General features: G+C 43.8%; 1 protein-coding gene across 1 annotated transcript; it reads right to left on the reverse strand.

Moving 5' to 3' along the window:
- Nucleotides 1-15,242: 15,242 nt before the first annotated feature.
- On the reverse strand, nucleotides 15,243-54,149 carry LOC149457659 (vomeronasal type-2 receptor 116-like). The gene is made up of 4 exons (XM_089683408.1): nucleotides 53,409-54,149; nucleotides 38,209-38,427; nucleotides 22,014-22,137; nucleotides 15,243-16,636 (listed from the first exon to the last, which is right to left on the reverse strand). The coding sequence occupies exons 1-4, from the start codon at nucleotides 54,147-54,149 to the stop codon at nucleotides 15,744-15,746; spliced, it is 1,977 nt and encodes a 658-aa protein (XP_089539534.1). The 3' UTR covers nucleotides 15,243-15,743.
- Between the last annotated feature and the right edge of the window lie 17,940 nt (nucleotides 54,150-72,089).

Genomic DNA, 72,089 nt, shown 5'->3' on the forward strand with positions numbered 1-72,089 from the left:
TATGGCAACACAGTATTGCTCTGGTCACAGTAAAAAAAAATGTAAAAAAAATAAAAAGTAATAATAAAATATATTTAAAAAAATATTAATTCTATTGTTTTTTGTTTTAGACCAGTTATATGATGATGCTGTACTGCACTGGTGACAGTATGTAAAAGTAATGTGAAAATATATATATATATTATTTTTTAACTTCTTAACCACTTGAGCTCCGGAGGATTTACCCCCCTTAATGACCACGCCTCTTTTTGCTACTCGGCGCTGCACTAATTCAACTAATAATTGCGCGGTCATGCAATGCTGCACCCAAACAAAATTTACGTCCTTTTTTTCACACAAATAGAGCTTTCTTTCGGTGGTATTTGATCACCTGTGCGCTTTTTATTTTTCATGCTATAAACAAAAAAAGGCCAAACATTTTGAAGAAAAACAATATTTTTTACTTTCAGCTATAAAAAATATATAGTAAACTCAAAGTTGGTTATAAATTTAGGCCAAAATGTATTCTGCTCCATGTTTTTGGTAAAAAAAATCCCAAGAAGTGTATATTGATTGCTTTGTGTGGAAGTTATAGCGTCTACAAACTATGGTATAGATACTGCAATTTACACCATTTTTCTGCTATACAGTGCTGCGCTAGTTTAACGGACAATTGCGCGGTCATGCAATACGGTACATAAATGAAATTTACATCCTTTTTTCCGCACAAATTGAGCTTTCTTTCGGTGGTATCTGATCGCCTGTGCGGTTTTTATTTTTTGCGCTATAAAAAAAAAGGCTGACGATTTTGAGGAAAAAAACACAATATTTTGGACTTTTTGCTATAAAACATGTCCAGTAAAAAAAAATGTAAAAATCAAATTTAGTCATAAATGTCTGCCAAAATGCATTCTGCGACATGTCTTTGCTAAAAAAAAACCCAATACGTGTAAATTAATTGGTTTACGTGAAAGTTATAGCGTTTACAAATGGCGGGAAAGATACTGGGATTTTTAGGGGTTTTTTTTATACTAATAATGGCAGCAATCAGCGAATTATGGTGGCGATCAGGGAGTTATGGCGGGACTGCGGGACTGCGGCGGACATTCTGACATTGGGGGGTACTGACTTGGGGTCACTCACATCCCCAAAAACACTAATACAGTGATCAGTGCAAAAAAAAAAAAAACTGACACTGTACTAATGGCACTGGGGAGGAAGGGGTTAACTTTATTTTGTAGGGAAGGGTTATAGGAGTGAGGGGAGTGTTTTACTAGGGGGTGGGGGGTGTACTGGGCGGGGCAAGGATGATCGAGAAAGAGAAACTCTTCTTTCTCAATCAGCTCATCCTCGAGCTGACAGGGAAGTGACAGACAGCACAGCTACTGCAGCTGTGCTCTCTGTCACTGTTTGCCGCCGATCGCCGGGACATAGCCGGTAAAGACCGGCTGTGACCCGGAAACTGACATCCGCGGCGGTGATCCACGCCCCCTATTTGTTTACAAAACACACGTTTTAAAACGTGGTTTTGCCTGCGAGTGCCGCCCTGCCGCCGAATATGTACAGTGGCTGGGCGGCATGTAGTTAATTTTCCAAAGAATTGTGACAAAAAATTACAACTCAAAAAAACTTGCCATGCCTTTGATGGTATCTGTACTATCATGATATTTGGGGGGTATTTGTACTTTCCTGGCATTTTTGGGCCTCAAGAAATGAGATCAGCCATCAGAACATCAGAACTGATCAATTTTCAGATATGTCCCATAGTTTGTAGAATCTATAACTTCCCTACAGACTAAATTATATACACTTCTTTGGGTTGTTTATACCAAAGAAATGTAGCAGTTAGAGATGAGCGAATCGAACTTGGCGAAGTGGAATTCGTTTTGAATATTAGGAAAAATTTGATTCGCACCGAATCCGAATTTTAGCAAACTTCGGATGCACGAATCAAATTTTTCCCGATCAGCCGGCAAAAAGTGTCACTGCAGAGAGCTCCGCTATTTCTGACAGTTCTCTGACAGTTCCTTCACATTTACAGCGGTTGAAACATTGTATCTATTTGTTTCCATTTAGTATACAGATGTTTTTATTCGGAAATAAATAGATACAATGTTTCAACCGCTGTAAATGTGAAGGAACTGTCAGAGAACTGTCAGAAATAGCGGAGCTCTCTGCAGATACACTTTTTGCTGTACTGGAATTCTTCTTCTTTTCATTCTTCTTCTTCTTTTCATTCTTCTTCTTCTTCTTCTTCTTTTCATTTCTACTTCTTCTTCTTTTCATTCTTCTTCTTCTTCTTTTCATTCTTCTTCTTCTTTTCATTCTTCTTTTCATTCTTCTTCTTCTTCTTTTCATTCTTCTTCTTCTTCTTTTCATTCTTCTTCTTCTTTTCATTCTTCTTTTCATTCTTCTTCTTCTTCTTTTCATTCTTCTTCTTCTTCTCTTCATTCTTCTTTTCATTCTTCTCATTCTTCTTTTCATTCTTCTTTTCATTCTTCTTCTTCTTCTTTTCATTCCTCTTCTTCTTCTTTTCATTCTTCTTTTCATTCTTCTTCTCATTCTTCTTTTCATTCTTCTTCTTCTTCTTCTTTTCATTCTTCTTTTCATTCTTCTTCTTCTTCTTTTCACTCTTCTTCTTCTTCTTTTCATTCTTCTTCTTCTTTTCATTCTTCTTTTCATTCTTCTTCTTCTTCTTCTTTTCATTCTTCTTCTTCTTTTCATTCTTCTTCTTCTTTTTTTCTTCTTCTTCTTCTTTTCATTCTTCTTTTCATTCTTCTCATTCTTCTTTTCATTCTTCTTCTCATTCTTCTTTTCATTCTTCTTCTTCTTCTTTTCATTCTTCTTTTCATTCTTCTTCTTCTTCTTTTCATTCTTCTTCTTCTTCTTTTCACTCTTCTTCTTCTTTTCATTCTTCTTCTTCTTCTTTTCATTCTTCTTTTCATTCTTCTTCTTCTTTTCATTCTTCTTCTTTTCATGCTTCTTCTTCTTCTTTTCATTCTTCTTTTCATTCTTCTTCTTCTTTTCATTCTTCTTTTCATTCTTCTTCTTTTCATTCTTCTTCTTCTTCTTTTCATTCTTCTTTTCATTCTTCTTCTTCTTCTTTTCATTCTTCTTTTCATTCTTCTTCTTCTTCTTTTCATTCTTCTTCTTCTTCTTCTTTTCATTCTTCTTTTCATTCTTCTCATTCTTCTTTTCATTCTTCTTCTCATTCTTCTTTTCATTCTTCTTCTTCTTCTTTTCATTCTTCTTCTTCTTCTTTTCATTCTTCTTTTCATTCTTCTTCTTCTTCTTTTCATTCTTCTTCTTCTTCTTTTCATTCTTCTTCTTCTTTTCATTCTTCTTCTTCTTCTTTTCATTCTTCTTTTCATTCTTCTTCTTCTTCTTCTTCTTCGTCGTGCCCCGTGACTGCCCAAATGAGTGAAGTGTGCGGTGATTCTAAGATCGACGGCACTCATCTGCATGTCATACTGACTGACAGTATTATTTCTCTTCCCCAGCAGACTCCAAGGGCATTTAAATTAAAGGTACAGTGTTCTGCACTAATATAAAGGCTCTCTGAAGCCTAGAAACCCTTTAAATAAGTTAAATTCGCAGCGAATAAATTCGCATCGAATCGAATTTCTCCCGCAAATTCGGCAAATCAGCTGAATTGAATTTTTGAATAATTCGCTCATCTCTAGTAGCAGTATACATTTCAGTACAAATTTATCAATAAAGATTATTTATTTTGCAAAATTGTATAACAGAAATAAAGAAAAATATGTTTTCCACATTTTTGGTCCCTTTTCAATTTTTTAGCCAAAAAAATAACAAAAAAAGAAAACCCCAGTGGTGATTCAATACCACCAAAGGAAAGTTCTATTTGTTTAAAAAAAATGGTAAACATTTTCTTTGGATACAGTGTTGCGTGACCGCGCAATTGTCATTCAAAATGTGACAGCGCCGAAAGCTTAAAGTTGGCCTGAGCAGGAAGGGGGGAAAGTGCCCAGTAAGTGGCTAAATTACTTCCAACTAAGGGACCCTGAGCTTTCATTTGTAATGAGCAATACCTGGAAATGGCCGTGTCGAGGGCATAATTCTTTATTCACAGCAGGTACTGCCGTCGTTCATCATGACTGAAAAGGCTCTACATCATTAGAAAACGTGATTGATGATGAATTTAAACTGTGAGGCTTTTGGGGTTTTTTTTATGTAAAAAGTTACTTTTGATTGCTTTCTATGCTGCTATGCCTATTGTTACACCACTTCTACAGATCCTCTACATTCAGAAAATATATATCGGGCAGCACAGTGGCTAAATGGTCAGCACTTCCACCTGACAGTACTAGGGTCGTTGGTTCAAATCCCAACCACGGCACCACCTGCCTGGAGTTTGCATGTTCTCCCTGTGCCTGCGTTGGTTTCTTCCGGGTACTCCGGTTTCCTCCCACATTCCAAAGACATGCTGGTAGGTGAATTGGATCCTGTCTAAATTGGCCCTAGTATGTGTATGTATGAATGTGAGTTAGGGACCTTAGATTTTATACCCCTTGAGGGTTAGGGACTGATGTGAATGTACAATATAGATGTAAAGTGCTGCGTAAATTGACGGCGCTGTATAAGTACCTGAAATAAATATATTGTATAGAGGTTGTCTCCAGGCCAAAGTTTCTAACTTTATCAGATGTATAATTACAGCCCAACCCCGCTCAATTTTTTTCTCCCATGCAGTGTGCTTGTGCCCACTCTGAAAGGGTTAACTGATCATTTTTCCTAGGGGTGAACACAGAGCCTATACCAGTGATGGCGAACCTTCAGCCCGAGTGCCCAAACTGCAAAACAAAACCAACTTATTTATTTCAAAGTGCCAACATCACAATTATACCTGAATACTGAGGTTTTATTTTAGAAAAAACAACTCATACAATTGTCCCAACGAATTCGCATCTTTTGTCTTAAAAGAAAAATACAATAACAGAGTTTTCACTGATACAATTTTTATTGAAAAAAATTAATTTCTACATGTGCATGTATTTTTCCAAATGACACCGTCCAGGCCTCTTGATATGACCTTCCACTATCTGTTGTCCGTTTTGCTTTTTTTGCTGTGCTCATTTTTTGGTGTTCAACACAAAACAGAAAAATAACAAAAATAATTTACTAACCCCACCCATATAAGATATGTCTGTAAATGTTTGAAAAAATTGGCTATATACAAGTCTGTATGAGAGCACCTTACATTTTTCTAGACAGATATGGGCATTGCCATAGTCCAACGTCCTGTGGAATAACAATGAGAGCTGTGCCCGGGTAAGAAATCCTTATGGATAACGCTGTGCCGCAGGTGACACCGCTCTGCTGGGTCTGGAAGCTGGCTGTGTGTGTGAAGGATCCAGAAGAGAGGTCTGGAACAATCAGGAAACAGGTGTCAGGCACGATGACGTCACTGTTTGAGCCGTGACTCGGTTCCGAGTGTGTGCATTGGTGATGGCTGCCGGGGGTAGAGATCTGCTCAAGTTCCCACAGAGAGGGCTCTGCATGCCAGCTGTGGCACACGTGCCATAGTTTCGCCATTGCTGACCTGTACTCACCCAATCCTTTGATCTGCTGGAAAAAAGCCCCCCCCCCCCCATGTAAAGCAGTGGACTGTTCCTGACATCTTCACGTATAGAGCCTGTGAATGGGTGTGATGATGTCAGGAACCTTCCACTGCCCAAGTCTGCTAGATTAATAGGGGGGGGGGGGGGGTCAGGTGCCGCAGGAACTGATCTTGCAATTAGAGGATTAGGTGAGTATATCCTGGCTCTGCAACCCCCTGGACCTGGGGTGTCAAACTGGTGGCCCTCCAACTTTGTCCTATGAGGCATTGCAAGATTGACAGTTACAAGCATGGCACTAAAAGGCAGAGGCATGATGGGACTTGTAGTTTCGCAACAGCTGGAGGGCCGCCAGTTTGACACCCCTGCCCTAGACAAAAATGAGCAGTTAACCCCAAGCAGAGATCAGCTTTAATTTTTTATTTTAAAAAATGGAATCAGTAGATACTGGAGGGATGGAATGCAGCGGTGAATTGTGAAGGTGTCTCATGTTCCTTATGACATCACTGGTGATATTTGGCTCAGCGCTCCCCTTTTAATAAAAGAAATGGAAAGATCAGACAACTCAACCTGACATTTTTTATTTTCAAACAGGCTGAGGAAATGTCAGGTGAAAGTGAAGGTAACGTTTTCAAACATAGGAGAAAGTTACAGTTTACTGAAGAAGAGATGTTACCACATGTCAGGGGATGCAAGCTATTGGGATGACGGCCATGATTTCTGAATCATTTATAGAATGATAGTTGCTGAAAATACATTGGCTATGGACCCGCTATTGTAACACTTTTTTTTTTCAAATTAGAGCAAAAAATGTGTATAAATAGTTATTTATACACATTAATTATTAATAGTTAATTCATTAATTTATAACTCCCTTTTCCTTCTTTTGACTTTTAAATCTACAGATTATATCACTCTTGGAAGACATTATCACCAAATTAAAGCACCCCCCCCCCCCAAAAAAAAAATGAATAAATGCCTCACTTCTGTATCATAGCTAATAAAAGTTATTGATGAATTAATAGTTTCATAGCTGAAAATGGATCTGCAGCTTAACTGATTAAATACAGATACTGTCAGTTTGATCAGAGATGTGCTTTTTTCTAAACTTTTTTTTTTAAATCACATAAGGATGTCTACTGTAAATCCAGCTATACAATGGTTGAATTCTGGAAGAATTTTCTTTAGAAAATCTTTTCTAAGAGTTGTAGTTTGAATTTTGCACCATTAGTGGGCCACAGCAACGGACAATTTTTGAGCGCCCATTGAATTTGAGTGAACGGCATGTTGAAACTTTTTTTAAAAAACAGATTACTTTCTCATCAATGATGGGAGAATCACACAAGAAATGTAATTGAAAAAGAAATGAGCATGAACTGTGAGCTGAAAAGAAAAGGACATTCTTGGCGACAAAAATTATTTTCTGTAGCAATACGAGGTGAAATTAAAGGCTTGGTTGGGCAAATTTCGAAATCAATGTTGGCACTAATGGATTACAAAATGCATGAAATGTTTGATTTTCTAAAGAAAATTTGTTTGGAATTTGACCCATGTATGGCCTGCATAAGTCACCTGTATAATCAGATCAGAGAAAAGAATTGCATGAGCAGCTGCCAGACTGCGCTCCCCCTCCCGTCATCCTCCCCCTCCCTCCATCCTCACCTGGCTCTGTCTATCAGTATACAGTAGTTGTATCCATACACAGAGGACGTTGTCACCTGGAGACATAATTACAGAGGGGGACACATTCATAGAAAGACAGATCACAGCTGCTGAACCTCCTCACACCCCTCCCTGCCGAGACGCCCCTACCAGCTAAGTGATGATTATGGATTACAATGATGGCAATGTGATGGTTTTCATAGCTGTACTCACCTGCAGAATACAATGATTTTATTATAGTATCATCTGTACCTTCCCGGGGGACACCGACACCCAACACACAGCACATGAGAGACACAGATATGCAAGAATAGTATCCTAACACCAGAAAAGTTTTACAGAAGTTAAGTCTGATCAAATCATTCAATAAAATAGATAGACAGATAGATAGACAGATAGATAGATAGATAGATAGATAGATAGATAGATAGATAGATAGATAGATAGATAGAAACCCTTTGGCGCTATATAAACTCGTAGTAATAATAATAATAATAATAATAATAATAGATAGATAGATAGAAAGATAGATAATAGATAGATAGATGACAGATAGATAGATAGATAGATAGATAATAGATAGATAGATAGATAGATAGATAGATAGATAGATAGATAGATAGATAGATAGATAATAGATAATAGATAGATAGATAGATAGATAGATAGATAGATAATAGATAGATAGATAGATAGATAATAGATAGATAATAGATAGATAGATAGATAGATAGATAGATAGATAGATAGATAGATAGAACAAGAATTTGATGATTAAATCTATTCTTAAAAAAACAGCAACAAAATAATATATAATGTAACAGAGGTGATAGATAATATAATATATATCACTAAATCCCAACATCAAAGCTCAACCCCAGCCAGAATTTGATGTATACATATTTTCTATCTATGTATTTATTTAGATTATTTATTTAATTTGTTTTTAAAGCCCCCCCCCCAAAAAAAAACCCCAAAAAACAAACATAAATTTTCCATAAATAAATAATCAAATGTAGATATGAAAATTTGTATATACCGTATTTTTCGCTCCATAAGACGCACCTGACCATAAGACGCACCTAGGTTTTAGAGGAGGAAAACAAGAAAAAAAAATATTCTGAACCAATGGACTGCAGACACAGTACAGGAGATGACCAGAGACTGCGGACATAGTACAGGGGATGACCAGAGACTGCGGACACAGTACAGGAGATGACCAGAGACTGCGGACACAGTACAGGGGATGACCAGAGACTGCGGACACGGTACAGGGGATGACCAGAGACTGCGGACACAGTACAGGAGATGACCAGAGACTGCGGACACAGTACAGGGGATGACCAGAGACTGCGGACACAGTACAGGAGATGACCAGAGACTGCGGACACAGTACAGGAGATGACCAGAGACTGCGGACACGGTACAGGAGATGACCAGAAACTGCGGACACAGTACAGGATATGACCAGAGACTGCGGACACAGTGCAGGGGATGACCAGAGACTGTAGACAGTGCAGGGAATGACCAGAGACTGCAGACAGTGCAGGGGATGACCAGAGACTGTAGACAGTGCAGGGGATGACCATAGACTGCAGACAGTGCAGGGGATGACCAGAGACTGCAGACAGTGCAGGGGATGACCAGAGACTGCTGACCTTTGGGGAGGGAGGGGGAGCGGGTACCTGAATTTGACAGGTACCCGCTCCCACTTCCGCGGAGTTGTCCTTCTCCCTTCTTCCCGGGCCGGCTTCTGTGACAGCCGGGTGCCCACTGCGCATGCGCGAGAAGCGCTGCGCTTTGTGAATGGCCCGGCGCTTTCTGGGACCTGTCATGTGTCCCAGAAGACACCGGACCATTCACAAAGCGCAGCACATGCGCAGTGGGCACCCGGCTGTCACAGAAGCCGGCCCGGGAAGACTGTGCAGCGCTGGAGCGAGGAACAGGTAAGGCCCTGCAGGAGAGAACAGCTGAGCGGCCGGCCTGGTATTCTGACATGGTGGCGGCAGAAATACCGGACCGGCCGCTTTATGTTCGCTCCATAAGACGCACTGACATTTTCCCCCCTTTTTTGGGGGGAAAAAAGTGCGTCTTATGGAGCGAAAAATACGGTATGTTCTACTCAAACAACATAATATTTGTGATACATATGTGACATGAGTGTATAGGGTGTATGGATGAGAAGTGATTGACACTCAACTGTCATAATGCTAACGATTATAACCATTAGATGGGTAACTGGAGTTCAAAATAACATGTTGGAAGTGTACATTAAACCAGTTAAAACCAGTTGAAACCAGAGATGTGGCTGATATTCACCAGATGTGCATTCCATCAAAATAGGTAACTACGCGTGATGGCACAGCCGATCACGCGTTGACTCTAACTACTCCGCAGAATCATACATGACGTTATACAACCAGGAGATACTGCGCATGGCAGTAGATAAAGACATTCCAAACTATGTATATAAAAGACGGGGGATTCTAGGGGAATTTGGGACTCATTGAAGATGCGGCAGACGTGCCTTGCGGTGATTTCCCGGATTCCCCTTTGCTGACTGTTGGAGTCCCCCAGTCACTGGGCAGTGGGTGATGCTACAATATCCGGTGATGTATTGATGCTTTATTCTTGCTATAATATGATCTAAATATGATTTGCAATTCTGACAATTCTTATGTTATTATACTAACAGAACTTATTCAATAAATCATGTTTTGCTTTAATATTTATTAAGCCTAATCCGTGTATTAGTGAGCGGTTGTAGTAGTGTTAAAAACACTTTGTTTTGAGGCAAAACAATATTCTAGCCCAAAAGTGATAATTAGCTGGGATAAAATTCAGCAATTATTAATAACGATATATTAACCAGCCATCCTTTGCCCTATAGCAGTGTTACTGCTACAGGGAGGACTCCCTCTACAAAATAACGTATACACTTTGTGTGTGTGTGTATATATATATATAATTATACAGTATTTACATAGCGCCAACAGTTCGCTCAGTGCTCTATGTGTATATATATATATATATATATATATATATATATATATATATACATGCACACTATATTGCCAAAAGTATTGGGCCGCTTACCTTTCCACGCACATGACCTTTAATGGCCCCCCAGTCTTAGTCCGTAGGGTTCAATATTGAGTTGGCCCCACCCTTTGCAGCTATAACAGCTTCAACTCTTCTAAGAAGGCCGTCCATAAGGTTTAGGAGGGTGTTATTAATAATTGCTGAAGGTTGGACCATTCTTCCAGAAGCACATTTGTCAGCTCAGGCACTGATGTCAGACTTGGCCTCGCTCATAGTCTCCTCTCTAGTTCACCCCAAAGATGTTATATCAGGACTCTGTGCAGGCCAGTCAAGTTCCTCCACCACAAACTGGCTCCTCCATGTCTTTATGGACCTTGCTTTGTGCACTGGTGCGCAGTCATGTTGGATCAGGAAGGGGCCATCCCCAAACTCCTCCCACAAAGTTGGGAGCAAGAAATTGTACAAAATGTTGCCTTAAGGGTTCCCTTCACTGGAACTAGGGAGATAAGCCCAACCCCTGAAAAACAACCCCACACCATAATCCCCCCTCCACCAAACTTTACACTTGGCACAGTGCAATCAGGCAAGTACCATTCTCTTGGCAACCGCCAAACCCAGACACGTCCATTGAATTCCCAGACAGAGAAACATGATTGGTCACTCCAGAGAACACATCTCCAAGGCTCTAGAGTCCAGTGGCGGTGTGCTTGTAAAGTGACTTATAATTATCATTAGTAAGACCTCATCTGGAATATGCAGTTCAGTTTTTGGCACCAATTCACAAAAAGAACATTGGGGAACTGGGGAAAACACAGAAGAGCAACCAAACTGATACGAGGCATGGAGGAGCTGAGCTATGAGGAAAAATTTGAGGAACTGAATTTATTCTCTCTTGAGAAGAGGAGATTAAGGGGGGATATGATCTCCATGTATAATACATAAGGGAGATATGATCTCCATGTATAATACATAGGGGGGATATGATCTCCATGTATAATACATAAAGGGGGGGTATGATCTCCATGTATAATACATAAGGGGGGATATGATCTCCATGTATAATACATAAGGGGGGATATGATCTCCATGTATAATGCATAAGGGGGGGATATAATCTCCATGTATAATACATAAGGGGGATATGATCTCCATGTATAATACATAAGGGGGGATATGATCTCCATGTATAATACATAAGGGGGATATGATCTCCATGTATAATACATAAGGGGGATATGATCTCCATGTATAATACATAAGGGGGGATATAATCTCCATGTATAATACATAAGGGGGATATGATCACCATGTATAATACATAAGGGGGGGATATGATCTCCATGTATAATACATAAGGGGGGTATGATCACCATGTATAATACATAAGGGGGGATATGATCTCCATGTATAATACATAAGGGGGGATATGATCTCCATGTATAATACATAAGGGGGGTATGATCACCATGTATAATACATAAGGGGGGTATATGATCTCCATGTATGATACATAAGGGGGGATATGATCTCCATGTATAATACATAAGGGGGGGGTATGATCTCCATGTATGATACATAAGGGGGGATATGATCTCCATGTATAATACATAAGGGGGATATGATCTCCATGTATAATACATAAGGGGGGATATGATCTCCATGTATAATACATAAGGGGGGGGTGATATGATCTCCATGTATAATACATAAGGGGGGATATGATCACCATGTATAATACATAAGGGGGGATATGATCACCATGTATAATACATAAGGGGGGAATATGATCTCCATGTATAATACATAAGGGAGGATATGATCTCCATGTATAATACATAAGGGGGGATATGATCTCCATGTATAATACATAAGGGGGGGATATGATCTCCATGTATAATACATAAGGGGGGATATGATCTCCATGTATAAATACATCAATGGTTCAAATAGTGAACTCGGTGTAGTTATTTCCCCTGAGGTCATCACAGAGGACAAGGGGGCGCTCTTTACGTCTGGAGGAAAAGAGATTTCAGCTCCAAACACGGAAAGGTTTCTTCACAGTAAGAGCTGTGAGAATGTGGAATAGACTCCCTCAGGAGTTGGTTGTGGCCAGCTCAGTGGATTGCTGTAGGAAAGTCCTGGATTCTTTCTTGGATACACAGAATATAACTGGATATAACATTTATAGGGAAAGTTGATCCAGGGAATATCCGATTGCCTCTTGGGTGATCAGGGAGGATTTTTTTCCCCTGCAGGAGCACATTGGATCATGCTTTGCTGGGATTTGTTTGCCTTCCTCTGGATCAACTGTGGGTGGAGGATTATAACTAGAGATGAGCGAATCGAACCAGGCGAACCGGAATTCGATACGAATTTCAGGAAAAATTCGATTTGCGGCGAATCCGAATATTAGCCTACTTCGGGTGTGCGAATCGGATTTTTCCCGATCAGCCGGCAAAAGTGTCCCTGCAGAGAGCTCCGCTATTTCTGACAGTTCTCTGACAGAAGGAACACATGTACAGCGGTTGAAACATTGTATCTATTTGTTTCCATTTAGGATACAGATTTTTTTATTCGGAAACAGATGTACATGTGAAGGAGCTGTCAGAGAACTGTCAGAAATAGAGGAACTCTGCAGATACACTTTTTGCCGGTTTGGAATTCTTATTTTCATCCTACTTCTTCTTCTTCTTCTTCATCCTCATCCTCATCCTCAGAAGAAGAAGAAGAAGAGGATGAGGATGAGGATGAAGAAGAAGAAGAAGAAGAAGAAGTAGGATGAAAATAAGAATAATTCCAAGCCGGCAAAAAGTGTATCTGCAGAGCTCCTCTATTCTGCAGATACACTTAGAGGAGCTCTGCAGATACACTTTTTGCCGGCTTTCAACCGCTGTATGGAGTGAATGTCCCAGAACTGTCAGAATTAGGCTATTTCTGACAGTTCTGGGACATTCACTCCATACAGCGGTTGAAACATTGTATCTATTTGTTTCCATAAATGGATCCATTTATGGAAACAAATAGATACAATGTTTCAACCGCTGTATGGAGTGAATGTCACAGAACTGTCAGAAATAGACAGAAACTGTCACAAAACTGTCCTTCTTCTCATCCTTCTCCTTCTTCTCATCCTTCTTCTCATTCTTCTTCTCATCCTTCTCCTTCTTCTCATCCTTCTCCTTCTTCTCATCCTTCTTCTCATCCTTCTCCTTCTTCTCATCCTTCTTCTCATCCTTCTCCTTCTCCTTCTTCTCATCCTTCTCCTTCTTCTCATCCTTCTCCTTCTTCTCATCCTTCTCCTTCTCCTTCTTCTCATCCTTCTCCTTCTTCTCATCCTTCTCCTTCTCCTTCTTCTCATCCTTCTCCTTCTTCTCATCCTTCTCCTTCTCCTTCTTCTCATCCTTCTCCTTCTTCTCATCCTTCTCCTTCTCCTTCTTCTCATCCTTCTCCTTCTTCTCATCCTTCTTCTCATCCTTCTCCTTCTTCTCATCCTTCTCCTTCTTCTCATCCTTCTCCTTCTTCTCATCCTTCTTCTCATCCTTCTCCTTCTTCTCATCCTTCTTCTCATCCTTCTCCTTCTTCTCATCCTTCTCCTTCTTCTCATCCTTCTCCTTCTTCTCATCCTTCTCCTTCTCCTTCTTCTCATCCTTCTGCTTCTCCTTCTTCTCATCCTTCTCCTTCTCTTTCTTCTCATCCTTCTCCTTCTCCATCTTCTCATCCTTCTCCTTCTCCTTCTTCTCATCCTTCTCCTTCTCCTTCTTCTCATCCTTCTCCTTCTTCTCATCCTTCTCCTTCTCCTTCTTCTCATCCTTCTCCTTCTCCTTCTTCTCATCCTTCTCCTTCTCCTTCTTCTCATCCTTCTCCTTCTCCTTCTCCTTCCTCATCTCCAAGGGCATTTAAATTAAAGGTACAGTGTTCTGCACTAATTTAAAGGCTCTCTGAAGCCTAGAAACCCTTTTTATAAGTTAACTTCGTAGCGAATAAATTTGCATCGAATCGAATTTCTTCCTGAAATTCGCCGAATCAGCCGAATCGAATTTTTGAATAATTCGCTCATCTCTAATTATAACCTTTTTTTTTTTTGGTTGAGCAGGATGGACTTTTGTATTTTTTCAGCCAGACTAACTATGTAACTATGTAACTATAAGTACACTTACTTACTCCTGATCAAAGAATGTCTGCGTTAGACAAACTAGCTCGGTAATATTTCATTAGACATCCTAATTATTTTTAGTAAATTATTGTTGAATTGGAGGCACTATTGTTCATCAATTGAAAAAAGGATCAATATAGCTTATTAGATTAATCATTCAACATCTCTGACAGTTTGTGGAGGACTTGATTTTCACACGTTGCACATAATTTAAGGGAATTTGATCATTTTGCGCATTCTTTGGCACTTTTATTGTGGGATGGGTTTTTATATGTTAAATCATTGGAGATCTTTGTATTCATTTTGCACTGTTTGGCACTTGGGTTTCTGCCCATGTAATATATTTTATGTAAGAGGGATTATATTTATTCCAGGAATATGGATTAATATTATGTAATTTTTTTTATACTGCGCTGTTTTTTAGTATGTATAATTTGAATACTTATGGGAAAAAACTGGGGGGACTTTCACACGTCTGACCAGGAGAGCATCTAAGAACATCTAGTGCAAAGCACATTAAGCTAACAAAATTCTAATATTTTATTATCTTCTTCAGAATAAATGATTGATGAATGAGGACCTGGAACCTGTTTTTTTGGCTTTAGAAGCTTTCATATCAGGATCTGGTAAGGTCTGGGGAAGAAGTGTTGTCTCTAAAGCATTGTATGAGGAACCCAAATACTCCCTTGTGGCAGCAGTTTTCAAAAACTTTTGTGCAAAGAGAAATATTTTTTCAGGTCTTATAAAGAAAATGAAGTCATCTTATCACCTATAAGGTGAACATACTGAGAACACGCTCTCATTAACTTTAACGAACATTAAAATGATTTAGGAAACACCAACAAAATGTATTTAATAATATAGCCATCTGCATAAACTATAATTAGAGTGACCCTAACACTGAATAAATGACATTACAATATTTTTATATAAGAAAATGTTTAATATTTATCTTTCTGGAAGGTGGTGAGTGAAAGATTCCCTCTCCTGAAGAGTGATGGGTGGTTCTGGTTTCTGACAGTTTAGGATGTTTTGGATATTTTCCCCCCTCTGGTCACTGTGGTTCCTCCTCACTATGTAATTGTTCTGTAGAGATGTAATGGCTGGTGGGAGGAACCACTACACCCAACAGGGGACAAGTTTTATTTTTTAACAAACCCAAGGTGCCTGATACAGAACAAAAATTAAACTCACCATCCATCAGAGAGGTAAATATCAAATGTTTATATATAACAGTGTTCATTCTCAATATACTAGCAAAATACAAACATTTTAAATAATAGAGATAATTCTATAACTACAGGTAACCCAGTGTTGCTCCTCACATATTAGTGTATAAATGTCTTTGTATTCAGGTCAGGTCTGAACAGAATTATGTAACATTTTGGTAAAAATATACAGCCAAGAAGTCCAGAACTTGATGCCATTATAGCAAAGACCTCCACAGCCACCATGTATTTCCCTCTGGTGCTCAGATAGGCCGGGATCATGGCAATCCAGACACTGCAGAACACCAGCATGCTGAAGGTGATGTACTTGGCCTCATTAAAACTGTCCGGTAATGTCCTGGCTATAAAAGCGATAATGAAGCTCACAGCTGCCAGAAGCCCCATATATCCCAGGACAGAGTAGAAGCCGATAACTGAACCCTCATTACACTGAATGATGATCTTCCCCTGATAAGAGTGAGTGTCCTGATCCTGGAAGGGGGGAGAAATAGACAACCAAGTGACACAGATTATGACTTGGACCAATGAGAAGACACAAATGATACAATTGGGCAGTTTGGCTCCCATCCATTTCCTCCAGGTACTCCCAGGTTTGGTGGCTTTAAAAGCAATACACACCATGATACTTTTGGCAAGTAGAGAAGAGACGGCAACTGAGAAGATGACACCAAAAGAGGTGACACGCAGCATGCAGGTTACATCTACTGGATGGCCGAGGAACAAGAAGACACAGAGGAAGCTCAGCATGATGGAGACCAGGAGAAGATAGCTCAGGTTCCGGTTATTGGCTTTAACAATGGGGGTGTCCTGGTAATGTATAAATATCCCCAATATTAAACCAGTCAGAAGACAACAGAGGATGGAGACGGCTGAAAATACGGCAACAATGGTGTCATCAGTGTAGGAGAGAAATTCCACCACTCTTGGAACACAGCGATCCTTCTTCTCATTTGGCCATTCTTCATCAGGACATTTCATGCAGTTTTCACTGTCTGCAGGAAGAACAATACAAACACAATGAGCATCGGGGTCACAGCTTCTGAGAAATCAAATTGCTTTGGGTCCCCTCACAGTTTACAGTTGGATTTCCATCAGTGTGTTGTGGGAGAATAAAAGAAAATATTAAACAAAAATTAAGAAATAAAGAAAAAAATTATTTTAATTAAATTAAATATTAATTTTAAAAAGCTAAGAAATGGTTTACTTTTGTTCATAACATGTCAACCATGTGTGAGACATCCAGAATTAGGGATGAGATTCGGACTAAGATTCAGATTCAAACAAACTTATTTACATATATTTGATGAGTTCACCTGCCCTAATCCCCTGTTCTTAGAGTGCAAACAATGCAGATGAGTATCCCATTGCCATTGAGCAAGCCATTGACCGAATATTTTTGATCAATGCAAGTGTACAATCCAAACGCACATGTTCCTGCGTTAAAAATGGCTGTGTGTATAAGTGGGTGCTGCAGTTACCATTGGCTGGAACCGAACAGAATCAGGAAGAGAGAATGTCACGGGCACACCGAGGATCACCAATATGGGTCCAAAAGTTTTAATGAACGATCACATAGTTATAGCAAGGCAACGTTTTGGAGTCTCGCAGGACCCCTTCATCAGGCATGTGACATATGCCTGGTCACATGCTTGATGAAGGGGTCCTGCGAGACTCCAAAACGTTGCCTAGTTGTAACTATGTATTTGTTTATTAAAACTTTTGGACCCGTATTGGTGATCCTCGGTGTGCTGGTGACCTTCTCCCTTGCTGTATTTGGTCAATTACATCACTCAGGCCCCCCAGGTTTCTGTTTACATACAGCAGCCTGGGGATGTGTTATTTAGCAGTGTTAGTTTTGTAGGGAACCATTATTGGGTTGTTGGTCATGAGGAAACTGTGGCAGTGAGGAAACATCATATGGTATGAAAGGCCCTCTCTACTGATGGACAATATTATATTTCTTTTTTCATTGGTTCATGTCCCACATGACAGTTACCAGCTCTCCATGTTCTTTTTTCAAGAATAGATTGCTAATTAGCCCTGAATATTAAGTGGGGTTAACCTCTAAATTAGGTGTCCAAGGACTTCCCACTGGGAATGCCAAACCCTACCATGGACCGAACCTGATCTGGTTCACTTATTTCTGGCCACCATTACAAACTGTGATTTCCTTGAACACATCAGAAATGGACATTACAGTGCACATAAACAATGAAAAAATCTAGAAGAAATCTATGCTGTCTTAATTATAACATGAGCTCCAGCACCTGTATACCCCTAATGGACCTGTAAGGAGAGTCTTGCCCATAGTGCAGATGGTGCTGCAAGGCACACATGGCTACACGGCTGCAGGTCAGTGGATAGTTGTGGTCATCTACAGTGTTTCTGTCTGACCTGTTAACAGTTCCTGTACTTGACTGATTGTTGCTGACCCTCCTTGTCTCAGACTACACTTGAAGGTTACCTATCCTGACCCCATCTTGTCTCTGGAATCTGCCTCCACCTTCTGTCATACCTGATCTGCTCTACCACTGCTGACCTTTCCCTGTGTCTTGACTATTATTTTGCCTGCCGCTTATGCCTGATCTAACCATCTGTACCAATCTTACATGTCTGTGTCACGTACCTTGTTTGTGAGCCTGACGGTGGAGGAAGCTCTGGCTCGAGGGCCACTGAAGGTGAAACAGCATTTAAAAGAGCACGGCGGGGTATGAGTGCCTGGTCAGTCCTGTAGTCAGTGCAGGAATTGCTGACACTTCGGTGGCAGATGGGAAAGCTGGATAGGCTGGTGGCAGAGCAGGCTGGTAGCAGGCAGACATCACAGCTGGACAGGCTGGTGGCAGAGCAGGCTGGCAGTGGGCAGATGTCACAGCGGAGCAGGCTGGTAGCAGGGCAGGCTGGCAGCAGGCAGACATCACAGATGGACAGGCTGGTGGCAAAGCAGGCTGGCAGTGGGCAGATGTCACAGCGGGGCAGGCTGGTAGCAGAGCAGGCTGGTAGCAGGCAGATGTCACAGCGGGGCAGGCTGGTAGCAGAGCAGGCTGGCAGCGGGCGGATGTCACAATAAGGCAGGCTGGTAGCAGGCAGACATCAAGTCTGGACAGGCTGGTGGCAGAGCAGGCTGGCAGCAGGCAGATCTCACAGCGGGGCAGGCTGGTAGCAGAGCAGGCTGGCAGCAGACAGACATCAAGTCTGGACAGGCTGGTAGCAGAGCAGGCTGGTAGCAGGCAGACATCACAGCGGGGCAGGCTGGTAGCAGAGCAGGCTGGCTATGGGCAGATGTCACAGCGGGGCAGGCTGGTAGCAGGGCAGGCTGGCAGCAGACAGACATCACAGCTGGACAGGCTGGTGGCAGAGCAGGCTGGCTATGGGCAGATGTCACAGCGGGGCAGGCTGGCAGCAGAGCAGGCTGGTAGCAGGTAGACATCACAGCTGGACAGGCTGGTGGCAAAGCAGGCTGGCTATGGGCAGATGTCACAGCGGGGCAGGCTGGTAGCAAAGCAGGCTGGCAGCAGGGCAGGCTGGTAGCAGGTAGACATCACAGCAGGTCAGGCTGGTTGCAGAGCAGGGTAGCACATTGTATGTGGGGGTCAGACAGGTCGGGTCGGTAACAGATAAGCGGATGAGGCATAAACGGCAAGCAGAAGAGTAGTCAGGTGACAGGCCAAGGTCAGTAATGGTGGGAGCAGATCAATCAGTTACAGAAGGCAGAGGTGGAGTCCAAGAAGCAAGCCGAGGTCAATCACAGGTATCACTCCCAGGAACAGGCACAGGAATACAGGAGGGGGGGCTGAAGATCAGACAGCACAGGATCATAGTGCTGCTGGGTTAAAATAGTCTGATTGGTGCCAACATTAGCACTGGGCAGTCGCTGGTGCGCACATAATGGGCCCGCGCACATCTGTGCCTGCACCGCCGTGTAAGTCCAGAGGTTCAGTCACACTATGGCAAGTATCTTCCTGACACTCTGCATCCTGACTATCCTGTTTACCAAGTGCCCCTGAAGCTTTTCCTAATTACCGGGCTTTTGCCAGCCTGCCCAGCACTGGCAACCTGTCATCTACCAGCCAAGTCCAGGGTCTGTAAACACATATCCGCTACCTGCTGTCTCTGCCACCCGGCTCATCTCTGGGGGCACCTCCAGCTACCTACTGTGCAGTCTACTGGACAAGCTACCAGCACTCATATCTCTCCATGCTCGTTTGCCCGCTGATTTACTACCAGGGGCCCCTAAGCTGGAGATGGAAGAGTGGCTTTCCTTTTCATGTCAGGATCTCCACAAGGTACGTGAGAGGACCTGATCAATCTTTATATTTCAGCTTTTTGGGACAGGTAATGCTTTCTTTTTGTGCTATTGTCTTCCACAATCATTCCAATCTGTGTATTGTAAAAACAAAATGACCTAAAAGCAGCGACAGGTTAAAGTTATTTACAAAAAAGGCATTTAAAACAAATTCATGAAGGATGGGAGTTAGAGGGGATGTTTCCTTAACTTTAGTAGACATAGACATAGAGGATGACATTAACAGCTCAAGATAAAACATTACAATGTTGCAGTCTGATCACTGGGGAGAGGAGACTGAAGTAACGCTTCCTCCTGCCTGCAGCAGACAGATGAGATCTTGGCCTAGGCAAAGTCACTGACTGGAGCTCAAGGTTTAATTTTCTTTGATAAATGTGGAACTTTAGAGAAACAAAATATACTGTTGCTGGACATTGTAGAAATTGATTCATATAGACATGTAGGGCTATGCCAGGCCAACTTTAACCATTTGCCTACAGAGCACTTTCACCCCCTTCCTGCCCAGGACAATTTTCAGCTTTCAACGCTGTTGCACTTTGAATGACAATTGCGCAGTCATGCAACACTGTACTCACACTTCACACAAATAGAGCTTTCTTTTGGTGGTATTTAATCACCGTTGGGTGTTTTATTTTTGTACTATAAATAAAAAAAAAAGCAAAAATTTTGAAAAAAAAGGTTCTCTTTGTTTCTATTATAAAATTTTGCAAACAGGTAATTTTTCTCCTTCACTGATCTGTATTGATTAGGCTGCACTGATGGGCATTGATGAGGCGGCACTGATGGGCATTGATGGGGCGGCACTGATGGGCATTGATGAGGCGGCACTGATAGGTGGCACTGATGAGCACTGATGATGCAGCACTAATATGCAGCACTGATGGGCGCTGATAGGCGGCAATTATGGACACTGATAGGCGGCACTGATGGGCACTAAAAAACAGCACTTAAGGGCACTGGATGGTGGCACTGACTGGCGACACTGATTGGCAGCACTGGCTGATGGCACTGACTGGAGGCACTGTTGAGCAGCACTGCTGGGTGGCACTGCTAGGTACTGATGGGTGGCACTGATGGTAGCACTTCTGGGCATTGATGGGTGGCACTGTTGAGCAGCATTGTTGGGCGGCATTGCTGGGCATTGATGGGTGGCTCTGATGGCAGCACTGCTGGGCACTAATGGGTGACACTGTTGAACAGCACTGCTGGACATTGATGGGTGGCACTGCTATGCTGCATTGCTGGCTCTAATGGGTGGCACTGTTGAGCAGCACTGCTGGGTGGCATTGCTGGACACTGATTGGTGGCACTGTTGGGCACTTTTGGGGCTGCAGTAATAATCAGGACACTGATAATCTGTGCCCTGATTATCAGTGCAGATGTCTTCTTTGACACTTGACAGTTATCAGCAGTTCTTTCCTCACCCTGTGACAGAGTGAGGAAAGTGCTGCTAATAACCAGCAACTGTATTTGCATTGTGATCAGCTCTGTCATTGGACACAGCTGATCACGTGGTAAAAGGTCGCTGTGATTGGTCTTTTACCATGTCATATGATCGGCTGCATCCAAAGGACACAGCGATGACAGCGCCGGGTGTGTTCTAGGAGAAGGACATCATATGACGCCCTCCCAGAACTGGAGAACCGCGCTGTAGCCATCATTCGGCCATAACACGGTTGTAAAGTGGTTAAATATAACGTGCAAAAAATACCTTTTAATGCTGTCAGTAAAAATGGGGAAAGGGAAGGGATTCAGTATTTTAATAGTAGTAGCAGTAATGGCAGTTTAAAATACAGCTGGGCAGGGCTGACACCATTTCTTGTGATTTCAGTCCACAAACGCCTGTGTGTTGTCATCCTACAATAGGAATTATGAGCTGAGTGCATTTCTGGCAGGATCAACAAGTATCTTTCTGCACTTGCAGGAACTTTAAAATGATAAAACACGGGGAATGTGCACACATTGCAGAGATGTACTATATATATATATTTTTCCCTGACATTCACTTTAACTACAGCGGTACCTTCTGCCCAGTCCAATAACTTATTAACAAATACAAACTCTACCGGAAATGTTGGATATCTCTCCTTCTGGACACGGGGCACATTCATAGCAGCATTTATGAATTGAAGATCCAGACTTTTTTCGGCTGCCGGGTAAACAGGGATCTGAGCATCGAGATACCGGAATCTGAAATCAGATATTATTATTATTAATATATTTAATTATTATTACTATTCCATTATATCTCATGAGACCATACAAACTAAAGTTACCGACAGAAATAAGGTTCAGGTTTGTCTCTACCATGGGTACAAGGTAAATTCTGTAGGTTTGAGATCTTTTAGGGGGGGCAGTATTTTGGGAGTTTTATTAATTTGGGGTGTTAATTGATTTCCATTGTACTGTATGTTGATATGGCCTCTATTTTAGATTAAACTGCTTCTTTTGCTGCAAGGCTTCCCTTTAATAATAGAGAGTTGTGGCTTTTAGGGGTGGTATTTTGAGGTTTTCATCATTTTGTTTCTTGTTTTTGTATTCCTTTTGTTGATACGGCTTTACGTTTAGGGTGCTCAAAGCACAAAATTCACTTGTTACTGACCTGATCTGTTCTTGGGGATAATTTTGTTCACAGCACACTGCTACACTGCTTAAGCCCCCCTGGCGGTCTGAATATGTCAGTATTTCTGTGCTCAAAGCGTTACATTTTTTTTGCATGGAAATATGTATTTTTTTTATTGTAGGCCTGTAATTCTTAAGAATAACTCACTGAAATCTGTCCGAACAAGAGTCTAGTAAACATCCCGGGTATGATAAAGTTTGAAACACGAAATCATAAATTATAATATAATAAATAATCATAAAAAATAATAATATAATAATAATAAATGTAATTCAATAATATAATCAAACCAAAAACACTGAAATGTGAAATAGAGCGCCAAGTTCGCACATCGCTGAGCTCAGTCGCAGAATCGTTTTCAGTGTCTGATGATGAATTTCCCCCACCAATCATTATCACTCAATTCTGCAAGTGGTTCTGATTTACTATCGCTGTTCTCTAGCCGGTCTAAAACCGCTTTTGACCTAAAGGGACGCTTTTTGGACGCCATGGACGTTTCTCAGTTTCCAGGCAGAAAGAACAGTAATAATGCAGGCAGGGCGCCGGACAAAGCACTCGGGACAAAATGTATGTGAAATGGTTTGATACAGTAATGGAATACTGTGTGATTTTAGTGTATTTAGTGAATGTCACTTTTTGACATTTTTACATTTCCCACCGGTTCTGTCCCCGTATGTCCCGACGTCGCAGGGAACGGAACCCGGAAGACAGATGCTGGCATCAACCAGAGAAGATGGCCGGGGATGCTGCAGGGGGGACATCACAGGAGTGCAGGAGAAGGTAAGTGCAGAAGAGATCTGGGAGCAACGCTGCAGGGTATTCTCGAGTGTAGCTCGGGGGGGTTACCGCTTCTTGTACTGAAACTATACCTCGAGCTACACCCGGGAAAACCCCCAGGGAGGTTGAAAAAAAAGTACAAAAACAGCGTGCACCTAAACCACCTTACATGAAATCACTCGCATTCACTGTGCTCCCTATCCCCGTAGCTAAAATGAAAGTTAGGCATACACAGATTAGACCTATTATTCCTGATAGAACTGTCCTTTTTCTGGTTATCCTCTGTAGTATCTTAGTTCTTTTAGTAAAGCATGTGTTCCTTTTCTCTAACAATTAGGGCCTAGCCTTGCTGGTTAACCTCTTCATGCCGGCGCCTCCTGGCCCTTTAAGGGGTTTTAGACACTGGAAGGTGGGGCAGGGTTTTAGCGTCATATGACCACCGTGATTAGCTGTTACGGCGGTAACGATTGATCATATGGAGAGATCGGCACCTTTCTGTGAGACACCGATGTATGTGCTGGGAGCGTGCAGGGCACGCGCTCTCAGCACATATGTGTTTTCAAATGGTGCGCAAATATGCGGCCGCTCAGCGTCAAGGTCCAGCCACCGAGAGAACGCAAATTTGCATATGGTCGCCGTCAAGGGGTTAAAGTTGTCCTGCTTATAAAATAGGGGCTCCCCCATTCCCTATTATTATTGCTATGGTAATGGAGTCATTGCCACAAGTGATCACAACACATCTGGGTAAACTGGACATAAAAATGGGGAATAAGGACATAAAACAGTTGTGTTTGCTGATGATGTGATCCCCATGCTATCTACCTGGATGTTTCACTCACAACTGTCCAATGTATGCTCTGTATATCAAGTAAAAATACATTATTATTACAGGATTTATATAGCGCCGATAGTTTGCTCAGCGCTTTACAATATAAAGGGAGACAATACATCAACAATACAGTTTAATTCAAGAGGGATAGGAGGGCCCTGATCCTTGGAGCTTACGATCTAAGAGGAAGGGGCTAGTGGTACAAAAGATAGTAACTGTGGGGGATGGACTGGAAGGAGAAGTAGAAGGTTCCATTATTAGCTGAAGGCAGGAAAGGTTTCCTTGAAGAGAGGTTTTCAGAGATCGTCTAAAAGTGAACAGAGTAGGTGATAGTCTGATAAACTGGGGTAGAGAGTTCCAGAGGATGGGGGAGGCTCTGAAGACGTCCTGGAGACGAGCATGGGAGGAGGAGACAAGGGAGCTAGAGAGGTCGTGGCAGGAGCGGAGACGACCGTTTGAGTGATATTGGAGACAAGATTGGTGATGTAATTTGAGGCGGTTATAAATGGTTTTATATGTGATTGTTAATGTTTTGCATGTTATTCATTGGGCAATGGGAAGCCAGCGGAGGGATTGGCAGAGAGGGATGGAGAACACTGAGTGGAGGCCAGTGGAGGGATTGGCAGAAAGAGATGGCAGATATGGAACAGTTAGTAAGGTGGATGAGTCTGGCAGCAGCATTCATGATAGACTGAAGAGGGGATAGCCTGCGATGAGGTTGGCGAATGAGGGAGTTACAATAGTCAAGGCGAGAGATAGCCTTATGACAGGGGTAGCATTGGCAACTTGGATAAATTATTGATCGTGGATTAAGTATTGCACTTTGGCTCTGCATCATCTGAATAACTCTTCTCTATCCCATGACAGGTAAATGCCTGCGAGTAATATCCATCTGTAATATCGCCCATGCCATGTATGAATGCTAATCCACCCTACACTGCTATATGGTCATCTATACGGCTTTTAAAATCCACCTCTAACTGAAACTGATTCATAACTATCAATGTTCTTATTGGTCATTCTTACTACTTCCAAAATCTTTAACTCTGTCCATATTACTGTGGTGTTTATTTTGCAAAATAAACTCCACAAAGCCCCTAATTCACTCAATGGTCATCTCTCGCCTCGACTACTTCAACTCCCTCCTCATTGGCTTACCTTTACATAGGTTATCCCCTCTCCAGTCTATCATGAATACTGCTGCCAGGCTCTTCCACCTTACCAACCGTTCAGTGTCTATTACCCCTCTCTGCCAACCCCTCCACTGGCCTCCACTCAGTGTCTGCCACCCCTCTCTGCCAATCCCTCCACTGACCTCCACTCAGTGTCTGCCACCCCTCTCTGCCAACCCCTCCATTGACCTCCACTCAGTGTCCTCCTCCCCTCTCTTCCAATCCCTCCACTGGCTTCCACTCGCCCAACAAATACAATTCAAAATACTAACAACAACTTAAAATGCCATCCACAACTCTGCCCCCAGCTACATCACATACTAATCTAAAAATATCAACCAAACCGCTCTCATTGATCCTCCCAAGACCTTCTGCTCTCTAGTTCCCGTGTCACCTCCTCCCATGCTCGCCTCCAGGACTTCTCCCAAGCTTCTCCCATCCTATGGAACTCCCTACCCCAATTTGTCCGACTGTCTCCTAATCTATCCACCTTTAGACGATCCCTGAAAACCTTTCTCTTTAAAGAAGCCTATCCTGCTTCTACCTAGAAAACTGACATTTATTTCCTCCATGAGCTCCTCCCCCCCACAGTTATTACCCTTTATATCACTCAACCCTTCCTCTTAGATTGCAAGCTCTAAGGCCCCATGTACACGGGACACTTCTGAACGATGGAAACTGACTGCTGGAAAACGTAGGTTAAAAACATCTGTTTAGCTGCGTTTGCATACCGCGTTTATGTGCATTTGCGTTTAGAAGCGTTCTTTAAAGATAAGCACAGGAAAACCTCCCAAATGCCCAGAATACACTGAAAAGTGGTAAATTATTAACTATTTCAGACTGTAGAAGCAGAGACAGAAGTATGTGTTGAGATTAGCTGAGGTGTGAGTTGCTCATTAACATTTCTTTTGTTTCCAAGGGTGGGGAAGGTGTCTGGTGGAGGGAGTCATTCAGGCCACCTGGCAAGTGGTCTTCATGAGGAATTTGAGGTGTGAATGATCATTAACATATCTTTTGTTTCCAAGGGTGGGAGAGGTCTGAGGTGTGAATGATCATTAACATATCTTTTGTTTCCAAGGGTGGGAGAGGTCTGAGGTGTGAATGATCATTAACATATCTTTTGTTTCCAAGGGTGGGAGAGGTCTGAGGTGTGAATGATCATTAACATATCTTTTGTTTCCAAGGGTGGGAAAGGTCTGAGGTTTGAATTGGTCATTAGAATGTGTGACAAGCTTGGTAATAACATCCTGTGTTTAGTGTTTTCTCCATCTGAGTACCTTGAAAACACTTTGCATGCATTTTCTCATGATGAAAAAAGGCTCTGGACAGCATCGGGAACTGTAAGAGTTTAAAAAATGTTTCAAACGCAAACGCTTATAAATGCCATCTGCCGCGTTTACAAGCGTTTTTCATTTGAAATGCTGATAAAATCGACTGCTGAACGCAAGTTTTCTGCTTTAAAAAAAATGACTGTAAACTCAAATGCCTGTAAATGACTGTAAATGAAGATGTGTACATGGACACATAGGAGAACATTAAGGTGAGTTCTGGGGCTGCTGAAAAAATCACTGAACAGTTCCTAAACGTGAGTTTAGCAGCTGCAGTGTACATGACCCCCCATAGAGCCGGGCCCTCTGTTCCTCTTGCACTAAATTGTATTGTATATATCTACCTTAATTTTGTAAAGCGCTGTGCAAACTGTTGGCGCCATATAAATCCTGTATAATAATAATAAAATAACCAGGGAGTGAATAAGTTGCTTAGTAGTTTCAGAAGTTAAGAACGGGTATATCTTGGAGATGTTGCGGATTCAAAAAATCCTCTTCCCACAACAGAAAGAGTCTCTCTGAACCAACTACTCATATGCCTGTGAAATAGAAGGCATGAAATATTTAGGGATATCCGTATTAAAGCTTAATTATAAGCCCATCCTTGACTCTATACCCAAAGAGATTAAACAACGTGACTCCATTGACCGCTCTACATCAGGCAGAAGAGTGGCTTGTAAAATGATAATATTACCTAAAATGATTCTATCCCACCTGCCCATTCTATCTTCTAGATCTTTTTTTTTATTGCTCCAGAAGCACATCACACAGTTTTTGTGGAAAAAAAACACAAGCATAAATGTAGTTTTACTATACTAAGCATCTATTTTTAAACCCGACCCCGCAGGATCGTCGGCATGCAACCTATATGGGGTGACACCGGAGCCGCTCCAAGTAAAGGTAAGTTGTAAAGAAAGCTGACAATCCCCACAGGATGGATCGGATCCATCCTGCAAAGATCGTCAGCTTGTTTTACAACTTACCTTTTTGTGGAGCGGGTCCAGTGTCACCCCGTGCGGTCGGTGTCACCCGGTCCGGACCGCACCCCCTGCACCTGCCTCAGGACGCCACTGCTTTGGATCATGAGTTGTTCCAAGCCTTCTCCACACTTTTTCTTCCCATAATTCTGGTACAGATTCATCTTAGTTTCATCCATCCAGCAAATGCTTTTCCAGAACTGGTCTGGCTTTTTTAGATTTTTTTTTGGCAAAGTTTAATCTGGCTTTTCTATTCTTCAAGCTTATGAATGGTTTGCACCTTGTGGTGAACCCTCTGTATTTGCACCTTGTGGTGAACCCTCTGTATTTGCTCTCGTGAAGTCTTCTCTTGATTGTAGACTTCGAAAATGATATTCCCACCTTCTGGAGAGTGTCCTTCACTTGTCTGGATGTTGTGAATGGGTTTTTCTTTACCATTATTATTATTATTATTATACAGTATTTATAAAGCGCCAATAGTTCGCTCAGCGCTGTACATTATAAAGGGGGACAGAACATGTGACAGAACAATACCAATACAATGCAAAACATGAGGGGATCGAGGGCCCTGCTCTTTCAAGCTTACAATCTAGGAGGGAGGGGATGGTGGCACAGGAGGAGATAGCTGTGGGGGATGGAGTGGTAGGAAGAGTGGAGGAGGTAGGCAAGTTAGCAGGGGGCGGGGTAGGCTTCCCTGAAGAGATGGGTTTTCAGGGTGCGCCTAAAGGAGAGGAGAGTAGGTGATAATCTGATGGGTTGGGGCAGGGAGTTCCAGAGGATGGGTGACACCCTGGAGAAGTCCTGGAGGCGGGCATGGGAGGAGGAGACCAGGGAACTAGAGAGAAGGAGGTCTTGTGAGGAGCGGAGTGTGCGTGCTGGGCGGTACTTGGATATTAGGTCAGTGATGTAGTATGGGGCAGTATGGTGGACAGCTTTGTACGTCAGTGTTAGGATTTTGAATTTGATCCGTTGCGCAATCGAAAGCCAGTGGAGGGATTGGCAGAGGGGGGTGGCGGAAACGGAGCGGTTGGAAAGGTGAATGAGTCTGGCAGCCGTATTCAGGATGGACTGAAGCGGGGATAGCCAGCGGCGAGGCAGGCCAGTGAGGAGGGAGTTGCAGTAGTCGAGTCGTGATATGATGAGGGAGTGGATGAGCTGTTTAGTGGTTTCTGGAGTTAGGAACGTGCGGATTTTGGCGATGTTGCGGAGGTGGAGTCTGCACGAGTTTGTTAAAGAGTGGACTTGGGGCTGGAAGGATAGGTTGGAGTCCAAAATGACACCAAGTACTCTGGCCTGCGGGGTGGGTTTGATGGTGGTGTTGTTGGACATGATGGAGAAGTCAATGGGGGGTGGTGTCCGGGCTGGAGGGAAGACAAGAAACTCGGTTTTGGAGAGGTTCAGTTTAAGGAAGTGGAGCGACATCCAGTCTGATATGTCGCTCAACAGGTGTGCGATTCGGGCGGAGACCGAGGGGGTGAGGTGGGGGGTTGAGAGATAGATTTGTGTGTCGTCGGCATAGAGGTGGTAGTTGAAGCCGTGAGAGTGTATGAGTTGGCCAAGGGAGGAGGTGTAGATGGAGAAGAGAAGGGGCCCGAGGACAGAGCCTTGAGGGACCCCAACAGAGAGGGGGAGTGAGAGGGAGGTGGTGGCATTATAGGTAACGCTGAAAGAGCGTTGTGACAGGTAGGATGAGAGCCAGGAGAGAGCAGAATCTCTGAGGCCGAGGGAGTGTAGAGAGGATCCTGCGATCATCCACCACTGTTGTCTTCCGTGGAGGTCCATGCCTCTTTATGTTGCTCAGCTCACCAGTGCGTTCTTCGTTCCTCAGAATGGACCAAACTGTTGATTTGGCCACTCCTAATGTTGCTGTTATCTCTCTGATGAATTTGTTTCATTTGTGAAGCCTTACAATGGCCTGTTTCACTTGCATGGACAGCTCCTTTCAACGCATGATGTAGGCTCACAGCAATAGATTCCAAATGCAATTACCACACTTAGAATCAACTCCAGACCTTTTTACCTGCTTAATTGATGAAGAAATAATGAAGGAGCAGCCCACACCTGGCCATGAAACAGCTTGTGATTCAATTGTCCAATTACTTTTGGTCCCTTGAAAAAGGGGGGGATGGCTACTCTTAAGAGCTAAAATTCCTAAACCCTTCCTCCAATTTGGATGTAAATACCCTCAAATTAAACCTGAGAGTGCGCACTGTCCGCCCATATCCATTATAGAACTAGAGCTTGAATATTTTTTGCAGTAGATAAAGTTGTACAGTTGAACCCTTTAATATATATATTCTGGTTGGATCTGAAAAATTCTGAAGGGCCCAAAGAGCTCTCCAGTGTCTCTGAGTTGTACCATTGAGAATATCTATACAATAAAATAAGTTCTTTAAGTTGGGTAAATATTAAGGTATGAAAACAGGTAAGGAATCTAAATATAAAAAAATTACTTTTTCGTAATGTACTCTTGCTGTTTGATAGCTTCTGTTATGTCATGTAGCATACATTTATAACATTTTTCAGATAGATCTAAAAGTGTGTGGAGATCCAATTTGTTATTATTCATTTTTATTTAATAAAAGAACAAATCTATTTAAAGTAAAGTCAAGCTTGGCAAAGATAGGTTAGAATGAAATAGCAATAAAGAAGGAGAGAGAAGGCATAGACCTCCAGATAACCAAGTCAAATATTACTATACTATATATACAGTACTAGCCATTCTCTATAGCTGAAGAACAGGGAAATTAACCCCTTCAAGTGCAGACACTTTTACCCCCTTCCTGTCCAGGCCAATTTTCAGCTTTCAGCTATGTCACATTTTGAATGACAATTGCGCGGTCATGCAACACTGTACCCATATGAATTTTTTAGCATTTTTTGAGACAGATAAAGCTTTATTTTGGTGGTATTTATTCGCCACTGGGATTTTTATTTTTTTATATATATATAAATGAAAAAGTCCAAACATTTTGAAAAAAAGTGTTTTTCTTATAACATTTTGCAAATAAATAATCTTTCTTCATAAATTGTGGCCAAAGTTTATTCGGTTATCTTTTTAGTTAAAAAAAAATAACCCAAATTAGTTTATAACCAAAAATTTAAATTTTTCTAATTTTTTTAAATTTTCATTTTATTTCTTTATATGATTATTATTTTTTTTAACATACTGTCACCCTAGCAGTACAGTGTTACCTTAGTGACACTACTACTTTTGGGGGATGATGAAGAATTTTTTTTTTATACACTGATTGCGTTTACACCCATAAAGACTGTAAAAGCAATCATTTCTCTTTGCAGCCATTGAGAAATACTGTGAGAGCTGTGATTGGTCACAGCTTGTCACATGATACAAGGCTGTTGTGAATAGTCCTGTACCATGTGACCACGTAGTAAGCAATGATGTCAGAAATTACATCTTGCTTACTACTATTCACGTGATCACTGATTGGCCAATCAGCAATCACATGATCGGGACCTCACACAGAGTTTCCGTACATCAGTCAGTGTTCTGCTGTGTCTTCTGGACACAGCGGGCACCAGTTTGTGGTGCGGCACGCTCCCAGGGAGCGTTCACAGGCTAAAATGGCGGGCGCCGTTTATGAACGGCAGCCAGTTCCTGCACTGCTCCCGTCTGGCCATTTATATACATGAGCTGGACGGGAAGTGGTTAAGGTCCATCATAAATGTGGGCAAGATAGATTTACAGTCAATACTGTCAATCTTTTATTTTGCCGTAAAAACTTTGTAAAAAAACATAGTGTGCATTGTGCAGATAGCTTACTGAGCGCTCCTTTAGTAGAAACAGAACAGAAGTTAAATAAGGGGAGCACAGTGGCTAAATGGTTAGCTCTTCCATATAGCAGCACTGTGGTCATTGGTTCATAATCCCAACCATGGCACCACCTGCTTGGAGTTTGAATGTTCTCCCTGTGCTTGTGTTGGTTTCCTCTAAAAACATGGTAGTTTAATTGGCTCTTGTCTAAATTGTCTCTATTATTATTATTATTATACTGTATTTATATGGCGATAAAAAGGTTTTCTCAGCGCTGTACATTATAGTGGGGGATAGAACATGAGACAATACAGTAAGAAAATAAAACACGAGGGGTTTGAAGGCCCTGCTCTTTCGAGCTACAATCTAGGAGGGAGGGGATAGTGGTACAGGAGGAAGAGGCTTTGGGGGATGGAGTGGTAGGAGGAGTGGAGGAGATCGGCTGTTAGGTGAGGGTGGGGTAGGCTTCCCTGAAGAGATGGGTTTTCAGGGTGCGCCTAAAGGTGAGGAGAGTAGGTGACAGTCTGATGGATTGGGCTAGTGAGTTCCAGAGGATGGGGGAAGTCCTAGAGAAGTCCTGCAGTCAGGCGTAGGAGGTGGAGAACAGAGAGCTAGAAAGTAGGAGGTCTTGTGAGGAGCGAAGATTATGGGTTGGGTGATATTTGGGTATCAGGTCAGTGAGGTAGTTTGGGGCAGCATTATGAATGGCTTTGTATGTCTGTGTTAGTAGCTTGAATTTAATGCTTTGGTCAATCGGGAGCCAGTGGAGGGAATGACAGAGGGGGGTGGCAGAAGTACAGCGGTTGGTAAGGTGGATGAGTCTGGCCGCTGAGTTCAGGATAGACTGAAGCGGGGATAGTCTGCGATGAGGTAGGCCGGTGAGAAGGGATTTGCAGTAATCCAGGCGTGAGATAATAAGGGAGTGAACGAGTTGTTTAGTGGTGTCTGGGGTTAGGAACGAACGTATTTTGGAGATGTTGCGGAGGTGGAGCCTGCATGAGTTTGCCAATGATTGGACATGGGGTTGGAAGGACAGGTCAGAGTCTAGAGTGACACCTAGGACTTTGGCTTGCGGGGTGGGACTGATGGTGGCGTTGTTGGTCGTGATGGAAAGGGTGGGGGGGGACACGGACTGGGGGAAAAATCAGGAGCTTGGTTTTGGAAAGGTTCAATTTGAGGAAATGGAGCGACATTCAGTCTGATATGTCGTTCAGTAGGTGGGTGATACGGACGGAGACTGAAGGGGTGAGGCGAGGGGTGGAGAGGTAAATTTGCGTGTCATCGGTGTAGAGATGATAGTTGAAGCCGTGGGAGAGTATCAGTTTGCTGAGGGAGGAAGTGTAGATGGAGAAGAGAACAGGCCCGAGGACAGAGCCTTGGGGGACCCCAACAGAGAGGGGGAGAGATGGGGAGGTGGTAGCGTTATAGGTAACGCTGAAGGAGCATTGGGATAGATAGGAGGAGAGCCAGGAGAGAACGGAGTCTCTGATGCTGACCGAGTGTAGTTTATTAAGGAGGAGGGGGTGGTCGCTGTGTTGAAGGCCGCGGAAAGGTCGAGGAGTAGGAGGACTGAGTAGTGGCCATTAGCTTTGGCGGTTAGCAGGTCATTAGTGATTTTGAGTAGGGTGGTTTCGGTGGAGTGTAGGGGACAGAAGCCAGACTGTAGGGGATCGAGGAGATTGTTGTCAGTGAAGTGGGCGCTTAGGCGATTGTAGACTAAGCGCTCAAGGAGCTTGGATGTAAATGGCAGCAAGGAGATGGGTCTAAGGTTGTTCAGGTCAGTGGGGTCCAGGGATGGTTTTTTGAGTATGGGGGTGATGTGCGCATGCTTTAGGGGGGAGGGGAATGCGCCAGTAGAGAGGGAGAGATTGAAGATGTGGGTGAGGGAGCGTAGGATGGAGGAGGAGGGCGACCAGAGGAGTTGTGTGGGGACAGGGTCAAGGGGGCAAGTGGTGAGGCGGGCTTCTGAGAAGACCTTAGTGACCTCCTCAGTGGTAGCAAGGCTGAAGGAGCAGAGTGTTGGGGAGGTTATAGTGTGCGGAAGTTAGGTGTGGTGGGGGTAGGGTGGTTGCGAGGTCAGAGGAGGGGAGAGTTGATGCGGTTATGGTGGGAGGGAGGCTAGGTGGGGAGGTAGATTGAGCATTGGCGATGTCCTTAAGGATTGCGTCGATCTTATTTTGGAAGTGATTGGCAATCTCGTGGGCCGTGAGTGAGGTACTGGGTGGGGGGGGAGTGAGTAGGGAGTTGAAAGTAGAGAAGAACCAGTGAGGACAGGTGGAGAGGGTGTTGATGAGGGTTACGAAGTAGGCTTGTTTGGCGGCGTGGAGGGAGGAGGTGTAGGTGAGGAAGGCAGATTTGTAGAGGGAGAACGCTCGAGGGGATTTGGTTTTGCGCCATAATCGTTCCAGCGCACAACTGCGTCGTTTAAGATTTTTAGTTTGGTCGTTCTGCCAGGGTTGGAGCGGTCGGGGTCTAATGCTATGTGTGCTTAGGGGTGCTAAGGAGTCTACGGCAGCTGACAGTGAGTCGTTATACACAGTATTGGCCAAGTCAGGGCATGACAGTGGAAGGATACTGTCGTGCAGACGGTCAGCTGCAGAGTGGAGAGGGGCCGGGTTCAGGTTGCGGAGGTTACAGCTGGTGATGGTTTGACGTTTGGGGGGAGGCGTTATAGGACGGGGAGAGGAGAACGTAATGAGGTTGTGGTCAGAGAGAGGGAAAGGGGTGTTTGTGAGGTTGTGGAGGGTGCAGAGATGGAAGAAAACGAGGTCCAGGGTGTTCCCATCGGTGTGGGTGGAGGACTGTGTGCACTGTGTGAGTGCAAAAGAAGTGGTTAAGTGGAGGAGTTATGATGTAGCCGGGTTGTTGACATTGATAGGGATATTGAAGTCTCCAAGGATGATGGTGGGTAGTTCAGAGGAGAGGAAGAAGGGCAGCCAGGCGGAAAAGTTATCAAGGAAGCGGGATACAGGTCCAGGAGGCCGGTAGATTACTGCAATCCTCAGAGGGGTGGGAGAGAAGAGTCGGATGCAGTGGGCCTCGAAGGAGGAGAAGGATAGAGAGGGGAGGTTTGGGAGGACCTGAAAGGTGGTCAGCGGTGACAAGAGCAAGCCGACCCCACCACCTCTACGACCGCTCGGTCTGAGTGAATGGGACCAGACGGGACCTCCATAGGAGAGTGCCGCAGGGGAGGCGAAGTCAGTGGCTTGGATCCAGGTTGTGTATGCATGAATGTGAGTTAGGGATCTTAGATTTTAGGCTCCTTGAGGGTTAGGGACTGATGGGAATGTACAATATACAGCATATATATAGCACTGTGTAAATTGACAGAGCTATATAAGTATAATAAATAAATGTCCATATTGTATGGAAGTTGGGATCATGGGAAGTGGTGGATGGAGGTAAGAAAGCTTCAAGCAGCTCCTCGGCTAAGATCTAGGAAGTAGATCCAAAGGCAGTATGCAAAAGACAGAGCTAGGGTGCTGGAACTAGTAAAACCATATGCACAAAACGTTTATTCAAATAGCACACTGTCACGGAGCTGGCCCTTCTCCCCCATCCTCTAGGCTTGCTGCCTGCCACCCCTCACCCCTTAGCAGCCCCTCACTCTTCTGTCCCGTTCAAGCTGGGACTTCTAGTCCTCCGTGTCCCTTACACAGGCAGCCCTCAGCATCCCCTCACCTCCCTCACTTGCAGTCTGGCCCCCTGCTGAAGGAATCCACAAACAGGCCCCCTCCTCCCTTCCCCCTCATGCACATCTTTCCAGGCTCCCTGGGCAGGTCCGGAGACCTGGGAGGCAGGGCCCGTTGCCATGGTAACCCGACAGGAAGTATACGGTTACCAACAAGGCACACAGCTCTATACTTAAGGGTGAGCAGGAAAAAAAACCCTTCTGTTCTCCTAGCTGCGTGTGCGAGAGAAGGCTGCGCTGAGTGCCAGCTTCTCTCATACGACTATCCCCCGTCCTCCTCATCATCTCCTGGACTGTCTGTGCTGCCTGGAATCCCTGCACTGTGGAGGAATCTTCTGCTATCCCCGTGAATCTGCCTGGCTTGATCTATCCCCTGCCTGGACTTAACCTCTTGCTCTCCGTGAACTTGCCTGGACTTAACCCCTTGCTCTCTGTGAACTGCTGTATGGGTGGAAAATCCACGGCCCCCTGACCCTACTGAAGGAATACTGGGAGGGTCAACTACCAGATACCGGGGTCCCTGTGGTGCCCTATGTCTTGAAGCCGCGTGAAAAGATGGGACAACTAGCCGGCCTAGCAGCTGACCATCTCCAAGCAGCCCAGGTCCGGCAAAAGACATGGTATGACCGCAAGGCACGCAAACGGGAGTTTACTGAAAAACAACAGGTCCTCATGATTGTCCCAAATCCCCAGAACAAATTGCAAACCACATGGGAGGGACCCTTCCGTGTCATTAGGAAAGTGAATGACACGAACTATATTCTTGGACTTGATGACGGCAGAAAATGGTGCATGTCAATATGATCAAGGAGTACCATGACCGAAATCCCCTTGTTATGGCCGTCTGTCCAACACCCTCTGAGGAGGAGGAAGAGGCCGTATCGGACCTCTTGGAAGCAACACGCCATCCAACTGATGTGCAACAGGTGACCCTGAGTCTGCAGCTGAACCCGGGGCACCAGAGGGCCATGAATGCTGTCCTGGGCCGGCGCAGTTCTGCTTTTTCGGCCTGGCCTGGAAAGACCACTATCACCACTCACCATGTGGAGACCCTGGGAACCTGGCCCCTCCAACAAGCCCCATATCGTGTCCCTGATGCCGTTAAGAACACTATGAGACAGGAACTGAATGAAATGCTGGATCTGGGAATTATTCAGCCCTCCCAGAGCCCCTGGGCCTCTCCTGTTGTTCTTGTCCCCAAGAAAGATGGTAGCATCCGCTTTTGTGTTGACTACCGACGCCTCAATGACCACACGGTTAGTGACGCCTACCCGATGCCCCATATCGATGACCTGCTGGACCGGCTGGCTGGAGCCCCTTGTGTCACTACTCTGGACTTGAGCAAGGGCTACTGGCAAATCCCCTTATCTGCAGAGGGTCGGGAGCGCTCTGCCTTCATCATCCCCTTCGGCCTGTTCGAGTTTCTCAACATGCCTTTTGGCATGAAGAATGCTCCTGCCACCTTCCAGCGCACGGTGGACCAGCTGCTGCGGGGCTGTCATGACTTTGCCTGCGCCTACCTGGATGACATTGCCATCTTTAGCGAAACATGGGAAGACCACCTCCAGCATGTGGGCTTTGTCCTTGATACTTGTTATTAGGTAACTTTTTCCATCATTAAATTATGTACCACTCCCCATTCCCCTCGTTTGAGTGCTAATAATCTCACCATGTCTGAGAAAAAGACACTTGCAGACCTTGTACAAAATAAAGATATTGTCCTTAGGCAGGCTAACAAGGGTGAAGACAGTCAGACAATTTAGACTATATCACTGAGACCCTTAGACTCCTTTCAGATAGTTCCACATACATCAAGCTTTCTCAGAGCCCTTTGGAAGTTTATAAACTAAAAGACTGCTAGACACTGCCCTATCTAACAAGGTCATCTATATACTGTAGGTGAATTTTCCTTCCTCTTTAGGGATTTTTTCAAGCACCCTTATTTCTACCATCTACTAAAAGTGCATAAAGATCCCAGTAACCCTCCTATAAGGCCCATAGTGGCCTCCATGGAGAGTGTTACAAGTGTATTGTCCCAGGACATCGGTTGTTTCTAGCACCAAATTGTCATTACCCTCATATAAGAGACTCGTCCCATCTTCTAGACACTCTTAAAAGATACACATGGAATTCTTCATGCTGTTGGCTTTCCTTGGATGCAGCCTCTTTGTATACAGCCATCCCCCATGGGATGGGTATCACCTGTGACATTTTTTGGCTGGGGAGTCTCCACCCTTCTCAAGCCAAGATTTTTATGGATGGTGTTTTTTTCTGCCTGGAGCAAAAATTATTTAATCTGCGAGAGTAGTTATTACTTCCTGGTATGGAGCACAACCATGGACGTGTCTTTTATGCCCTTTTGTGTTATGCAGGCCTCACCATTGGGTAGTAGAATGAGCTTCCTGTCTGGAGGAATAACCCCTTTGATGCTTATATTGTCTTCTATAGCAGATTGTTATCTAAGATGGCCTCCCATCCACGATTGGCCCTTTTGTGCAACACTGCCATGACAATGATTTTTGTTTGTCCTTTATCCATGTGTCCAGTCCATCTTCCTTAATTGTTTTTAGACTTGGAGTTGGGTGCTAGAGATGGTATGAAAATATGTTCATGACTAGTCTGCTCTCACCAGTGTCAGTGTCACTGTATCCAAATATTGTATATCCCATAATGACACTAGTCAATGTCAGAACCTCCCATCAACTATCATGCTGACTGATGTCACTGAATACAACTGTCACACCCTATAATATCTCACAACTATCACACCTACTCCTGTCACTGTATATAATCTGTATCCACCTAGAATAAGTCTTCCTAGTTGGTCACATTAGATCAGACACCATTTATCCAGGAGACACCTCTAGGAGCGCTTTATGTTTTGAAAATAAATATCATAGAAGAAAACCACATGCATTTCCACATGCAAAAAAAGAACGGCAATCAACAACCTTCATTACAAAAATTACTCCATTCATGAATGGCACATTTGCTGGTATATCTTAAAATAAGGCTACAATTCTAAAAATCATAGCTATGAATCTTCTCAGCAAATGATATAAACAGAAAACAATCAAGTAATTTCTTACTTTGCCTCTTTTCCAAAAGAAGGGATTATTAATATGTTTTTTAAATGGTTCAGGCACATAATCTGGGCCTTGAAAAATGGAAACTGAGCAATACAACATTTTTTTGTTAAAAATCCATCTTTGTAAACAAAGATCGGTTGGAACTTCTCTTCTGTCATTAAAGTAGACCTCACCTCCAGCTTGGTCAGTGTAATGAACTTTTCTCACATATTTGTGCAGCTTTTCATGGAAGACAGAGATACACACATTACTACATACAGATATAAGACTTCTGGAATCAAATTCTGCTTACAAAATACAAAAAGTGATTGAGTTACATTCAAGCTACTAGGCAGTCTTTCTATGAGGCCCAGTTCACACTGGTGTGGGCCGTATGGCCTGAGTTTGCGAGGGCACGGCATCCCATTCAGATGAATGTACCACGTATATACTGTATATTCAATGCATACTACTATTTACTATAATTAGTATTTGTTCCTGAGATGAGAGATGGGATCTCATTACGGAAAGACCAATCAATGAGTGCTGGAGGTCAGATCTGACTGTAAGTAAAATGTGTGTACTCGAGGAGGGATCTCACTGGGGAAACCCAATATGAATACTGCGAAGGAGAGTTATGGAGAAGACATGACAGTAGGTAGTATAAGGATGATGATTGTATAGACAAAACATGTCGGGTGAAGCTTGAGTACTGTGACGTCATCACACTGACATGAGACATCTCACAGAGCAGGAAGTACATTGAAATGAAGCTCAGTTTATGTCCTGGCTATCAAATCCTTAATGCTGAGCTGAGCACTATCTCTGGACTGTTTTCAATGTGATCATTAAAGAAAGAAGTTATTTTACACTATGTGCTCTTTCTCCTTTGTTAGATTTAGACATGTGCAGAACGGAAAAATTTAATTTGCTTCATTTTGGATAGATTTGTTATGTTAGTAATTTTTTTTCATTGATTCGCTTTCAGAACTCATTTAGTTTCATTTAGTTTAGTTTACTCCTTTTCAGAATTAGTTTAGTTTCAATTAGTTTTGTTTTAATTATTCTTTTTCCAATTAATTCCAAATTTTTAGGAGGATTAGCATTGGAATCAATAGAAACTTGATCGACTAGTTTCGACAAATTCTGTGTGAAGAATAGCTGATTATGAAGAAGCCAGCTCCTTAACAACCAGAACTCATATGCTGTCAGCGGGATTCCCTGTTGTCAGCAGAAAGTAAACAAAATGAATGCCTGTTTAATTTTTTTTTTAAATGCCATGGGGTCCCCCTAAAATCAATATCAGACCATTATCAGAGCATGCAGCTCATCAGACCAGGAAATACCCCCTCCAAATCATACTAGGCTACATGTCCTCAACATGGGGTGGTTCTTTGAAGCAGGGGGGACTCTTTCCATGTTGATGGGGACAGGGGCCTCTTCCCCACAACCCTTGTCTGGTGGTTGTGAGGGTATTATTGTGGGGGGGTCTGGGGGCTTATCAAAACCTGGAATCCCACTTTAACAAACTGGCCCCTAGATCATGCCCCCCATGTAACATGCATACATCGTACCTCTATCCATTCACCGCCAAAAATGGAAAAGTTAGCAAAAACACAAACACAATTTTTGACAAGTCCTTTACTTAAAAAAAATAAATAAATAAATAAAAGTCTCTTGCTAAACATGACTGGCCCCATCCAGGGACACAGCTGAATGAAAACATAGGGCGAGGGGCTCCCATTTCTATTTGTCATTGGGCAAGTATCATTATGGGGCAGGGTCACCCAGTGACATTACAGGGCAATCCAGTCCCCATGTTTACCTTGTATTAAAACAGCCCCGCCACCTGCCAGCACCTGCGTTTAGTCCCTACACTTACCCCTGCCCCTTATCCCCCAGCAAGTGCAGTGTCAGTAGGTCACTGTCACTTGATACATAGCACACAAAACCTCAGTGTTCACAGAATCAGGCCTGATCTCTGTTAGCACTTGCTGGTAAATGTTTTTGTAGTGGTTCAAGCAGTCCCTGACAGCCAGGTGCTCTTTTTCCCGTGAGTCGCACTAGGTACCTATACATTTAGTGCCCAAAATGTCAATCAAAAGGTACTCTTGTGAAGAGGTCTACAAGATTCTGAGCATGTCAGGTGAGAGCGAAGGGGAAGACTCACCTACAGAATATGCCTCAGAATACAAACCTGTAGACAGCAGTGGCACAGTGACAGGCAGCTCAGACGATGGAGAAGAGGTCCCTGCTAAGGTCAGGCATACCCGACCCCATTCCCAGGTTGCTGAGATGTTACAATCACATGATGACTCTCATATGCAGCAGAGTGCCAGTACTAGTGCTGCTCTACCTTTTGGTGAACTGGAGAGCACCAGCGGCCTAGTACATCCTGGTCTTTCACATACCAGCACTGCAGTATCACTTGGTGCGGTGGCGAGCACAAGTATTGCACACAGAACCGTAGAGCCCCTAGTGTCCTTCCGGAATGTACTTGCAAATCTCGATTGGCAACCCACAATTCTGCAGCACCCGTACTTCCCCCATTCACTGCCCAACCTGGAATTCAGGTGGAAACAGCAAATTTAACTACTCCCCTTCATTTTTTGGAGTTGTTTTTCATGAAAGATATGTAATCATTGATTGTGGATCAAAGCAATTTATATGCATAAAGTTTTTTTGGGCCTAGCACTCAACATGGGCATTATTAAAAAAAAAAATGAGTCCACAGATTCATCACATGCCTGTGTTCTCTGCTGCCATGGCCAGGCATAGATATGAGAATATAATGTGATTTATGCATTTCAATGACAATACACTCTGTCGTCCTGAATTTGACCAGCTCCACAAAATTTGGCCCCTCGTAAATCACCTTAACCAAACATTTGCAGATGTCTATGCTCCCCAACAAAATACCTGTGTTGATGAGTCCCTCATTCATTTTTCTGTCTGCCTTGCATTCAATTAATTTCTCCCCAGCAAGCATGCCAGATATGGGGTCAAGATGTTTAGGACCTGTGAGAGGGCAACAGGCTAGACATATAAGTTTTGGATTTACAAGGGAAATGATAGACACATGGAGCCCCCCGGATGCCCAGTCTACATGGGGAGCAGTGGAAAGATAGTTTGAGACTTGGTGTCATCCTTTTTCTATATGGAGTACCACTTATACGTGGACAATTTTTATTTGAGTGTGCCACTATTTAGACATCTGAACAATCTTGGAATTGGCACAATTGGCACCGTGCAACCTAATCACCAGGGATTCCCCCAACGGATTGTAAATACCCATTTTAGAATTCCAAGAAGAGATCATCACAACCCTTTTGTATCCAGAAGGTGCTATGGCCCAAACCCCCAACCCAGATGCAGTTAGCCAGCTGCATGACAGGCGTTTTCTGGATTCCATTCCTGGTAACCCAACCCAAACAACACCCTAAAAAAGATGTTGTGTCTGTAGCAGACATGTCATTATGTATGACACCCGCTTTTTTTTGTCCCTCCTGTCCTGGCTAACCTGGTCTCTGCCTCTATCGCTACCACACACTAGTGGAGTATTAGTATAGGGTACAGCATGGCACAGTTCAGGGCACATATTTACACAGGGCCTCGAAAGATGTTAGGTAATTAGGAAACTGGCTATCACATTTTGAGGGACCCTACAGTCTTGTTAAGTTCAAGTTTGAAAAAAAAGTAAAAAAACCCATAAAAAATAAAACCCAAAAATATTTATAGTTTTTTTTGTTGTTTTTACTGTTTTACTGTCATGATTTTACTGTTTTATTGTTACTGTTTTATTGTTAACTATTGCTGTTTTCTTTGCAGGAATGCCATTCAGCTGCAGCACTGACTTGTTTATTCTGACAACAAAAGGGTCTTGCTCGCAGAATATACATAAGGAAGTGTGTACAGTGCTGTTGGATAAGATTTTTCATCTGCAGTTAAAAAAAGAGCATTCTGTATATATCAAAGCATGGGAGCCTGGGGTTGTCAATGGGTGGATGGCCCCTATGCTTCGGTATATATTTTTAAAAAAATTTGGCAGAGATTTCTTCATTCACGTCGACAGGGAAACTGGCTATCATATTTGAAAAAGTTAAAAAAGTAAAAAAAATAAATAAATAAAAAGTACAAGTCCAAAAAAATTTAAAATTTAAAAAAATCAAAAATAGTTATAGTTTTTTTTGTTCTCATTGTTGTTACAGTTCTACTGTTACAATTGTACTGCTTTATTGTTAACCATTGCAGGAATGCCATTCAGCTGCAGCACCAACCTGTTTATTCAGACTGCAACAGGAACTTGCTCTCAGAATATACATAAGTAGCTGTGGGCAGAGCTGTTGGATGAGATTTTTCATCCGCAGTTAAAAAAGAACATATATGCCGAAGCATGGGGGCCTGGGGTGGCCAGTGGGTGGATGGCCCTTATGTTTTGGCATATATATAATGTAAAGTGCTGAGCAAACTGTTGGCGCTATATAAATCCTGTATAATAATAATACAGTTTATAATATTTTTTGGCACATTTCATGTGTGCCCACCATTAAAAGTGGGTGTATGCAGGGAGGTATAGTCTTATGATGGGCATTCCACACACTTTTTCTGGCAGAGATTATATTTTTTCATTTGGCCCACAGGCTGCATAAAAAAAAAAGAAGAAACTAGCATATATACCCAACAAGGACAACCAACATACTGGTATATCACTGGATTTTGAATGGTTATACCAGGATGATGCCTGCAGCTGCCAGTGATGGACTTTCAGCCAGTGATGGACTTTCATGCAAAAACAATCCTAGTGGCTAATTAGCTGCAAGATTGCTTTTACACGCAGTGGGAGAAGATGCCCCCCCTCCCCTGCTGCCTTCAAAGGCCTTCTCGGACAGTCCCGTGCAGCCTGGGAATGCAGCCGGGGTTTCTGCCAGCTGACCATAGAGCTGATTGGAGACCGGAATGGTGCCAATCGTCTCTATAGTCTAAGAAATCAGAAGCTACGAGCATTTCATCACTTCAGTTTCGCAGGATATAAACAGCGCCATTTGTAAATTGGGAAAGCATCTGATCACACCAATCTTGGTGAGATTAGATAATGTAAGGGCAGAGGAGATATCCAGAGTCTGATAGACCCCAGATTTCTCAATCTGGGGTCAATGCCTATTAAAGTTATAGGGGACATTTGCATTACATGAGAAAGCATTAAAAGTGATAAAAAAATGAAAGGGACAGTATAAAAAAAATTTAAATAACTTTAAAAAAAAAGGAAAAAAAGCACCCTCGCCCTCCCCCCCATGCATGCTCGAGCGTTGACCCCATGCTAGTATGTAAACAGAGGTTGCACTATGCATGTGAGGTATTGCCATGAACGTCAGATTGAGGGCAGTAATTATAGCACTATACCTCCTCTGTAAATCTAAAATGGTAGCTTGTAAAGTCTTTTAAAGAGTTGCCTATAGATATTAAAAATGAATGCAATTTGTTGCCATTGCACTGGGCATGCACAGTTTTAAAGCATGCCATGTTTGGTATCTACTTACTCCGCATACAGTCATCTTTTTTAATTTACCAAATAATTTGCCAATATATTATGTTTTTGTACATTAAAAGTAAAAAAAGTGTATTTTTATTTAAATGTGCATTTGAAAAATCACTGCACGAGTTCTATGTGACATAAAAAAATGCAGCACCCACCATTTTATTCACTAGGGTGTCTGATTTAAAAAATATATAATATTTGGGGGTTCAAAGTAATTTTCTAGCAAAAAATACTGATTGGTGTGGAAGTTATGACAGTGGCACTATATAAAAGAGAGGAGTGTGGAGGGTGTAACAGAGCCGCATGTACAGGAGGGGAGTGTGGAGGGTGTGAAAGAGGGCAGTATGTACATGAGGGGAGTGTGGAGAGTATGACAGAGGGCAGTATGTACAGGATGGGAGTGTGGAGGGTATGACAGAGGGGGGTATGTACAGGAGAGGAGTGTGGAGGGTATGACAGAGGGCAGTATGTACAGGACAGGAGTGTGGAGGGTATGACAGAGGGAAGTATGTACAGGAGAGGAGTGTGGAGGGTATAACAGAGGGCAGTATGTACAGGAGAGGTGTGTGGAGGGTATGACAGAGGGCAGTATTTACAGGACAGGAATGTGGAGGGTATGACAGAGGGCAGTATGTACAGGAGAGGTGTGTGGAGGGTATGACAAAGGGCTGTATGTACAGGAGAGAAGTGTGGAGGGTATGAAAGAGCGGTATGTACAGAAGAGGAGTGTGGAGGGTATGACAGAGGGCAGTATGTACAGGAGATGAGTGTGGAGAGTGTGACAGAGGACAGTATGTACAGGAGAGAAGTGTGGAGGGTGTGACAGAGGGCAGTATGTACAGGATGGGAGTGTGGAGGGTATGACAGAGTGCGGTATGTACAGGAGAGTAGTGTGGAGAGTATTACAGAGGGCATTATGTACAGGAGAGGAGTGTGGAGGGTATGACAGAGTGCGGTATGTACAGGAGAGTAGTGTGGAGAGTATTACAGAGGGCATTATGTACAGGAGAGGAGTGTGGAGGGTATGACAGAGGGCAGTATGTACAGGAAAGGAGTGTGGAGGGTATAACAGAGGGCAGTATGTACAGGAGAGGTGTGTGGAGGGTATGACAGAGGCAGGGAGTACAGCAGATGAGTGTGGAGAGTGTGACAGAGGACAGTATGTAAAGGAGAGGAGTGTGGAGGGTGTGACAGAGGGCAGTATGTACAGGAGAGGAGTGTGGAGGGTATGACAGAGGGTAGCATGTAAAGGAGAGAAGTGTGGAGGATGTGACAGAGGACAGTATCTACAGAAGAGAAGTATGGAGGGTATGACAGAAGGGGGTATGTACAGGAGAGGAGTGTGGAGGGTATGACAGAGGGCAGTATGTACAGGACAGGAGTGTGGAGGGTATGACAGAGGGCAGTATGTACAGGAGAGGAGTGTGGAGGGTATAACAGAGGGCAGTATGTACAGGAGAGGTGTGTGGAGGGTATGACAGAGGGCAGTATTTACAGGACAGGAACGTGGAGGGTATGACAGAGGACAGTATGTACAGGAGAGGTGTGTGGAGGGTATGACAGAGAGCAGTATGTACAGGATGGGAGTGTGGAGGGTATGACAGAGGGCGGTATGTACAGGAGAGTAGTGTGGAGGGTGTGACAGAGGACAGTATGTACAGGAGAGAAGTGTGGAGGGTGTAACAGAGGGCAGTATGTACAGGAGAGGAGTGTGGAGGGTATGACAGATGGCAGTATGTACAGGAGAGGAATGTGGAGGATATGACAGAGGGCTGTATGTACAGAAGAGAAGTGCGGAGGGTATGACAGAGGGCAGTATGTACAGGAGATGAGTGTGGAGAGTGTGACAGAGGACAGTATGTACAGGAGAGAAGTGTGGAGGGTATGACAGAGGGCGGTATGTACTGGAGAGGTTTGTGGAGGGTATGACAGAGGGCGGTATGTACAGAAGAGGAGTGTGGAGGGTATGACACAGGACAGTATGTACAGGAGAGGAGTGTGGAGGGTGTGAAAAAGGACAGTATGTACAGGAGAGAAGTGTGGAGGGTGTGACAGAGGGAAGTATGTACAGGAGAGAAGTGTGGAGGGTGTGACAGAGGGCAATATGTACAGGAGAGAAGTGTGGAGGGTGTGACAGAGGGCAGTATGTACAGGATGGGAGTGTGGAGGGTATGACAGAGGGCAGTATGTATAGGAGAGTAGTGTGGAGAGTATTACATAGGGCATTATGTACAGGAGACGAGTGTGGAGGGTGTGACAGAGGACAGTATGTACAGGAGAGTAGTGTGGAGAGTATTACATAGGGCATTATGTACAGGAGACGAGTGTGGAGGGTGTGACAGAGGACAGTATGTACAGGAGAGAAGTGTGGAGGGTGTAACAGAGGGCAGTATGTACAGGAGAGGAGTGTGGAGGGTATGACAGATGGCAGTATGTACAGGAAAGGAATGTGGAGGGTATGACAGAGGGCAGTATATACAGGAGAGGAGTGTGGAGGGTATGACAGAGGGCAGTATGTACAGGAGAGGAGTGAGGAGGGCATGACAGAGGGTTGCATGTAAAGGAGAGATGTGTGGAGGATGTGACAGAGGACAGTATCTACAGAAGAGAAGTATGGAGGGTATGACAGAGGGGGGTATGTACAGGAGAGGAGTGTGGAGGGTATGACAGAGGGCAGTATGTACAGGACAGGAGTGTGGAGGGTATGACAGAGGGCAGTATGTACAGGACAGGAGTGTGGAGGGTATAACAGAGGGCAGTATGTACAGGAGAGGTGTGTGGAGGGTATGACAGAGGGCAGTATGTACAGGAGAGAAGTGTGGAGGGTATGACAGAGCAGTATGTACAGAAGAGGAGTGTGGAGGGTATGACAGAGGGCAGTAAGTTCAGGAGATGAGTGTGGAGAGTGTGACAGAGGACAGTATGTACAGGAGAGAAGTGTGGAGGGTGTGACAGAGGGCAGTATGTACAGGAGAGGAGTGTGGAGGGTGTGACAGAGGGCGGTATGCACAGGAGAGGTTTGTGGAGGGTATGAAAGAGGGCGGTATGTACAGGAGAGGTTTGTGGAGGGTATGACAGAGGGCGGTATGTACAGAAGAGGAGTGTGGAGGGTATGACAGAGGACAGTATGTACAGGAGAGGAGTGTGGAGGGTGTGAAAAAGGACAGTATGTACAGGAGAGAAGTGTGGAGGGTGTGACAGAGGGAAGTATGTACAGGAGAGAAGTGTGGAGGGTGTGACAAAGGGAAGTATGTACAGGAGAGAAGTGTGGAGGGTGTGACAGAGGGAAGTATGTACAGGAGAGAAGTGTGGAGGGTGTGACAGAGGACAGTATGTACAGGAGAGAAGTGTGGAGGGGGTGACAGAGGGCAGTATGTACAGGATGGGAGTGTGGAGGGTATGACAGAGGGCGGTATGTACAGGAGAGTAGTGTGGAGAGTATTACATAGGGCATTATGTACAGGAGATGAGTGTGGAGGGTGTGACAGAGGACAGTATGTACAGGAGAGATGTGTGGAGGATGTGACAGAGGGCAGTATGTACAGGAGAGGAGTGTGGAGGGTATCACAGATGGCAGTATGTACAGGAGAGGAATGTGGAGGGTATGACAGAGGGCAGTATGTACAGGAGAGGAGTGAGGAGGGTATGACAGAGGGTAGCATGTAAAGGAGAGATGTGTGGAGGATGTGACAGAGGACAGTATCTACAGGAGAGAAGTGTGGAGGGTATGGCATTGATCAGTATTTACAGGAGAGGAGTGTGGAGGGTATGATAGAGTACAGTATGTACAGGAGAGGTTTGTGGAGGGTATGACAGAGGGCGGTATGTACAGGAGAGGTTTGTGGAGGGTATGACAGAGGGCAGTATATAAAAGAGAGGAGTGTGGAGGGTGTAACACAGCCGCATGTACAGGAGGGGAGTGTGGAGGGTATGACAGAGGGCAGTAAGTACAGGAGAGGAGTGTGGAGGGTATGACAGAGGGCGGTATGTACAGGAGAGGAGTGTGGAGGGTATAACAGAGGGCAGTATGTATAGGAGAGGAGTGTGGAGGGTATGACAGAGGGCAGTATGTATAGCAGAGGAGTGTGGAGGGTGTGACAGTGGACAGTATGTACATGAGAGCAGTGTGGAGGGTATGATAGAGGGCAGTCTGTAGAGGAGAGGCGTGTGTAGGATATGACAAAGGGCAGTATACATAGAAGAGGATTGTGAAGGGTATGAGAGAGACAAGCATTATGATTACGTAAGGAGTGTGTAGAATATGGTGGCAGGTAAAGGAAATGGACAAAATTTAAATCTTATTTTGGTATTAAAGCTAAGGAAGCAGAAGGGAACTAGAAGGGGGTATAACTGCCTGTAGCAAGATGAAGTGCTCAGAATACAGATGAGATGCCCGGAAGGGAGGTGAAGTTCTGTTCTGTAGAAAAGCACTGATGTGGTCTTCCATATAATGGCATCTGTGGCCATCATTTTGTTTATTACCACAGCAATATTTCACTGTAGAGCACAGAGTGATGTGTCGCTATGCTGATGTCACGCTGTCTTGGATATCTATAGAAATGGCAGCTGGGTTCCCAAATACTAGATTGCACGGGCTCACAGAAAACAAATGGTTGCCCACTAATAACATCACTTCCTCATTAGAACTTTATTGAGCCAGCTGTTGTCTCCACCTGAAGACCATCCTTCTCTGACATGTTTCACTATTATGGGCTCAGTCCTTTACATGGAATGGTAGTGAGAAGGATTACTTTATACAACATACAATCAAAATGCACAAAATCGTTAGACACACACCCTGGATAGACACTTACATTTTTTTCTTGTAAATTGTAGAACAGACTTAACCAGGAATGTCAAAATGACAAAAAAAGAGGACACAAATGCCTAGTGAATTATGTTCATAAAATTTTGCAAAAAACTGAACTGCAAAATATACCAACGATTGGCCATAACGCTAACAGCGTTGAATATAGCAGAGCCCCAGGGCTGACAATGAAGTCAATTTGTGGGGGTTGTATGCAGAGATCTAGTCATCACTCAAGAGCAGATGTACAGTAAATGCTGACACTTTTTGAGGGACAAGTGGAAGCAACTGAGAAAGGCGGCCAATCCCTCAAAATGTGCCGGTTTTGGGCTAATGTACACTGCAGCTGATAAACTGATGTTCAGGAGCTTTTCTGCATTTTTTTCAGCAGCCCCTGAACTGTCCCTAATGTTCTCCTATGTGCCCATGTACACATAGTAATTTACAGTCAATTACAGGCAGTTGAGTTTACAGTTTTTTTTTGAACGCATCAAACTTGCGCTCAGGAGTAGATTTTAGCAGCATTTCAAATGCCAAAAGCTTGTAAACTCGGCTAACCACGTTTATAAGCGTTTGCGTTTAGAAGTGTTTTTAGCCTATAGAAAGAGGAAATGGAGACCAGGTAACAGAGTTATAGGTATTGCTGAAGGAGCTCTGTGATAAGTAGGAGGAGAACCAGGAGAGAGCAGAGTCTCGGAGGCCAAGAGAGTGGAGTTTTTTGAGGAGGAGGGGATGGTCAACAGTATCAAAAGTTGCAGAGAGGTCAATTAGTAATAGTATGGAGTAGTTGCCATTAGTTTTCATTAGTGAGTTTTAGTAGGGCAGTTTCAGTGGAGTATAGCATGCGAAAGCCAGACTGTAAAGGGTCAAGAAGGTTGCCGTCAATGAGATAGGAGCTCAGACGATTGTAGAGTAAGCGTTCTAAGAGTTTAGAGGTAAATGGCAGCAGGGAGATGGGTCTTAAGGTGTTCAGGTTGGTGGGGTCCAGGGAGGGCTTTTTAAGTATGGGAGTGATGTGTGCATGCTTTAGAGGGGTGAGAAAGGCACTGTTAGAGAGGGAGAGATTAAAGATGTGAGTGAGAGAACATAGGACAGAAGAAGAAGGTGACTGTAGTAGTTAAGAGGGGACAGGATCCAGGGGGGAGGTGGTGAGATGGGCTTCTGAGAAAACTTTAGTGACCTCTTCAGTAGTAGCGAGGTCAAAAGAGGAAAGTGTTGGGGGAGGTTTAGTATAAGGTATGCTAAGTGGGATAGAGGTCTGTGCAGTGGAGATGCATTGCATCAATCGAATTGCATCAATCTTGTTTTTGAAATGATTTGCAATCTCGCAAGCAGTGAGTGAGTTACTGGGTGGAGGTGGAGAAAGTAGAGAGTTAAAAGCAGAGAAGAGAGGACGAGGACTGGATTACAAGGTATTAATAAGAGTGAGAAAGTAGGCTTGTTTGGCAGCATGGAGGGAGGAATTGTATGTTAAGAAAGCAGATTTATATCAGGTGAATGCTTGCTGAGATTTGGTTTTACGCCACAATCACTCCAGTGCACGGCTATGTCTCTTAAGATTTCTGGTGTCGTCAGTCTGCCAAGGTTGCAATGGTCAGGGCCTGATACTTTGTGTAGTTAGAGGAGCAAGTTAGTCTAGTGTGCATGAAAGTGAACTGTTGTAGACAGCAGTGGCCAGGTCAGGGAAGGACAGGGGAGAGATTCTGTCATAGAGGTGGTCAGTTGCAGAGTGGAAAAGATAAGGGTTAAAGTTGTGAAGGTTTCTGCGGGTAATTGTTCGCTACTTGGAGGGTAAGTGTTTGAAGAGCAGGACACTGTGACGGTGATGAGATTGTGATCAGAGAGAGGAAAGGGGGTGTTTGTGAGGTTGTAGGGAGTGCAAAGATGGGAGAAAAAAAGGTCTAATGTATTCCCATCAGAGTGAGTGGAGGACTGTGTCCATTGTGTTAAGGCAAAAGATGAGGTTAGGTTGAAGAGTTGGGATGTAGCTCGGCTGTTCACATTAATGGGGATGTTAAAATCTCCAAGAATGATAGTGGGTATTTCCAGTGGTGTATTTTGGTTTTGTGCTGCCCTAGGCAAGACTAAAATCGGGCACCCCCCCCCCGCATCTACATTTGCCCCACCCTTTCATCTGCAAACTCCACCCCTTCCTCTTTAGGCTCCACCTCTTCCTATTAGAGCTCCAGCCACCGACACCGATGGGCCACTATTCCTCCCACTGACACCAATGATGGGGCGCTATTCACCCCCCCCCACTGACACCAATGATGAGGCGCTATTCCTCCCACTGACACCAATGATGTGGCGCAATTCCTCCCACTGACACTAATGATGGTGCCCCATCATTAGTGTCAGTGTGTGAGGAATAGTATTCCATCATTGGTATCAGTGGGAGGAATAGCGCCCCATTGTTGGTGTCAGTGGGGGGAGGAATAGCGCCCCATCGTTGGTGTCAGTGGGGGGAGGAATAGCGCCCCATCGTTGGTGTCGGTGGGGGGAGGAATAGCGCCCCATCGTTGGTGTCAGTGGGGGGAGGAATAGCGCTCCATCATTGGTGTCAGTGGGGGGAGGAATAGCGCCCCATCGTTGGTGTCAGTGGGGGGAGAAATACCGCCCCATCGTTGGTATCAGTGACACCAATGATGGGGCACTATTCCTCCCACTGACACCAATGACACTTGCTGACCCCTGTTCCAGCATGGTGCTGCTGCAGCCAGCATACCTGGTTGTAGCAGCACCATCTGCACGGCACTTACCGGGTGGTCAGCTGTCCTCCTTTCTTCACTCCAGCCTCTCCCTCACTCGATGTTCGCAGGGCCGCTCGGCTCTGCATCCTCGCCGGTGATTGGCCACCTGTGTGCCTTTCCTGAGCTACAGCTCTGGCGCCCAATCACCGGTGAGGAGGCGGAGCCGAGCGGCAGCAGGACTTCCTGGACTGGATCATCGTGGGACTGGGACACGGAGCCAGGTAAATCACAGCAGCCCCCTGCCCGTCCCTGTACTTAGTGTCCCTTCCATTGGAAGGAGGGGCGGCGGCACCACATCGCCCCCTAAAAGTGCCGCCCTAGGCAAACGTCTTGTTTGCCTTGCGGCAAATACGCCCCTGGGTATTTCAGGAGAGAAAGTAGGGTAGCCAAGCAGAGAAGTCATCAAGAAAGCTGTCCAGGAGGCTGGTAGATCACTGCAAGCCTCAGAGAAATGGAAGAAAACAGCTGAATGCAGTGCATCTCAAAAGAAAAGAAGGATAGAGTGGGAGGGTTAGGGAGGACTTGAAAGGTGCTCAGTGGGGATAGAAGCAAACCAATTCCACCACCTTTCCAACCACTGGGTCTGGGTGAGTAGGTCCAGAGAAGGCCTCCATAGGAAAATGCTGCGGGAGAAGCAGAATCTGCTGCTTGAAGCCAGGTTTCTGTAATTGCTAGTAAGTTAAGGGAGCGGGAGACAATAAGGTCATGGACAGAGGTGAGCTTATTACAGACAGAGCGGGCATTCCAGAGTGCACATGAAAAAGGGAGGGTGGTTTTTAGGAGCATAGGGATTGATATTAAATTGAGCGGATTGCTGCTATTCGTGGAGGAAGGAGGGTGCCTGGTGTGGGGGTGAGATACTGGAGGACCAGGGTTTGGGGAGATATCCCCAGAGGTTAGGAGAAGGAGGGTGAGGAAAGTAAGATGGGAGCGGGATGTATACAAGTGCACATGCCTTCCTGTCCTGGTGTTTGGGTCAGCAGGTGAGTGAAGTATCAGCAGGAGGTGATGAGAGCAGTAGTAGGGAGATGGTAGCAGTGAGGGTGAGATGAATAAGATTTGGGTAAAGAAATTAGATTTTGAGAACAGAGGCTAGTAATATGAAAAAGAGGAGTAGAGGGGGCATATTAAAGGTACACGGAGTGGGAATCAAACTTGTAGGAGATTTTTCCCAGGGTGTTTGCTTGCAGTCCATCCAGCGTGCAGTAGAGTTCTTTGTTATGTCTTCCTGCTACTTTAGTTCAACTACTGTTTTGCACTCCAGCAGAAAATGCAGGACAATGCCCCCCATCTGTGACCTCCCCCATAAGCTGGTCTAAATTTATAGGAAGTTGATCAAATGAGCAACTCTTATCTGCCACAATTAGGAACTGATAAGGATCGCATGAATTTGGGGGAGGTTGGTCAAAACCAGACCAACCACAGACACAGGTCAGGGTCATAAAAGATGATTGATTCTCTGATCACAGAAAGGCAAAGGAGGTGAGAATCAATCACCACAAACAGACAAAAAGATATAGGACTAATTATCTTAAGTTTTGCAGAAAGTCATTGCATAGCAGGGAGACAGTTTAAGGTGGAGATCACAGAACAGCATTTACCTGTGAAATAGCAGAGAGGACATGAGCAGGGGGCTGTGTTCAACTGCTGTTTTGCACTCCAGCAGAAAATGCACTCACGCAGGGCAATGCCCCCCATCTGTGACTGCACCCCCCTGTCGGATGATGTGGACTAATTAACCATGAAGATATATAAATTCAATTGTACACAAATATAATACATTTAAATACATATAAATATATATAGAATGCATATAAAATATACCAAGAAATCTGGACTGTCTGTTAACATGGCATACTATATAAAGCAATTAGTAAAACAATTCAATAGAAAATTGATGTAAAAAAATCACTTTTTTCCCTTATTTTTTTTAAAAAAGACATTTATTTATATTTAAAACCTTTAGAGATAAATCAAATGTGTTGGTGATTGCAGTTTTCCTGATTGCCCAGGAAATGGAAGGGTGGTGAAGATAGCTGTCCATCTCACTCCCTGAGTTTTTTCCACATAATTATTATATAATCTAGGATTGGTTCATAGTAATATAAACACTTATTATTCAACTCACCTTGTGCTGGAATCCATTTTGTTCAGATGTATTTTTCTTCATGTACATCCAATGGAGAGCATTGGCCAGAACATATACAGCCCTGTATGCATAGGAGGGCAGAGTTGTATAAGTAGTAAACAGATGTGAGAGCTCTTTTAAATCTTTACACGGTTTTGCAGAAAAGCCATAGTAAATTTGTAAAAGGGAATTTTTGAATAGGTTTGAACTGAGGCAGCCGAAGTAATAAAATCCAATATCTTCCAGTAATGGGTCATTTAACCAGCTAGAGAAGTTGACACTCACATAATAGAACTTTAGTTTTATCTTTTCTGGCCAAATGAAAAAGAAGCTGCAGTTGATTAATTGTACAGAGTTCCCAATAGTGATACAATTTAGTTTATTCCATGTTGGTGGGAAAATAAATGTGATCGTTTCTATAACATTGGATATAGGAGCAATAAAATATTCAAAGTTTACATCGTAGGTTCCACACACTATGATAACTTTAGCTGCTGATTCATTAACAATCCTCATTCTCTGATAGAAATCTGCTTCATTATTAGGGAGTTGAATGATATAATCTATGCAGATCCCATGTTGGTTCATCATCTTACTCAGTTCTTTTGTCTCATCCTGAACGCTGCCATGCCATGTTGTTAATATTCCAACCCAGTTCCACCCAAAATGCTGCAAAAATTTTATAATAGCTGCAAAACGGACCCGGTCATCTGGTGTCATACGGAAGAAGGTTGGACACATTTTTCCATCACTCATCAGAGGGTCAGTGGCTCGATAACTGATCTGGATAATATGTTGGAAAATACATAAATGGGATGGACACATGGCAAACACTGAAATGTCACCCCTGTCCCAACATCTGACACCCAGAGATGATCAGACCATAATATCAACTCAGAAAATGCAAGTCATACTCATGATCTGTAAAGTCACAAATTATTGAGCTATTTGAAATTATAACTGCCCCTTCATTCCTTTCTCTGATGGAATTGTTCTGTGATGTCATCAAAGGTTTTTTTTGTTTCATCTCTTTCCACACTCAGCAGAGCAAGATCATAGCATCGACCTTGACCCATGATGGCTTTCAAATATGAAAGTCTTCCATTGAACATCATAGCCCCCCTTCACATCAGCAGTGACCCCGCCACACAATAGAGCACCCTTACAAATCAGAGCCCTCCCTTACACACCACATTTCCCCTACACATCAGAGTCTCTTTGTAAACATCACAAACCTCATAAACATCAGAGCCCCTCTTTACATATTTGAGCTTCCCTAATTAAACTCCACATACATCACAGTCCTCATTACATATCAGATCCCCCCATCACATCAAGGGTTCTGTCTTACACATGACAGCCCCCCTTACACATCAGAGTTCCACTTATATATATGAGTACCCTTCTACACATCTGAGGAATAATGGTGTGAACCTCCTGCGCTTCTACCTATAATGAATGAACAAAAACTCTATGTATAGAGAAGCTGCTAACATCCAATCATATACCAAAATGATTAAGGACAAATGAGATAAAAGGAAATGATGCGGCGCTACTCAGAAGATACAATTATTGCATAACTAATACATATTATAAATCAATATAAATGCATATAAAACAAGTGACACAATGTACAAAAAAACATAAAAGTGACCTGATCCTACAAGGATCTACAAATATATGACCGTGACCTGATCCACAACGGATCTAGAAGTGAATACTGCACCACCACAAGGTTGGTAATAGCAGAATTATGGAAACCAAAGACGTGTGGTATAAATGTGCATGAATCCTGAATTAGGATCTGAAGTGATGGTGTATATATAAAAATATATAGACTTAGTCCAATTGCGGACTGATAAGTGACATGTCCAAAATTTGGACTCAATTCAAAAGAAACGCATAAAAGTGCATACAAAATGTGCATAAACCATGCAAAAAATAATAATATGAATCCTAAAACATTAAATAGTGTTTCCATACACAGATAAAAGCATACAAAATAAACCAACCAATAATCCATGAAGTAGTGAAAATATCTGTGTACCTATATCATGCAAAAAAAGGCATGACCCAAATCAACAAATATAAAATGTGAACCAAAATTGGTGCTAACAACACCTTATAATCCAGCAAATGAAACCACACTTGTGCACGTGGATAGTGAATGTGGGTGACCACAGAAAGGTATCCATAAGTAGCCGGATTACCCACTCACCTCCTTGCTTCGACCCGCAGGGGTCAAAACACTTTTGGGATCTCTAAACTGGATCCTCCATGCATATGATTCCTCTGTCTCTGGATACCTCTCCCTGCAGCGATCTCCCTCTCAGGGGTATGCGTGTAAGTGGCGAAATCCTCTCCAGGTATACGAATAGTGTGTAAGCCAGTATCTCAGTAAAAAACATGGGTAGAACTTCCCATAGTGTAATACCTTTTATTGTACTCAATAGTAAGCAAAATAATCCAAAATTTGCACTCACATTATCATCTTGGTCAAACCAGCATTTGGAACCTCATGTTCTGGGTGTATCTGCATGGGTATACTTTTCTGGGTGCAGCAAGATGGCGCCCACACCGGAAGGGCATCACTGCGCCTACGCATTGCGTCATGTTAGTTACGTGACTTCCTCAGGGTCCCTTACACATCAGAGCCCCTCCCTTATATATTAGAAACCCCCCCTCACACAGAGGCCCTTTTACACATCAAAGTCCCTCCCTTATACATCAGAGCCTATCTCTTATAGTCTCATAGTCCATTTTACACATCAGAGGTCCCCCTTACACAACAGAAGAGTTGCCGTATACAAACACTACAGGCAGCATAGGTGCATGGCCATGAAGCCAGGAGGCAGAACCAGTCTAGATGAAAGGTTTGTTGCAGGGGCGGACTGATAACTCATGGGGCCCCTGGGCAATAGGGATCATGGGGCCCCTGTGTCCTTGCCCAAACTCAAAAAAGCCTATGAAAAAGGTACCAGGGGCATCTCATGGGGCCCCCTAATGACCCCGTGCCCTCGGGCAGTGTCCGAGTTTCCAAATGGTCAGTCCGACCCTGGTTTGTTGTCCTGTAAATGCTGTGATCTGCACATCATTGCTTGCAAGCAGGGTCTCTGTTAGAAACCATGAGGCCCCATACAGCCAACCTGACAGGGCCCCACTCCCAAAAAAAACACAGTTTACTATGCTTCAGTTATTAATCACAGAACACTCATTGTGTTCATTCAGGAAAACAAGGGGCTAGTAAATACAACATATTTACCAGACCCTTTTCCCTCTCGCTATCCTGAATGATCCTATTGTTACATAGTTACATAGTTAGTCTGGCTGAAAAAAGACAAAAGTCCATCAAGTTAAACCATTAAAAAAAAAGTTTTAATCTTATACCCACAGTTGATCCAGAGGAAGACAAAAAAAAACCCAGCAAAGTATGGTCCAATTTGCTCCTGCAGGGGAAAAAAATACTTCCTGATCCCCCAAGAGGCAATTGGATATTCCCTGTATCAATTTTACATATAAATGTTATATCCAGTCATATTATAATATATTATATTATATATTGTGTGCCTGCACCTGCTGGTGGGAAGGAAAGGAGGGAAGTCGGCAGCACTGCGGAGGTGGGGGCACACAGGGGACCTGGCCAACGGGGGGAAACATATGATGCACAGGGAGGATGATGGGTGCACGGAGGTGCAATTACTGGAAACCGATCCCTGTATGGTGTTCTTTGCAACAGCTAAAAGAAGGGAAAGGAGAAGAAGCCAGCTTTCAGCTGTTATAGAAAGAGCCATTCGAGGGATTGTTTACAGCAATTGCCCCCACCCGTCATGCCGGTCACCCTCTCTGCCCACATCCAATTCACCCAGCTGCCAAGGCCCTCCTACTGGCCTGGGCCCCATACAGGAGGAATGGTGGTACTCCCTTATCTACGACCCTGGTTGCAAGAACACTGGTAGGCCAAGCAGTCAACAGGTGGGGGCATGGGACTTTGCACTGGAGACAGAAGAGTAGCTGGGGAGCAGGGTGATCGGCACTGAAGACTGCAGAGTAATCATATGGAATTCAAGAACGATGGGCAGCGCTTGGATCAAAGATTAAGGAAGAACATAGAGTTGCCTTTCCTCCTTTTTCCTACTTCTGCGAGTTCATCAAAAGAATTGCAGACACTAAGAATGACAAAGTTTCTCATATGGGGACTGTAACCCTCTCAGTACACTCTCTCCAAGACCTATGAACACACGTATGTCGCACAGAGACTATAGAGGTCCAGCGTTAGTGAAAAGGACTAATGTTCTACCTGCACCTGCTACAGTTCTTGAAAAGACTGATCAAAACAAGAGAATTGAGGATCCAAATCGCCAATGTCCAATACATAACAAACCACATCCACTTAAGAAATGTATCGGCTTCAGAAAGAAAACCCTCCAAGAACGTAAGGAACTTTTGAAGAAATTTGGGGTTTGCTACAAATGCTTTGCCTCCACAGAACACTTTGCAAAGGACTGTAAAGCGATCATCAAATGTATAGAGTGGGACAGTGATGACCATGTGCAAGCTCTTCATCAATATTCACACAACTCTACTACGCTCACAAACAATCTTCCTGAGGCAAAGCAAGGCGGGGAGCGCCCTGATCAAGCAGCACCTACCACCCCAGTGTTGTCTACTTGTACAGAGGTCTGTGGTGAAGGATTCTGCGACAAATCTTGTGCAAAGATATGATTGGTCCGTGTATACCCCAAAGGTCAACCTGAAAAGGCCATAAGACTGTGTACTATTCTGGATGATCAGAGTAACAGATCTCTTGCAAGAACACAGTTTTTTGAACTGTTGAACATAACTGGAGATGCTCTGCCTTGTACTCTAAGCACTTGTTCCGGCACTACAGACGTCTTAGGCAGGAGAGCCAGTGGTCTTGTAGTTGCTCCTCTGAATGACAATGTGGAAATATCTTTGCCCACTATAACTGAGTGCAACCAGATTCCAAGCATCAAAGAGAAGATCCCTACTCCTGAAGCTGCTTTTCACCATTCTCACTTAAAGCACATAGCCAACCAAATACCAGCCCTTGAGGAAAGTGCTGATATCCTGTTGTTACTCGGTCGCGACATCCTAAAGGGTGCACAAAGTTCGTCATCAAATAAGTGGTCCACACAATGCACCATATGCTCAGCGTCTGGATCTAGGATGGGTCATCATAGGCAATGTCTGCCTAGACAAGGACAAGAGGTCCTACTCAGTCTCTTCCTTTAAAACACATTTCCTGTCAAATGGACGAACAACTTGTTCTGCACAATGACCACATAAATACAGTATATTGTGAAAGAAAGACTGAAAAAGTTGCACAACGGCACATCATACAAGATAATAAGAAAGGTCTTAATTTCTGGGATGACAACATCGGCAACACAGTGTTCGAGGTAACCACTAAAGACAATGAGTTGGCAGCTACCATAGAAGACAAAGAATTCTTGAAAACCATGAGCAAAGAGTTCTACCAAGATGATTCCAACAGTTGGGTAGCACCTCTACCTACCATTTCGTACCCAAAGAGACTACCAAAAAACAGGGTACATGAAGAATCTTTTTTGTTTCTTTAAATGGCAGTTTGAACCAGAAGCCTGAGATGAAAAAGCACTTTGTGGACTTTATGCAGAAGGTGTTTAAGAGAGATCATTCTGAGCCTGCACCTCCTCTTATGGAAGGAGAAGAATATTGGTACTTACCATGCTTTGGTGTCTACCATCCTTGCAAGCCTGATGAAATTAGGGTGGTCTTTGACTCAAGTGCTCGTCATGAAGGCGTCTCCCTCAATGACAAGCTTCTCACTGGGCCTAATCTGAATCTCATAGGAGTTTTACTTCGCTTCAGACAAGAGCCAATTGCTATTATGGCTGACATTCAGCAGATGTTCCACTGTTTCATCATCCATGAAGACTACAGAAACTTCCTCAGGTTCCGATGGTACTGCAATACTGATGTCAATTATGAAGTCATAGACTATCGAATGAAGGTACATGTTTTGCAGAAAAACAGTCCTCCTGCAGTAGCGATTTATGGACTGAGGAAAACAGCTCAAGAGGGTGAGAAAGAATTTGGATCTGATGCAAGACAGTTCGTCGAAAGGAATTTCTATGTAGACAACGGACTCAAATCTCTACCCAATGAAGAAGAAGCTATTGACCTTCTAAGTAGAACCCAGAACATGCTTGGCACTGCAAACCTCAGACTTCACAAAATAATCTCTAACAGCGACAAGGTCATGATAGACTTTCCTTCTGATGACCATGCTGTCAGTGTGATGAAATTCCAACTAGGATCTCACCTTTCTGTTATTCAACACAGTCTTGGATTGCTTTGGAATGTTAAACAAGACACATTCACTTTTCAAGCATCAGCCTGTGACAAGTCCTTCACAAAGCTAGAAGTATTGTCTACAGTAAACAGCATTTATGATCCCTTAGGTTTCATTACACCTCTCACCATTCAGGGTAAGATACTGCTGAGACAACTTACTTCTGAAAGCTCAGACTGGGATACTCCCTTACCCAAGGGAAAACAACAAAGGTGGGAATCCTGGAAGTCTCTAAATCCTGGACAATGACACTATGTTCCCACTAGCCTCAAACCTGCTGACTGCAGCAGTCGTGAAGTACCTACTTCTGCATTTCGGGACACATCTTGGCTATATCCACCATGAAAGAAGGTTCTGCACACCTTTACTTTAGGCCTATAAAGGAACTAGTACTTCTTTTGTCCAAAGAGGAAGAAAAGTCATCAACCTGATTTAAAGGAAGGTAAGAAGGAATGTGCGTGTTGCTGCCTTCCCCTCTGAATATGGATTTCCATGTCTCAGCCTGGACTTTCCACACCAACATCTGCAAGTATTATGCTAAATGTTTGCATTGTTTTCCCTTGTTCTTCCCTTCCCTTCCCTCTTGTTTTGCAGATGTTCCTGGAAAAGAATCTTTATTCCATATATTGGATTTGAACTAAAGTTTATTATAATAGAAAACATAGATTACGACGGGGAGTGTCATGTTTCACATGACTGTCATATTGACTGTCGTATGCCTTTAAGTCTTTCTATATTTTGTTTCTGCTCCTCTGTTTCCTTTGGTTTAAATCAGGGGTCCTCAAACTACGGCTCGCGGGCCACGTGCGGCCCGACGAGGCCATTTATCCGGCCCGCCGGCAGGAGCGGGACAGGAAGGGACACTAAGTACAGGGCTGGGCAGGGGGCTGCTATACCTTACCTGGCTCCGGTCCCAGTCCCACAACGATCCAGTCCAGGAAGCGCTGCTCCTTCATTCACTCCGGCCACTCCCTCACTCCTGCCGCTTGGCCCCGCCTCTTCACCGGTGATTGGGCGCCAGAACTGTAGTTCAGGAAAGGTACATAGGCGGCCAATCACCTGCGAGGAGGCGGGTGAGTGAGAGAGAGGCAGGAGTGAAGAAGGACAGTTGACAGGTAAGTGTGCCGTTCTGATGGTGCTGCTGCAATCAGATATTCTGGTTGCAGCAGCACCATGCTGGAGTAGGGGTCAGCAAGTTACGTGTCATTGGTGTCAGTGGGAGGAATAGTGCCCCATCATTGGTGTCACTGATACTAATTATGGGGCATTATTCCTCCACTGACACCAATGATGGGGCACTATTCCTCCCACTGACACCAATGATGGAACACTATTCCACCCCCCACTGACACCAACGATGGAACACTATTCCTTCCCCCACTGACACCAACGATGGGACACTATTCCTCCCCCCACTGACACCAACGATAGGGCACTATTCTTCCCCCTCACTGACACCAACGATGGGGCACTATTCCACCCCCCACTGATGTCAACGATGGGGCACTATTCCACCCCCCACTGACACCAACGATGGGGCACTATTCCACCCCCCACTGACACCAACGATGGAACACTATTTCTTCCCCCACTGACACCAATGTTGGGACACTATCCCCCCCACTGACACAATGACAAACTATTCCTCCCAACGATGCAACACTATTCCACCCCCCAGTGACACCAACGATGGAACACTATTCCTTCCCCCACTGACACCAACGATGGGACACTATTCCTCCCCCCACTGACACCAACGATAGGGCACTATTCTTCCCCCTCACTGACACCAACGATGGGGCACTATTCCACCCCCCACTGACGTCAACGATGGGGCACTATTCCACCCCCCACTGACACCAACGATGGGGCACTATTCCACCCCCCACTGACACCAACGATGGAACACTATTTCTTCCCCCACTGACACCAATGTTGGGACACTATCCCCCCCACTGACACAATGACAAACTATTCCTCCCAACGATGCAACACTATTCCACCCCCCAGTGACACCAACGATGGAACACTATTCCTTCCCCCACTGACACCAACGATGGGACACTATTCCTCCCCCCACTGACACCAACGATAGGGCACTATTCTTCCCCCTCACTGACACCAACGATGGGGCACTATTCCACCCCCCACTGACGTCAACGATGGGGCACTATTCCACCCCCCACTGACACCAACGATGGGGCACTATTCCACCCCCCACTGACACCAACGATGGAACACTATTCCTTCCCCCACTGACACCAATGTTGGGACACTATCCCCCCCACTGACACCAATGACAGGGCACTATTCCCCTCCACTGACACAATGACGAACTATTCCTCCCACTGACACCAGTGACGGAGCACTATTCCCCCCCACTGACACCAATGACCTACTATTCCTCCCACTGACACCAAAGATGGGGCACTATTCTTCCCACTGACACTAATGATGGGGCACTATTCCTCCCACTGACACCAATGATGGGGCACTATTCCTCCCACTGACACCAATGATGGGGCACTATTCCTCCCACTGACACTAATGATGGGGCACTATTCCTCCCACTGACACCAATGATGGGGCACGTTTCTTCCCACTGACACCAATGATGGGGCACTATTTCTCCTCCTGATACCAATGATGGGGCAATATTCCTCCCACTGACACCAATGATGGGGCGCTATTCCTCCCACTGACACCAATGATGGGACACTATTCCTCCCACTGACACCAATGACGGGGCACTATCCCCCCCCCACACTGACACCAACGATGGGGCACTATTCCTCCCCCCACTGACACCAATAATTGGGCACTATTCCTCCCCCCACTGACACCAATGATGGGGCACTATTCCTCCCACTGACACCAATGATGGGGCACTATTCCTCCCACTGACACCAATGATGGGGCATGTTTCTTCCCACTGACACCAATGATGGGGCACTATTTCTCCTCCTGATACCAATGATGGGGCACTATTCCTCCCACTGACACCAATGACGGGGCGCTATTCCTCCCCCTGACACCAATGATGGGGCACTATTCCTCCCCCTGACACCAATGATGGGGCACTATTCCTCCCCCTGACACCAATGATGGGGCACTATTCCTCCCCCTGACACCAATGATGGGGCATGTTTCTTCCCACTGACACCAATGATGGGGCACTATTCCTCCCACTAACACCAATGATGGGGCGCTATTCCTCCCACTGACACCAATGATGGGGCACTATTCCTCCCACTGACACCAATGATGGGGCACTATTCCGCTCCATAAGACACACTTGGGGGGAAATGTCTGTGCATCTTATGGAGCGGCTGGCCCAGTATTCCCACCGCCGTTGTATGTCCGCAGTCTCTGGTCATCTCCTGTACTGTGTTCGCATTTGTTCATAGGTTTTTTTTTTTTAAACTATAGTCCGGCCCTCCAACGGTCTGAGGGACAGTGAACTGGCCCCCTGTATAAAAAGTTTGAGAACCCCTGGTTTAGTTAATGCTGTAGAGATAGCCCTCCCCCTTTCCCAGAAATGGGCTGCAGCTCTAGCCTCATGTCATGGAGCAGGAAACATTATGATCTTTTGATCTATCGAATGTTCATTGTTGTAAGATTCTCTCAGTTTATGGAATAAACTTCACAAGATCTACAAGATGTCCTTCTCATTGAGTCACTGACTGTGGTATCCAGCTGAGGATGAAGTTATCACTATCTCATCACAACTGTAAGTTACAGAGATCACACGATCAATGCTTAGATTGGAGAGACAGAACACGGAGCTTTTACTTTCTGACTGCCTATCACATTTCCTGAGGTGCTAAAATGTCAGGACAGTGCAAACAAAAAACCCAAATGACACCGAAAGGAATTTGCTGAGAGGTAAGTTGAGCTCATGGAAGTTTCAAAATAAAATTTTTTTTCTTTTTTTTTTACACATAAATTGTCATTTAATAAGATATTTCTCTAACATGCCATAGATGTATGTGGAATTACACCCCAAAACACGTTCTGCTACTTCCCCCAAATATGGGGATACCACATGTGTGAGGCTTTTCGGGAGCCTAGACTTGTACGGGGCGTAATTTCCTCATTTTACTTCCTCATTACCTATTACAGTTTTGGAGGCCCAGAAATGCCAGGAGAGTAGAAGCACCTCCCCATTTTGGAAAGTAGACACCTCAAGGTATTGCCTGAAGTTAAGTGCGTGGAAGAGTTTATTTTTTGCTCCAAATTTGGAAAATGGCTATTTTTTTTTACACAAAGTTACCAAAGTTACAAAGTTTTTACACTAAAGTGGTTGTAAATGAAGAAAGTTTTTTTTTTGTGCATTCTATGCATGAAGGTAAAAAAACTTCTGCGTGCAGCAGCTCCCACAGCCCCCTCAATACTTACCTGAGCCTCATTGTAATCCAGGGATGACAGCCTCGGTTGTCCCCGGGTCTCTGCCTCCTCATTGGCTGAGACAGCAATTGGCTTCTGGTTATTAATATGGAGGGACCTAGTGGGCTGTGTGGATAATGTCACTTAACCTCCCTGGCGGTATTCCCGAGTGTAGCTCGGGGTAAAGTTTCAGTACCAAAAGCGGTAACCCCCCCCGAGCTACACTCGGGCTTACCATGCAGCGCTGCATAGGGAGTCCCTGCAGCACTTACCTTATCCTTCGCTCCCGCGATGTGTCCCCTGCAGCGTCCCCGGCCATCTCCTCCGGCCGATGCCGGCATCCGGCTTCTGTGTTCCGGTCCCTGTGATGTCGGGACGTACGGGCGCTGCTGGCGGCGGAAAATTTGAAAATTTAAAAAAAATGACATTTTTTTCAAAACAATTTTTCATAGTAAAACATTGCTGTTTCAAACCATTTCACATACATTTTGTCCCGAGTGCTTTGTCCTGTCCCCTGTCTGCATTTTGACTGTTCTTTCTGCCTGGAAACTTAGAAACGTCCATGGCGTCCAAAAAGCGTCCCTTTAGGTCAAAATCGGTTTTAGACCGGCTAGAGAACAGCGATAGTAAATCAGAACCACTTGCAGAATTGAGTGATAATGATTCGTGGGGGAAATTCCTCATCAGACACTGAAAACGATTCTGCGACTGAGCTCAGCGATGTGCGAACTTGGCGCTCTATTTCACATTTCAGTGTTTTTGGTTTGATTATATTATTGAATTAAATGTAATATTATTATATTATTATTTTTTATGATTATTTATTAAATTATAATTTATGATTTTGTGTTTCAAATTTTATCCTCCCCGGGATGTTTACTAGACTCTTGTAGGACAGATTTCAGTGAGTTATTCCTAAATATTACAGCCTACAATAAAAAAACAACATATTTCCATGCAAAATAATGGTACCGCTTTCAGCACCAAAAATCGGAAATAATCAGACCGCCAGGGAGGTTAAACATTTCCTCAAGTTACAATGTTCTGGGTACCTTGAATAAGACACGTTTCTGTAATTTTGATATACTCCCCTTCTGGATTAATAAAGCTACAAAAAAAATCACACCTAGACACTACTAAGTCACCTATTGTACACACCATATCATATGTATAATATATTGAAGGGATCACTTACCTGTGTATACCGATACAGACTAAGTAACTGGGCCATCACATGACTTGATTGGAAAGTACTGTCACCAATAAAACCGGCCACTTCTCCATGTTCCTTACAGTAATAGTTGGGAGCTTCCTTCTCTCCAGACAATATCTTTATGGCATATCCCAAAGATTTCTTTGGATCAGAACAAGTACTAAATATACGATATCCCAGGGTGACATTGGGCAGGAGATTGGGGTCCTTGTTAATCTCATTTACAGCTTTGATCATCGCCAAGATGCTTCTATACTCTTCAAAGTCAACACTGCAGGATATTGGGAGGTTTTAAATGACACAACATGATTACTTCTGAGATTCCAGTTCGGATGCAGCACACAGTTCCATCAGAAGTAACACAAACTTTTACAGAGTTTTACAGAGGATGATAATGATTTCATTTTGAAAGGAGACAACACATGTAATACAACCAGTACAATGAGAATAGTATTCCTTTAACATGGCTACTTTTGTTATTCAAACAGCTTATTTTTTTCCAAAAAAGATTTTTATTAGAAAAAAGGGCAGACAGATCAATACACATACAGGCGTGAATCCAAAGTCAGACATGGCACTGTATGTCACCTGATCATAAGCAAAATTTCCTGCGCTCAAGGACTCAGGCGGGTGGCGAATAGATGGAACCAGACCTGGAAAGATCGACCACCAATGCATGTAGAGTTGTGCAGCTCCAAATAAGGCTGGGGAAGCCTGACCAATACTGCAAATCGAAACAAAAATGAGAAGCGCACCAACCTTGCGCATTACCTCAGTAACCAAAGTTTATTAATTGTAAAATAATACTCACAAACAGCGAATAAAATCAGGCTCAGCTCTGATGAAGAAGGGATGCCCTTCGAAACGCGTCAGCGGTACTGAGTATCTACCCCCACGATGGGATCCGCGCTGGCTTTCTACTTTTCAGGTCCCTTTGAGGACCTATATGCCTGATTTTATTCGCTGTTTGTGAGTATTATTTTACGATTAATAAACTTTGGTTACTGAGGTAATGCGCAACGTTGGTGTGCTTCTCGTTTTTGTTTCGATTTACTGTATGTCACCTCCCGTGTCACAGACGGGTCAAAACATAACAGGCAATACAAAACATAAAGTTGTAAAACATTGTGTCAACATAATATTGCAATCCAGGAAATGTACGTCATATAAGAAGTGAGCAGAGAGATATATTGTCTTTTGACCTTTGAGCAGGATTTTCTGTCAGGGAAGTGTGAAGTATGTGATAATGAATATGAATATGACAATGATAATGAATATGAATATGACATTTCGCATAACCAGCACTTCCGTGACAGAAATTCAGTGAAGAAAACTGCGCGCGCGTCTGCCTGATGACTCAGAGGTTTTCTATTGGCTACTGTTAGCCCGTGCTGCTGTCTCTATTGGCGTGGGTTACAAGCGATGTTAACATGACCGATACCCTTGAATTTGGAATACATGATGACCTGGAAGGCTGATTGATATTTCATCTATACCTGGAGAAGAGTTTAAGTGGGAATATTGAATTCTGAAAAGCGTTTCTGGAGTGCTGTGGTGCCTGGAGGATCTGTGAGAGGGATCCATTATTGCTCTTTGATCCGCAAGGGTCGAAGTGATGAGGTGAGAGGCTAATCCAGAAGGTGGTTGGATTCACAAGTTCTATCTACACTCAGATACCTGCACGATTTGTTTCACCTGTGGTCACTTTATAATATTATTGGAAACACCGTTTACATTTTTTCACCTTTAACATCTATATATTGGACTTTTTTTTGCGCTTAATAAGTAAATATTATTTCACTTCACATTTGCACGTGTGATGTAACTATATGTATGTGTAATTTATGCACATGCGTATAGATTTAAGTGTTTGTTTTTTCATCTTTTGGGTGTTTGATTTGATGATTTTTGTTACTATCAAGCACTTATATATTTATTTCCATATTATTGTCACTATATTGGATTTGTGTCATTGGATTCCACATTCACTTTGATTTGAATGTAGCGCAGCATTTATATGGTTTATATTCACTTGATCACTGGTATATGATTTAATGCTAGCAGCTGTTTTGGGGTTCATATATTTAATTTGTTTAATTGTTTAAACACAATATTTGGAGCGCAGGAGGGTCACACCACTAATAGTTGGGAGCTTCCTTCTCTCCAGACAATATCTTTATGGCATATCCCAAAGATTTCTTTGGATCAGAACAAGTACTAAATATACGATATCCCAGGGTGACATTGGGCAGGAGATTGGGGTCCTTGTTAATCTCATTTACAGCTTTGATCATCGCCAAGATGCTTCTGTACTCTTCAAAGTCAACACTGCAGGATATTGGGAGGTTTTAAATGACACAACATGATTACTTCTGAGATTCCAGTTCGGATGCAGCACACAGTTCCATCAGAAGTAACACAAACTTTTACAGAGTTTTACAGAGGATGATAATGATTTCATTTTGAAAGGAGACAACACATGTAATACAACCAGTACAATGAGAATAGTATTCCTTTAACATGGCTACTTTTGTTATTCAAACAGCTTATTTTTTTCCAAAAAAGATTTTTATTAGAAAAAAGGGCAGACAGATCAATACACATACAGGCGTGAATCCAAAGTCAGACATGGCACTGTATGTCACCTGATCATAAGCAAAATTTCCTGCGCTCAAGGACTCAGGCGGGTGGCGAATAGATGGAACCAGACCTGGAAAGATCGACCACCAATGCATGTAGAGTTGTGCAGCTCCAAATAAGGCTGGGGAAGCCCGATCAATACTGCAAATCGAAACAAAAATGAGAAGCGCACCAACCTTGCGCATTACCTCAGTAACCAAAGTTTATTAATTGTAAAATAATACTCACAAACAGCGAATAAAATCAGGCTCAGCTCTGATGAAGAAGGGATGCCCTTCGAAACGCGTCAGCGGTACTGAGTATTTACCCCCACGATGGGATCCGCGCTGGCTTTCTACTTTTCAGGTCCCTTTGAGGACCTATATGCCTGATTTTATTCGCTGTTTGTGAGTATTATTTTACGATTAATAAACTTTGGTTACTGAGGTAATGCGCAACGTTGGTGCGCTTCTCGTTTTTGTTTCGATTTACTGTATGTCACCTCCCGTGTCACAGACTGGTCAAAACATAACAGGCAATACAAAACATAAAGTTGTAAAACATTGTGTCAACATAATATTGCAATCCAGGAAATGTACGTCATATAAGAAGTGAGCAGAGAGATATATTGTCTTTTGACCTTTGAGCAGGATTTTCTGTCAGGGAAGTGTGAAGTATGTGATAATGAATATGAACAGCGCATGCTAAAGCTTTAGATCTGTTTCGCGTGTCCAAGAATTGGATGTGTGAGTGATATGGGGTGTAGTACGTCTGTTTGATGGGCAACGTTCTGTATCGGTTATAGTACGAAAACGAAGATATGAGGAGAACATAGGTGGGAGCTAGAGCTCAGGTAGAGAAAAGGTTAGTTAGTAAATAGAGTAGTGTGATGATAAAGGTAAGTATATAGAAAGAAAAGGAAGAGGGAAGAGAGAAAAAGAAAAAAAAAAATGTAAAAGGGGGGGAGGGGGGAATGGGTTGGGAAGGGAGGGCTTAGGGTGAGGTAGAATGGAAAGAGGAATGTATGCTTGTGGATAGGTGGCTCTCAACTTGTTAAATGAGCCACATTAAATATATCTACTTATAGCTTAAGACGTGATGCGTATCAACACAGTCAACCGGGTGATATGCGGATACAAGGGGGTAAGCCTTGGTGAAAGACTAAGGTATGTCTAGGCATACATCCAGAGGTATCTCAGAAAAGAGGTTATTCCCCAGTGTCAGAATATGTCTAGTACTGCACTAGTAGGTGGTAAGTAGGGGTGGTTTTAAAATGACTCCAACAGGCCCAAGTACCCCTGAATCTCTCAGGATGTTCCTTGGAACAGAGATCAGTTCCTCCATTTCCTCCATTCTATTGAGCCTCGCAAACCATTCACGGATAGTGGGAATATTTGTCGAGCGCCAGTGGACTGGGACACACTGTTTTGCGGCGTTAACCATATGCATGGCGAGTGATTTACGATATGTCCGGAATGGGAGTGAGGAGTGTAGCAGTAGAAATTGTGCAGGGGTAAGATCTAGGCTATACGTGGTTATTTGTGCAATTGTGGATTGAACTCTCCCCCAAAAAGGCTGCAGCAGTGGGCAGTCCCACCAAATGTGCACAAGTGTACCCTTAGTCTGGTGACATCTCCAACAAGAGTCCGAGACATTGGGATTGAACTGGTGAAGCAGGGATGGAACTCTGTACCATCTAGAGTATAATTTGAAGTTGCTTTCCTGTGTAGAGACACATATAGAGCCCTTGTGAATAAGTGCGTAGATGTGATCCCAGTCTTCCGGCATTAGTTGGAGTTATAGGTCAGAGCTCCAGGCTATACAGGCTTTCCTAGACTGAACCTCAATGGGGTTTTCAAGGCAAGAGTAAAGCTGGGATATAACATGTCTCTTGGGAGAGTCTGTAGAAAATAGTTTTTCAAATGGGGTAAGATGTCTAGTAAATTTGTTTATGTGCGAGGAACTATGAACAAAATGGTGTAGTTGTCTATACATCCATGGCGTCAAAGACAGGAGTGGCCACTTGTTTAGAATGATGTCTCTAGATAGAAATGTCCCATCTTTAAAGAGTTGGTGTATACTCAGGGTATTTGGGTGGCTGGATCCAGCAAGAAATGCATGTGACAAACCCGGGGGGAAGTCCGGGTTCATAGTAATGGAGAAGAGCGGGCCCGGTGTAGAAGAAAAGTCTGATGTCTTAATTATCTGATGGTAACAGGCTGGAGTGGGGCCTATAAGAGGGTGTCCCGTGAATTCAATGGGAAGGTGTGTAGTTTTCAGCCAAGGAGACGAGGCAAGTGGGGTCTTCGAGAAAGCTGCCTCTAAGTTAACCCACGCATTTTGACTATGATTCTTAGACCAATCTACTATTCTAGCCATTTGGCATGCTCAGTAGTAGCGGGCAATGTCCGGTAGCCCAATACCTCCACCGTTTTTGGGCATAGTGAGTTGGTCAAAACTGATTCTTGGGCGTTTGTTACACCATAAAAACAAAGTGCATAAGGTTTTATAAGACTTAAAAAAGAAATTAGGCAGTTTCATTGGAATTGTTTGCAATAGGTATAAAATTCTAGGAAGCACATTCATCTTAATGATCGCTGCTCTGCGGAACCAAGAGAAGAGCGGTTTATCCCAGGTCTGCAGGTCTTTAGTGATGCTGCGGAGTATGTGTAAGAAGTTCTGGGTATAAAGATCTGCAAGATGGGCCGGTAGTTGGATTCCTAGATACCTGATGGCTTCGGACTGTCAGGTAAAGGGAAAATTAAGTTTTGCCTGACGAAGCGTATCTTGTGGTAGGGAAATATTTAGGACTTGAGATTTTTTGAAGTTGATTTTAAAATTGGCTAGATACTGAAACAGCTTGAAGTCATGTAGTAGGTTAGGCAATGTAATATGTGGGTCTGTTAAGAAAAGTAAGATGTCGTCAGCAAAGGCGATTTTGTGCATTTTGCCATTAATTGCAATCCCTTTAATGCTATCATTTTGTTTAATGCATTTCAGAAACGGTTCAAGTGTGATGATAAATAGGAGGGGGGATAATGGGCATCCTTGACCGTTTACTCTCGGTTTAGCAGTTGGTGTCGTGTATAGGGACATGATGAAGTTCAAAAAGCGGGGAGGAAGCCCGAGGCCAGATAAAACAGCCTCCATATAGTCCCATGCCAGTCTGTCAAAGGCTTTCTCTGCATCTAGAGAGAGGAAGAAGCCAGAATGTCTCTTCTGTATCAGCCAATGGTGTATGTTTATAGCCCTGATTGTGTTGTCTCTAGTCCCTCTGCCAGGGGTGAATCCCCCTTGATCAGTGGCAATAATCGTGTCAATAATGCTCAGTAGAGGATTGGCCAGAATCTTTGCAAAAATCTTAAGGTCGACATTCAGTAAGGAAATCGGGTGGTAGTTTGCCAGCGATGTCTGGTCTTTATTTTCTTTTGGTATCAATGTAATGTGGGCTTCAGAGAGATAGAACATGGATTGACCTGGTGTATCTAGCGAATTGAAGGCCTTTAGAAATGGATGTGCTAGGACATCTATGAAGGATTTGTAGTATGTGGTTATAAGACCATCTGGTCCCGGACTTTTGCCCGGCCTTAATTGGGCAATGGCCTGCTGTAGTTCAGTCAAAGTCAAAGCCGCGTCTAGTTCTTTCGCTTGTGACTGAGAAATGGCTTTAAGGAGATATCGGGCCAGAAAAGTCTGGATGATGTCCTTGCGTGGTCTATCTTTCCCTGTCGGTTTAGGTGATAAGGGGAGGTTATAAAGCTTGGTGTAATATCGCTCAAATTCGGCTGCGATATCTGTAGATGTTTTAAGTGGATGACCATGTTTCGAGTTAAGTCGATGAATGGTATGCAACACTTTTTTAGCTTGCAAGGCTCGTGCCAGAAACCTGCCGCATTTATTGCCGTGTTCGTAGAAGAGTTTCTGGGTTAATATAAAATTGCGTCTAGTTTTCTTTTCCACTAAATCTCGCAATTGCTTGCGTGCCTGATCAAGTTCTGACACAGAGTCTACAGCCTTTGAGCGCTTATGTGCACCTTCCAGGTCCCAAACTTTTTGAAATAACGAATTGAAAGAAGCCTGAGCTACACGTTTACGGGAGGCCGAGATA

Source organism: Staurois parvus, unplaced genomic scaffold, assembly GCF_062004578.1.
Source record: "Staurois parvus isolate SC_StPar_1 unplaced genomic scaffold, SC_StPar_1.0 ptg000308l, whole genome shotgun sequence".
Classification (NCBI taxonomy): domain Eukaryota; kingdom Metazoa; phylum Chordata; class Amphibia; order Anura; family Ranidae; genus Staurois; species Staurois parvus.

Coding starts and splice junctions, on each gene's coding strand:
- LOC149457659 (XM_089683408.1), bottom strand. CDS start 54,149: ATGTGTCCAACCTTCTTCCGTATGACACCAGATGACCGGGTCCGTTTT. Junction 22,138..38,208: donor TCTTTTGGAAAAGAGGCAAA/GTAAGAAATTAC, acceptor ATCTGATTTCAG/ATTCCGGTATCTCGATGCTC. Junction 16,637..22,013: donor AGAGATATCCAACATTTCCG/GTAGAGTTTGTA, acceptor TTCTTCCTGCAG/ACAGTGAAAACTGCATGAAA.